General features: G+C 39.9%; 7 protein-coding genes across 7 annotated transcripts in view; 1 reads left to right on the top strand and 6 right to left on the bottom strand.

Moving 5' to 3' along the window:
- Positions 1 to 4,014: 4,014 nt before the first annotated feature.
- Positions 4,015 to 10,774, bottom strand: LOC149304027 (vomeronasal type-2 receptor 26-like). Its single transcript, XM_089480926.1, has 6 exons — positions 10,603 to 10,774; positions 9,603 to 9,778; positions 7,088 to 7,942; positions 6,327 to 6,554; positions 5,490 to 5,616; positions 4,015 to 4,916 (listed from the first exon to the last, which is right to left on the bottom strand). Exons 1-6 carry the CDS (start codon positions 10,772 to 10,774, stop codon positions 4,015 to 4,017), a joined length of 2,460 nt encoding a protein of 819 aa, XP_089337052.1.
- Positions 10,775 to 18,782: 8,008 nt separating this feature from the next.
- On the top strand, positions 18,783 to 26,198 carry LOC149304026 (vomeronasal type-2 receptor 26-like). The gene is made up of 6 exons (XM_089480916.1): positions 18,783 to 18,859; positions 20,641 to 20,932; positions 21,556 to 22,434; positions 22,673 to 22,900; positions 24,454 to 24,580; positions 25,297 to 26,198. The coding sequence occupies exons 1-6, from the start codon at positions 18,783 to 18,785 to the stop codon at positions 26,196 to 26,198; spliced, it is 2,505 nt and encodes an 834-aa protein (XP_089337042.1).
- A 2,779-nt stretch (positions 26,199 to 28,977) lies between these two features.
- Positions 28,978 to 37,965, bottom strand: LOC149304025 (vomeronasal type-2 receptor 26-like). Its single transcript, XM_089480915.1, has 6 exons — positions 37,748 to 37,965; positions 35,514 to 35,805; positions 34,186 to 35,046; positions 32,266 to 32,487; positions 30,402 to 30,552; positions 28,978 to 29,873 (listed from the first exon to the last, which is right to left on the bottom strand). Exons 1-6 carry the CDS (start codon positions 37,963 to 37,965, stop codon positions 28,978 to 28,980), a joined length of 2,640 nt encoding a protein of 879 aa, XP_089337041.1.
- Positions 37,966 to 40,215: 2,250 nt separating this feature from the next.
- LOC149304024 (vomeronasal type-2 receptor 26-like) lies at positions 40,216 to 41,115 on the bottom strand. The gene has a single exon (XM_089480462.1). It carries the CDS (start codon positions 41,113 to 41,115, stop codon positions 40,216 to 40,218), a length of 900 nt encoding a protein of 299 aa, XP_089336588.1.
- A 1,054-nt stretch (positions 41,116 to 42,169) lies between these two features.
- Positions 42,170 to 51,751, bottom strand: LOC149304023 (extracellular calcium-sensing receptor-like). Its single transcript, XM_089480914.1, has 5 exons — positions 51,534 to 51,751; positions 49,577 to 49,868; positions 45,904 to 46,758; positions 43,065 to 43,292; positions 42,170 to 42,235 (listed from the first exon to the last, which is right to left on the bottom strand). The coding sequence occupies exons 1-5, from the start codon at positions 51,749 to 51,751 to the stop codon at positions 42,170 to 42,172; spliced, it is 1,659 nt and encodes a 552-aa protein (XP_089337040.1).
- A 4,445-nt stretch (positions 51,752 to 56,196) lies between these two features.
- Positions 56,197 to 63,643, bottom strand: LOC149304022 (vomeronasal type-2 receptor 26-like). The gene is made up of 5 exons (XM_089480913.1): positions 63,335 to 63,643; positions 60,474 to 61,331; positions 58,726 to 58,953; positions 57,625 to 57,751; positions 56,197 to 57,134 (listed from the first exon to the last, which is right to left on the bottom strand). The coding sequence occupies exons 1-5, from the start codon at positions 63,641 to 63,643 to the stop codon at positions 56,197 to 56,199; spliced, it is 2,460 nt and encodes an 819-aa protein (XP_089337039.1).
- Positions 63,644 to 70,270: 6,627 nt separating this feature from the next.
- Positions 70,271 to 70,644, bottom strand: part of LOC149304021 (vomeronasal type-2 receptor 26-like) — an 8,796-nt gene continuing 8,422 nt past the window's right edge. Inside the window, exon 6 of the mRNA XM_089480912.1 lies at positions 70,271 to 70,644. This exon is cut by the window's right edge and continues 528 nt beyond it. Coding sequence (XP_089337038.1) covers positions 70,271 to 70,644 — 374 coding nt within the window.

Raw genomic sequence — 70,644 nt, 5'->3', positions numbered from 1 at the left:
CACGAGGTTTTTTGTTGCTTGAGGCAAAGAAAAAACATTGGGTTTTCTCGGCAAGATTTGTTCAGAGGGAGTTTGCCTTTGCCTCCCTCTGAGGATGAGAGTATATGACTTGCCCAAGATTACCCACTGGGTTTCCATTTGAACCCTGGTCTCCAGAGTTGTAGTTAAATGCTCAAACAACTATATCACATGAACTCACTTAAATCCATTGTTTAGTGTTATAGGCCCTTGAGCAGCAGAAAACAAGTTTGTCACCTCTATTCTTCTCCAGCCTAAACTTTCCCAAATCCTAGCTGGTCCAGGGGATATAACTTAGTAGTGCATACAAAAGAAAGCAGCTGGCGTAGAATATTGGTGTAGGTTTTCTACCACCAAATTGTTGGTATCACAAACATCATGTCTGACATCCTCAGCATTCCTGCTTAATGCATCTACAGTTCTACACTTTCCTCCATGTGTAATCAGAGATGGGTTCACAATGCAAAAGTTATGGAAAATATGATGTTTCAAAAAGGAATTGAATTTTATTAGAATACAATAGTGTATCTTTCTTGTCACTTCAGCACAGGGCCATACACTGTAAGAATATTGCAACTTATCCATCCTTGCTAGGTTTCTCTCCTCCCCTTTTCCACTTCTCAAGAAATAAATTCAAATAGGCGATAGTTTAAATAAAAGTGGCCCATGTTTTATCCCATGTTTTGTTTGTGATCCCATTGTTTTATAGGTTGGTTGTCAAATAGTTTATGCTGTTATCCTTATGGAGGTTCATCACATCACAAAGACACTTCTAGTCTGGGCACATCTCATCTACAGACTTACACAGCCTAGACATTTTCTTTTTTTCCATCTGTTAATCCGCATACTACCTGTATACATTTTCATGGAAAGGAAGACCATCTTGCAAATATTTGTAGTACATAAGGCATCATACAACTCATGTTTCATCCTCTGAGGATCACTGTGTGTGCTATTGTGCACAGAGGCTGTTGTCTCAGGCTGCATCTACACTGTAGAATTAATGCAGTTTGACACTGCTTTAACTTCCATGACTCAATGCTATGGAATACTTGGATTTGTAATTTTGTGATATACTCAGCTTTCCTTGTCAGAGCATTCCAGTGCCACAACAAGCTACACATCCAAAAAATTTATAGCACTTAGCCAAAACAGTTAAAATAGTGTCAAATTGCATTGATTTTGCAGTGTTTCTTATTTATTTCTGGATGTCCTCACTGATGATGTGTTGAATGGAAGTATGACCTTTGCAATGGGACAGAGGTTTTGAGTTTATGGATGTGATGCCTGTGAGCGAAGTCAATCCATTTCACAGCATAGTTAACCACATCTCACAGAGACAAATTTAGGATATGACTGGTTATGGAAATTCAAAAAATCATTACAAGGCATTGTTGATTTTATTGATTTGATCATATGAATGTACAGCGCTGTGTACATTTACAGCGCTATAAAATAATCTATAATAATAATAACCATCAAGTCGACTTTGATTTATTGTGACTCTATGAATGAGAGACCTTCAAGTCACCTTGTCATCAACAGCCCTGTTTAGATCTTGCAAACTCAGGGCAGCCATGGCTTTCTCGATGGAGTCTATCCATCTGTAATATGGTTTTCCTCTTTTCCTAATGCTTTTGTCTTAGCAAACATTATCCTCTATTCTAGAGTCATGTCTTATCATGATATGGTCAAAGTATGACAGTTTCAGTTTAATCATCTTGACTTCTAGAGAGAGTTCAGGCTTGATTTGTTCGAGGACTCATTTATTTGTCTTTTTGGCAGTCCACTGTATCTAGAACTCTTCTCCAGCACCACATTTCAAATAAGTTGATTTTCTTCCTATTCATTTTCTTCATTGTCCAGTTTTCATATGGGAAATATGATGGCACAGACAATACTAACTTTAGTATTTAATGATATATCTTTATTCTTCAGCATCTTGTCTAGTTCCTTCATAGCTGCCATTGCAAGTCCTAGACTTGTTCGAATTCTTGACTGCAGTCACCATTCTGATTAATGGCTGAGCCAATATTTGGAAAATCTTAAACTATTTCAATGTCTTCATTGTTGATTTTAAAGTTATACAAATTATTGGTGGTCATTACTTTTGTTTTTTTCGGGTTCAGCCGTAAACCTGACTTTGCACTTTCTTCCTTGACTTTCTTCACAGAAGACAGCATTGTTTTCTGCAAACAACAGCATCTATGGAGAAATATTATTTTGTATACAGAAAATCTGTTCCCTGAGAGGAAAATGCTGTAACTGAAAACTTATTCTGTATGAAATCTGAACTTAGTTGGTTTGCATAGAAAACATTTTTTTTTCTGCACAGGAAATAGCATTTTCTGCACAGAAAATTGCTGTTTTCTGATCAAAACAACTGTATGTGGATTTTGCACAGAATGTCCCAAATTGTAGTTTAGTGTAAACGGGATAGTGATTTGTTGTTGACTATCCTCAAGTTGACCTGGACCCATGGCGACCCTACTGATGAGACATCTCCAAGACACCATGACCTCTACTGCTCTGCCTAGCTTCTGCAAATTCATACTCGTGATTTCTTTAAGAGTCCATCCATCTAACATGTGGTCTTCCTCTCTTTCTACTTCCCTCTACCTTTCCTAGCATTAGAGTATTTCCCCCAATGACTTATGCCTTTTCATGATGTCTCCAAAGTATGACATCCTAAGTTTTGTCATCTTGGCTTCCAGGAAGATTTCTGTACCTCCTGAAAGATCTCTGTTGAGCAATTCCCTCAGAAATCTCTCTTTACCTTCAGTGTACAGAGCTAATGGAAAGCATGTTGTTGCCTTAGGGTGGGTCTACACTAGCTAGAATATTCTAGGCTGCTCCTGGAATATTCTGACCAAAAGCTGCCCCAAATTTCCCTGTGACCTATGCATTCTGTAGCACTGGGCAGCTGTTTTCAAAACATCCCATTGTGTTGCTCAGTGCTGCTCCTGGTGCAAGAGGTTCATTCTGAGGTTGGAAACAAGGCAACCAGTGTTGATCCACATGTCTGGCTGCTTTATTGTGATCTCAGAGGGGTGATCTGCACCAGTGACAGCGCTGGGTGGCAAAGCAGGAAGTCATGTAAATAGTTGCTCCAGATTTTCCTGAAAGATCTGGAGAAAAATGTGTCTTTAAAAACCAGTGTAAGGGAGGCATGGACCAGATTTAATGTGGAGCTGGCCTTCCCATGTGAGTCGGGGCTTTGGGTCTGTATCATCTGGACAGGGTTATATGAGGGTGCAGAGAAACTAGTTGAATGGCCCATGTAGACATGCCTTTTGACAGAAAATGCAAATGGCTCTCCCATGGTGTCTATTAAAGATAATGAAGTAAGGAAGGTCAGAGATTTGAACCTTTCCATCATAGTCAAATGTGCTGGAATAGGCCTCCTTCCCTATGTTCCTCTGAAAGAGAAACGTAGAAATATTCCAGTGTATAAACTCAGACATCAGTCATGAATTACAGTTAGATTTTTTTTTTCTTTAAGCTGTTCTTTTTATTACAAACTAGGAACCATGGTTGAGGTGCCAATTATAGTGTCCCAATGGTGGTTTGAACAAAGGAGTACAAAAGAACAATGGAAATTGCCAGTCTTTCCCCCACCCATTTTTTCACCTTGGATTCCCCCTGCCTCCAGTCAGTCTCTCTTCCCATCCCTGACTAGTATATCCTTTGCTATAGATGAGCCTGTCATTTTGTTCCCTTTCCCTCTTCCCTCTTCTTTTTGTTCAGTATGGACCTCACTGTACTAATGTAGCGCTTTAGCCAAAGGTGGATTAAGAACCCAGAATGTTACAATTTCCCAAGGACGCTTTTTCTTTACATTATACAGAGCTGTCCAAAGATTTTGGTACAGCCATTAATAGTGTCCAAAAACTGATAGTAATAAGCATCCTAATTCTGTCTTATGGAAATCAGGAATATCCCCGGTACATATCCAGATGTCAATTGCAAACTATGAGGGAAGAGAAAAAGCTTTCTTTAACCCTTTCTTTTGATTAGCTGTTGCCTTTTGTTCAGATCAGGCCTTAGAAGAATAATATAACATTTGGGGAAAAAGATAAAACCTAGCAACCCAGCACTAGAAACCAAGATGGAGAAGATCTCCACAGCCACCATATATTTGCCTTTGGTGCAAAGGTAGGTTGGGACAAAAGTTAACCAGACACTGAAGAACAACAACATACTGAAGGTGATCAACTTGGCTTCATTGAAACTGTCGGGTAATTTCCTGGCTAGGAAAGCCAGAGTGAAGCTGATAATAGCTAGGAAGCCCATAAAGCCCAGGACACAATAAAACATCACATCAGACCCTTCGTTGCATTCCAATACATTATTTTCAGTTAGTGAATATGTGTCAGAATCTGGGAATGGTGGTGAGGTTGTTAACCACAAAGTACAATTAGTGGCTTGAATAAGGGTGCACACAGTGACAATGGAGATTGCAAGCCTTTTCCCCAACCATTTTTTCATTTTGGATCCTGGTTTATTGGCCATAAAAGCTATGACAACTGTGACAGTTTTGGCCAACAAGCAAGAAATAACTACTGAGAAGACAATCCCAAAAGCTGTTTGTCGGAGGAGACAGGTCACCTTGTGAGGCTGGCCAATGAATAGCAAAGTGCAGAGGAAAGAGAGCAGGAGGAAGATGAGAAGGGTGTAGGAGAGGTCCCGATTGTTCACTTTCACAATGGGTGTGTTGTGGTACTTCATAAAGGTTGCTAACACCAAAGCGACAGTGAAAGAGAGGGAAACAGCAGCAGTCGTCACACCTATCCCCAGAGGTTCATCATAAGACAAGAAAGATATAACTTTTGGAATGCACACGTCTTGGTTCTTGTTTGGATAATAACCCTTTTGACACTGAAAGCAGCTGTTCATGTCTGGAAAAAAATGTAAATTTACTTGAAATGTATATATTTGGTTATTACATGGCAAGCATTCCAAGAAATATAAATGTTATTGCTATTGCTATTGTGGGATTTTCTTCACAGAATTTGTTCAAAGAGGTTTGCCATTGCCTTCCTCTGAGGTTGAGAGTGCGTGGTTTGCCCCTGGTCTCCAGAGATGTAGTCAAAGCACTCAAACCACTACACCATGTTGGCTCTATGATCCTATGCTCACAATAAAACCCCCGAAAAAGTAAGCTAACAGAAGGGATATAGAAAAATCCTGAGTTTTAAATGTCTCGCCCTCCCCCTTTCTCTCTCTGTGTAAATTAATATTCTTATATGCATGTTAAGGTCCTTTGGTTATACTGTTTATAACGTTTTAGTACCAGAGATGTAATTTGGAAACAAGATTGTTTTCATACTAGAACTAGCAAGCTCATTTCTGTTGGTATGCACTTCTGTTTACTATAATTGCAATGACTACTGGCTTGATGCAAGTAAAATTTGATTTCATTTGGTAACTGTCTTGATGTTGAAGTACTGGATAAAATGTATATCTCCTACCTGTCTGGTTGGAAATCTCCCCTCCTGGACATGGAGAGCAATCATAACAACAGTGTGGTTTCCCTTCCTTCTTTACCCTTCTATATCCTGAGGGGCAATTGGCATTACACAGTGAGAGCGGTCGAGTCTATTCAAAAATGAAAAAAGAATATCTCAGCATTCTGGAAAAAAACTAACAACAAAGGCTTGGCTGCTTGTACTGGTAAAGTGATCAGGCCATAGATATTGGTTAGCATCTCCATGGTCTCCAAGTGAAATGTTAAGACCAAGGGAAAACGTCAGTAGATAGTGGCTGGATTCAACAACTCTAGTGCATAGGCCAAAGCTTGTCATGGAGATATTAAAGAGGAGGAAAGAAAAAAAAAAAAGATCTGGCAACCTTAGTTCATCATCAGCATGGTTCAATATACAATGGGCCCTTTGTATCCACTGCGGTTTGGTTACAGTACTCCCCATGGATACCAAAACCCATGGGTGCTCAAGTCCCATTGAATACAATAGCATTTCTTGTATATAAAATGACAAATCAAGATTTGCTTTTTGGATTTTTGTTTTGGGTGGGGGGAATATTTTCAAGCAGTGGATGGTTGAATCTGTGGATGCAGAATTCATGGTTCAGAGAGTTGAATGTATCAGAATAACATGCTTTTACCCACATTCAAGGTTTTTTGTCTCATTTTTTTCCCAAGCTGAAATTGACACAATTTTGCCAATTTTCTTATAAGTAAACTGAACTGAAATTCTAACCCATTCCTAAAGAGAGGTATTTAATATTGAGATAATAAGCTACTTTAAACACACGCATGGACACATTGTGAATATGAATGTAGACCTTGCCTGATTAAACACACTCGGCCATTCAATGGCATCCTCATAAATGGTCAACAATTTGTTTGTGGAAGTCTGCGAATCTATACTCCCAACTATAACTCTGAGAAAGGACAGATTTGGAAATGTGACCCAGTTGACAATATCGTATCCACCAACAACTTCTCCATTTTGGTTGAAGGAAACCTCCTCTCCAGCACTATTGTTGAATGATAGCCTTCTCAGGTAGTGAGGGATCTAAATGGGAGAAAGCACATCTGCATAAGGATATATACTCTGTGTGATAATCTTTTGAGGTTTGGTTATTGGTCGTTTAAAAAAATGTGCTGGCAGGATATTTTCGAACTATGGATGGTTGAATCAATGGATGCAGAATCCTATGGATATGGTGGGCTGAATGTATAATGCTATAATTCCACTTGAACTGACATGTCTGAATCCTAGGGAATCCTTCTGGTGAAGCATTAGATATGTGGCTGAAAGTTCTAAATGTCCCTCTCTAAACTGCAAATACCAGGATTCCATAGAATGGGACCATGGCACTTAAAGTAGAACCACAGTGCTATATTTGTGCAGTGTAAAACAGTTCCTAGCTTACTTCATTATGTGCAACTGATGACAGATGAAAAATCTGAAAGGTCTACGGGATTCCTTTGTATAAACAATTGTCATGGATGATGGGAATTGTAGTTCAAAATGCCTGGAGGGGCCCCAGATTTGAGAAAGATGGTTAAGCTTCTTGCTTTAATGTCTTCTGCTCAGGACATTACCTGCCATTGTTGCTGAGTTAACCCTCTCTCTCCAATCATCATTCTTTTCTTCTTTGATTGGGATAAATGAATGGCATGGAAAGCATGCACCAGGGCATAGACTGCATTATAAATGCTGTAGCTGTGGCTGGTCATGCTCATTTCAAAAACGGAGCTAGGAAGGGTCTCAAATTTCTCATCTCCTGTGCAGATGTTTCCATCCATCTCATCTGTGGCAGAGCTGGGGAACATGCAATTAAATACACTTTCCCAGAAAATCCTAACAAATCCATCCCCTTTTTCTGAAGTATGGTTTCTTGTTTGCAGAAACTGTCTGAATCCTAACACCTCCTTTGAATGAATTGCAAATGATAGAGCACCATGGAGGAAATTTATCTTCCAGGTTCTTTGAAGGGGAACTGATGTGAAGTCTGTCTCCCCTGTCATAATCCAAACTTTTCCTTTTTTCTCAACTGGTTTGTCTTCAAATTGGAAAAAACAGATTACAGTTCTCAGATACATCATGTCCTGAACTTCGCCGTGAAAGATTATTGCACTGGCTGTACTTTTGAAGACAAGTTCAAATGTAGCAGTCCAAGCTGCTATTATTTCATTGAAATCATTGAAGAAAGCTTTTAGTGGTAATTTCTCAATGAAGTCAAAGCAGATACCATTCCGGGAAAACAATGGAACCATCTCTGTTATAAATGCCAGGCCACTCTCAATATTTTCATAGATCACCCCAATCCATGTCCATCTAAAATGTAGCAATAATTCGAGAAGTCCCAAGTACTGTTTATTCCCACTGGGGAACATCCAGTGGAGGAAGACAGCATCATTTTTGTCATTCTTTTCTGGAGCAGAACTGTATGTGAGCTGAGGGAAAAATTCAATGAAGAATAAAATGAAATGGGTACAGATACTTCCAAAATATAATAAGGTGTTTGTATGTATCTATGCCACTATACATTCTCCCAAATGTGGTACTTGTGCTCAAATATCCATTCATCTCAGATGTTCTTTTTGGTTTAACTTTGAATAGGACTATTCCAACTCTTGTCTGTGAATGTGAAAGTATTTCATAATTGTGCCTTGAAAAAATGTTCATTCTTAAGATACATAACTTCATCGTCACTCATGTCCTAGTAAGAATGTCAGAATGCCAATCCACACATATGGAGATTAGAAACCAATTTTTTACAATATTGTAATTTAAAAAATTGTGTTATCATCCTGACAGATTTTGCTGTAATGCTTCTATTCTCAAGCACATGGATAAGAAACCAACATTTGCAACCTTTGCTGAAAGCATCAGTTCTTCACCTGTCAAGTTCACCATAAACATATAGAGGCCATGTTCACATGAGTATAAAGTAAAAGTAATGAATGAATTCTATAATTGTTATCAAAACGAACACCACATTTGAGGTATTACTGTCTTTCTTTTAGCTTCCTCTCACAATGAAATCTACAGAAATTGAAGAACATTAACATCTCAAACTGGCTGTGGACTACCAGTTTTTAATTTCAAATCAAAAAGTACAAGTGTTTCAGACATAGAATGCTGGGTGGATCATGCTAGGCTGAACTCTACTTCTGGGTAAATGTGCCCATGTGAACAATTTAAACATGCAAGCAATCAAAATGCAGTCAGAAGTGGTACAGTCCACACTGGGGGGACTGCACACCAAACAGACCCTGAAAGTGAAGTCAAATATCAGAAAACAAGAAGCTGTCTTACACACGTAAGATTACTTGGTCATGTAGCCAAGTAATGTCTAAGCTGTTAGTGAGTGGCTCTCCAGAAGCTTTGGTCTTTTTACAATATCTGCTACAGTTAACTTGTTAACTGAATATGTTACGGACTGACTATTGGGCCCTCCTTGTGGAGAGTGTGGACTGTATCACTGAGCTGAAGTCCCTTGCACAAAAAACTGGTGTAATTGGAGAGAATGTAGAGAACATCATTGAAAAATTATCCACAAGACAAATAAATATCTATTTTTTAAAAGTCATCTATGTGTGATCCAGCTTTTCAGTCTCATATAAGAGCTGAAATCCTGCATTGTGCAGGTGAAACATAATTTCTACCAGGTGTAGTTACATATCCTTCCCTTGCCCAACCATTCACACTACCTGTCCCCAGGCTGGATGCTCCTTCCTGCAACTAGTTAGTGTCCTGTGGAGATGGGGAGATGACAAGAGGCAAACAGGCAACAGCCATTAGGAGGAAGAAGATACCAGTTTCCCGGACCTTGGAGGACCCAAACAGGTTCAGGAGAATGCATCTTCCTATCTATAGTTGGCTGCAGAAATGGAGCCAGCTGCTGCCTGCTGCCTGCTGCTCCTTGTAATCCTTCTTTGCAATAAATGGTTGTGAGAGAGGAACACCCAGCCTCAGGACAGGTATCTGGCTTGGAATAGGAGTAATGGTACACATAAAGACATAACTTTCTCTTAAACCTGGGTATGCTACTGATAGGATGTCACCATAGATCTTCATTCCAACTTTCTTTTTCCTGCAGGGTCCTCTTACCTGTGAAATTTTGTAGATGCCCAGGATGGCTGCCATGTGGGGACATATGTTAGAGTTAGGGCCCCCAATGACAGCAGGTAAGATGGTTTGGCTGTCACATTTGTAGTTAGGGACAAATCTACCTTTAGTAGAGAGAAGCTTCATTGTGGCTTGATAGGTCAAACTTGGATGAAAATTGTTATTATAGATATGGAAACCCACGGTGACATTTGGTAAGATCTGGGGATCCTCATTTATCTCCTTTATAGCAAAGACCAAGGCCAGGATGTGCTGGTAAAACTGAGATATCTCTCTGCAATGAGAATTATATGCCATATGATAACATGTCTGCTTTATCATAAAACAACAGGTACATTTCAGTTCATTATCCTCTTGATAAAGCATTGCATTAAGAAAGACAGTATGGCCCTATCTCAGGGAAGAGATTAGCAACGGTGGCAAGCATGCATGGATCTTTTGGCTTTTTCAGACACCATTCCATAATAGGCACTACTTTGGAAGGTAATAGTTAACATATGTGTGTAAAACCATGTTAGTCTTCTGAAGCAAAAGCAAGGAGTCTTATGACATTTTAAAGACTTAACAAGTTTTATTGGATAATCATATTTTGAGGATTCCATCTTCATCAGAAACATGAAGTGTAGTTCCATTTGATAGATACACATCATGGGGTGGTTAATATGAAAAAATGGAAATGTAAGTTACCAGCACATAATGATCTTAATGACTGTTTAAAAGTCATAGAGAGGAGATACAAACATCCAGCATAGATAAACAGACTGGCACTTGGCAGCTAACACATGCAAACATACATTCACAGTATTCAGTGTTCAATACTAACACCAAATGATTGTCACTCAGTGACTCAAAAGAGTGTCAGGAAGATATGGTTCTTTCTTATGATTTGGAAAGCTGATTTCTAAAATCATACAGCTCATTTAAAGGGAAACATAGAAAAAAGGAAATGAATGAATTATATGACCAAAATATTCAACTGCTTACGAGAGGTGCTCAACAGATAGCTGACTGGGCTGTTTCCTGAAATCTATCCCTTCGTAAGTGATGAAGAGCTGAGAAATTACTCCAGGAAAGATCACGTCTCCTACATTGTAATACTCATGGAGAATAGGCAGAGGCTTGCTGACTGCACATTTTAGCACAGGAAGAGCCATGCATGCACCCCCTGGGAGCAGCACTAAAACGAAGGCCAGAAAGGCCACCACCTTTGAAGAAAATAGGCCTTCAGAGAGACAATCCTGCTTCTGCAACACAGTCATTCAGTTCTGTAGCACAATGTGTTGAGAATGGATATTTTCTTGGTTGATTGAAACCAGGGGAAAAATGGAATTGATGGAGCTTTGTCTATAGTCAGGATCTCTAGGTATAGAGGATATTAATAATAAATCCAGTGTTTATTTCCTAGTTTTGCTAGTAGCAACTAGAATTCCTTAGGGACCTTGAGAAGAAGTAAAAATAATCCTGGCTAATTTGAAAATTACAGGGGTTGTACTCACCTATCAGAAATATGGGTAATTTATGACATTGTAGGCAAAAACATGTTTTACATACAAAATTGTACAGCTGAATTTAAATTTAATAATACTAGACTAGACCCATTAAAATCAATAGAATATTAGTTAAGCATGATTTGCTTTGTCTGAGTAAAAGTTCTATTGATTTCAATGGATTTATTCTATGCATGATTTAATCTGTATCCAAGACCTGGATGGTTCTTGTAGGCCATCAGTGCCAGGTCACTCTTGATTCAGGAGAGCCTACTGTGGTGCATTTCCTTCAGCAAATGTGTTACGCTGTTCAAAGAGGCCACCCCTGAACAATAGCCAATTTGCTATATTGTGCCTCAACTTCCAGAGAAGAATCTTCACTATGTTCTCAGAAAAAGTATTGCACAAACTATGTGGGTGAGTAGAGCTGGGTCATGTCAACTCCACAGATCACCCTTCTATGTTCAGTAATACATACTGACTTGACTGTCTCTCTTGGCCATGATGAAATCATAAATGCTGGCTTTCTTACTGTAACTTAACCTACGTTTCACAGCAGCACTGAAAGTTCACTATTTATTTATTTACGGTATTTATATCCCGCCCTTCAGCCCTAAAGGCTTTCAGAGTGGCTTACAATTATTATTTTTAATTAGACGGCTCCCTACCCTCAGGCTTACAATCTAAAAAGACACGACACAAAAGGAGAAGGGAATGGTGGTGGGAAAGGGGATCAGGTCCAGCATTTCTTCTCTCCCTCTGAGGCCTGGACCAAGGCAGATGGACTAGAGGGAGGGCTCTGCTTCTTAATAGAGGCCAGGCCTGATGGCGTTCACTCCCTCCCAGGCCAAAAGATGACAGTTGGCAAGGAGGGAGGACTCTTCTACTTCAGGCCCAATGGCGTTTTATATCGACTAGATTTGGTGGCTAAATCACCAGTACATGAGGGTTTGAGGAACAGAAGGAACAGTTGCTACACTATACTATCAGATCTTATCTGATCTCAGAAGTTCATCAGGGTCAGGTCTGGTTAACACTTGGAAGGGAGATTGCCAGGGAATAGCAGGTGTGTATGCCATATTCAGAGGAAGGCAATGGCAAACCACTTCAAGACCAAGAAAACTCTATGATAGAGTTCAGGGTCAACTTGGGGGTACATAACAGCTATATACAGCATATGAACGGAAAGGCTTGCAGGGGGATATCTATTACCCTGTACACCCAACCCTTATATTGCTTGCCCAAGATAACTGAAATAGAGCTACCACATGCATGTGACCCAAATCAAAATTATCCAAGCATATTCTTATGCATCCCAGACTTCACATAGAACTCACCTATTACCCTTCCTTCTCCCCAACTGGGAAAGACTAGAACCAAGTCCGCATGGGCCAGAATATTCTGTGAGCAGCCTGCAGTATTCTGGCCTTGAAGCTGCCCTGATGTCCCCCCATTACCTGGAGCCCTCCACTGCAACACTCTACAGCTATTTACAATGTGACTCACTGTGCCACCTGCTGTGGCCACCACTGCAGTGAGTTACTCTCCCTGAGATCAGAATAAGGTTCCCAGCACTGCAGCAGTGGCTGTGCTTAGCTATGGGAGGGGGTCTGGAATGGAACCCCCATGGATATAAAGAGCTAGCTGTATGTTAAATAGCATAGAGGACTAGACAAAAACCCGAGGGACTCCGTAGACCAATGACCAAAGAGTCAAACAGGAATCCCTCAGCACCGCCTTTTGAGAGAACCCCTCCAGGAAAGAATGGACCCATTGTAGAACAGTTCCTCCAAACCCCTTCCCAGAGACCTGACCCAGAAGGATACTATGGCTGATGGTATTGAAAGCCACCTAGATAATCCTCTCCATCCAGTAACCTCTGGAATTGAGAAGCCACTACATGCTCCAGTATCTAGCCCAAAAATAGAAGTTTGGAGGCTGGCCTATATTTATCCAGTATAGTAGGATCCAGGAAAGGTCCCCGCCTTCAGAGGTGGTCTTACCATAGCCTCCTTCAGGTGTTTTGAGACCCTTCCTTGCTCTAAAGAGGCATTAATCACTTTGCTTATCCATTCAGTCCTCCTCTGGCCTGTTTAATAAGCCAGAAGGACTCTAGTACATGTGTGGTGGCTCTTACTGCTCCAAGGAACTGGTCCACATTGTCTGACTGCACAAATTGGAAAATGCATATCAACACTAGACAAGAAGGGACTAGGGTTACACCAATTGGACCTAAATCAACTCTAGTGTCCAAGTCAGAGCGAGTTCAAGCAATTTTTTCCTGCAAAGTGGTGGAAAAATTCTTCGCAGTGAAGGCTATGTTCCTGTGCTGTGTTGCAGTATTACAGATGGAGAAGAAACAGGTGGAAAGAATGGTTTATTTCATATAGAACTGCATATCTGGCATTTCCCCCACTCTCCATTTTTAATTGACTGACTAAAAGAAAATATGCTTCTGTTTGGGCATGGACAGTGGAAGCGTGTCCCTGTTAGTGCTTTTGGACATCTCAGCGGCTTTCGATACCATTGACCATGGTATCCTTCTGGAACGCCTGAGGGAGTTAGGTATCGGAGGCACTGCGCTCCAGTGGTTCCGTTCCTACCTCTCGGGTAGATTCCAGATGGTGCAGCTGGGGGACATTTACTCCAATAAGAGGGAACTTACATCTGGTATCCCTAAAGGAGCTATTCTGTCCCCCATGCTATTCAACATTTACATGAAACCGCTGGGAGAGATCATCCGGAGACACGGGGCACTGTGTTATCAGTACGCTGATGACACCCAAATATGTTTCTCTGTATCTCCGACTGATGCAGTGACTAGGGATGGCATCTCTCCTCTAAATGCCTGCTTGGAGTCGGTAATGGGCTGGACGAGGAAAAACAAACTCAGTTTGAATCCAGAGAAAACGGAAGTACTAGTGATAGGCACTCCCGGTCCGGGTGGTGAAATTTACCCACCTGTCCTGAATGGGGTCACGCTCCCCCTGAAGGACTCAGTTCACAGTTTGGGGGTGCTTTTGGACTCGTCGCTCCAGTTGACTTCTCAAGTGGATGCGATGGTCAGAAGCATCTGCTACCAGCTTCGGCTGATACGCCGGCTGCGACCCTACCTTGGCAGGGGGGGACCTTGAAACAGTGGTACATGCTCTGGTAACCTCTCGGTTGGATTTCTGTAATGCGCTCTAAATGGGGCAACCCTTGTACCAAACCCGGAAGCTTCAGCTAGTGCAGAATATGGCAGCAAGGTTGGTCACTGGATGTTCCAGGGCTGACCATATAACACCGGTTTTGTAAGATCTCCATTGGCTGCCTGTTCGCTTCCGGGCACAATACAAGGTGTTGGTTATAACCTATAAAGCCCTAAATGGCTTGGGCCCAGGTTACCTGGAGGACCATCTCTCCCCATATAATCCGCCCCGCACACTCAGGTCAGCCGGGAAGAATTTGCTGAGGATCCCGATGGCGAGATATGTGTCAACCTCGCAAAGGGCCTTTTCCATCTCAGCCCCTAGGATCTGGAACACCCTTCCTGAGGAACTCCACTTCGCCACCTCCCTGGATCTCTTTAAAAAGAGACTCAAGACCTTCTTGTTTTGGCAAGCCTTCCCCGATGTTCCTTGATATCATGTGACTCCCCCCTATATGTACTGTACTATCGACTGCACTCAGCTAGCTTGGATTTGATGTAATGGTTTTAATTTGTATAACTGTAATGTTTTTATTGAAGTTTTATTTATGTATTGCAATTTTTACCCGTACACCACTTTGATCACTGCGGAAAAGCTGTTTATAAATAAAACTTCTTCTTCTTCTTCTTCTTCTTCTTCTTCTTCTTATTATTATTATTATTATTATTATTAAAATCTTTTATCTATGGATGACTGGAAAAGACTAAATGCCCTTCAATGTCTCTTAAGCCTTTATCATTCTATTGGTAGCATATTGAGTGTCAGGTGGTGCAGTGGTTAAATACCAGTACTGCAGCCACTCACTCACAAACCATAAGGCTGCGAGTTCATTATTTGCCGAGGGCTCAGGCTTGACTCAGGCCTACATCCTTCCAAGGTCACTAAAATGAGTACCCTGTCATTCTCTTTGAGTTCCCAAATTACTACCACTGCAATAACTTAACACTTTAGTTGAACATTTAGAAATAGGGTTCAGGCATCCAAAGAAAAGGAGCAGGGACAGTTACGAAGGGAATGTGAAGACAGCAAATAGAAGAGTTCAAAATGTGGAAAAAAATTCAATATCTAACTCTCTTCAGTGTTAGAAAATAGGGGACTGAAAGGAAATTTCATTGGAGAGGTAGAATTCTCATCTGGTAGGGCATTGCCCCTCTCCTGTAGATAGACCCATCTGAGGATAGGTAAAGGTGGAACCTAGGCCTACCTCCATGACAATAGCAATGCCATACTACCTCCCTATTGCCTTAAAATTGCATTGCCATTAATAACTGGATTTTCCCAGTCTTGGGTGAAGATGGAATGATCTTACAATGTTTAGAATTCAGAGATATAGCCATGTTAGTCTAGAATATCACTATGGAAAGGATCTTGTAGCACCTTTGAGATGGTCTGAGCAAAGGATGTAGTAACATAAGCTTTCATATATTTGGTCTACTTCCTAAGATACGTCTAGTCTACAAAAGCTTATGTAACAATTAAGTTTATTGCACAGGCCCCTGAACGGGCCGGGCCCATCACGTTACAAAAAGGGGGTGTGATGGGAACCGGATGAAGACAAACAGAGCAAGGACCCACAAGTGGGAGGCAAAAAAAATTGCACAGGCAGCAAGTCAAGGGGACACACGGTCTTCAATGTCTCTACATTAATGCACAGAGCATGGGAAACAAGCAAGATGAACTTGAACTGCTAGTACAACAAAGCAAATATAATATGATAGGCATCACTGAAATCTGGTGGGTTGAGTCTCATGATTGGAATGTAGGAATACAGGGGTATAACCTTTTCAAGAGAAATAGGCCAAACAGGAAAGGAGGAGGAATAGCCTTATACGTCAGGGACATTTACATCAGTGAAGAGATCCAGGACATTGATCCTGGAAGCCAGGTGGAGAGCATCTGGATAAAAATTAAAGGGGAGGGAAACAACAAGGATGTTATGGTGGGAGTCTACTACAGACCCCCAATTCAGACTGAGGAATTGGATGATGTCTTTCTAGAACAGATGACCACACATTCAGAAAAGAGAGATGTAGTAGTGATTGGTGACTTCAACTATCCTGATGTTTGCTGGAAGTCAAACTCAGCCAAATCCTCCAGGTCTAGCAAATTCCTCACTTGCCTTGGAGACAATTTCATTGTCCAAAAGGTAGAAGAGGCAACAAGGGGGCCAGCTATTTTGGATCTGATCCTAACCAACAAAAATGACCTAGTTAATGGGGTGCAAGCGGTGGGATCCTTAGGTGGGAGTGACCATGTTCTCCTGGAGTTGTTCTACAAAGGAAAGGAGAAGCCAGGCATAGTCAGACATGCATTCTAGATTTTAGGAAAGCTGATTTTAGTAAACTTAGAGAAATACTGGGGGTGATCCTATGGTCAGGAATACTAAAAGAGAAGAGAGTTCTAGATGGATGGGAGTTTCTCAAAGGAGAGATACTGAAGGCACAATTTCAAACAGTTCCAATGAGGAAGAAAAATGGGAGATGTCTCAAGAAACCAGGATGGATGACTAAGGAACTTTCAACTGAGCTAACTTTTAAACAGAGCATGTATAACAAATGGAAAAATGGAGAAATCACCAAAGAGGAATTCAAACAAATAGCAAGCACATGTAGGGGTAAAGTCAGAAAAGCTAAAGCGCAAAATGATCTCAGGCTTGCTAGAGAGGCTAAAAACAATAAAAAGGGCTTTTTTGGATATGTCCGCAGCAAAAGGAAGAAGAAGGAAATTGTAGGGCCACTGCATGGAGAAGATGGCGAAATGCTAACAGAAGACAGAGAAAAGGCAGAATTACTCAACACTTTCTTTGCCTCAGTCTTCTCAGAAAAGGAAAAGGGTGCTCAACCTGAGGATAATGGAGCAGAGGACAGAATAGGGGAATTTCAGTAAAGAATAAGTAAAGAGAAAGTACAGGAATATCTGGTTAATACAAATGAATATAAATCTCCAGGACCAGATGAACTACATCCAAAGGTATTAAAAGAGCTGGCTAATGTAATATCGGAGCCATTGACAATAACCTTTGAGAACTCCTGGAGAACAGGAGAAGTCCCAGCAGACTGGAGGAGGGCAAACGTTGTCCCCATCTTCAAAAAGGGGGAAAAGAGGATCCCAACAATTATCGTGCAGTTAGTCTGACATCTATACCAGGAAAGATTCTAGAGCAGATCATTAAAAAGAGAGTCTGTGAACATCTAGAAAGCAATGCCATAATCACAAAAAATCAACACAGGTTTCAGAGAAAGAAGTCATGCCAGACAAACCTGATCTCTTTTTTTGATAAAATTACCAGCTTGTTAGACGAAGGGAATGCTGTGGATATAGTATATCTTGATTTCAGTAAGGCCTTTGACAAGGTTTCCCATGACATTCTTGCAAACATGCTTGTAAAATGTGGGCTAGACAAGGCAACTGTTACATGGATTTGTAATTGGTTGACTGGCCGAAGCCGAAGGGTGCTCAGCAATGGCTCCTTTTCATCCTGGAGAGAAGTGACCAGTGGGGTCCCACAGGGCTCTGTCCTGGGCCCAGTGCTATTCAACATCTTTATCAATGACCTGGATGATAGAATTGGGAGCATACTTATCAAATATGCAGATGACACCAAATTAGGAGGAATAGCTAATACTCCAGAGGACAGGATCAACATTCAAAATGACCTGAATAAACTAGGAAGTTGGGCCAAAGCTAACAAAACGAAATTCAACACGGAGAAATGTAAGGTACTGCACTTAGGGCGGAAAAATGAAATGCACAGATATAGGATGGGGGACACCTGGCTGAATGAAACTACATGTGAAAAGAATCTTAGAGTCCAAGTTGAACATGAGTCATACTTATAATGTTAAGGTTAAGGTTGGTCCAAAACAGTTAAATCAAACTTTTTTCTTCTTCTTCTTGACATCCTTGACAATACACTGATTCTAATGTCAACTGTATCCACTCAGTAATGATTCTATCAGGGATCAGCAGGAGGTAGCAGTGATGATGCCACCTAGGGCAAGCTTATTTTTCATGTATGTATAATTTCCTCCCTTATAATTACAAAAATCACTGTGATTAATTCTCCTGGCCAATGTTCCAGCTGCATTCTAGTATGCATCATGAACCAAAAAAGGTGGAAGACCATGCCTGAAATCATTTTATAAGCCCTCCTGATCTATTGATGATTTCATTAAGGACCACACACAAGCAAGACAAGAACACTGCCACTGACATCATTTTTTTGATGTGCAGCTTATTTTGTCTTAATGGATATTCAAGGCATACTTTACCATCTTCTAGATACAGAAAATGGGGTGGCTACATGTCCCCGTAGAAATTGTAAGCAGGTCTTACTAAAAAGTAAGATGTTGTTTGTTGTTACCTTTTTGCTGTTGTTGCCTCATATAGCTTTGAAAGCACAGAATATTAATTGCGTTGGAAATGATCCAGTACATATTCCAAGTGAATGGTACCAGCCAAGTGAAATCCTCATTGGTGGAATAATGTCTCACGTCTACTTATTTCTGCGTGTGATTTCTTTCAAAGAACACCCGTTACAGGAGGACATTAATCTTCATCTGTAAGAAAATATTTTTCCTACCTCACTGAAGCTAATCTTTCTTTTATTTTCGCATTCCCTCCCCTCATTTTTAAAAGGATAGATGTATGAATAAATAAACTTTTTAAAAAATTAATAATTTTTCATGTGATAAATGAAATAGCTGTTTAAAAATGTGACTATGCCCACACTGGCAAAAAACAAAAACAAAAAAAGACATGAAACATATGTGAATTAATTTTCTTTAATTCATGTGACAGAACATAGCTTTTCCAGTTTTGGAAAGTAAATTATTTCAGTCAGCTTGTGGGTTTTATGGTTAGTGTCTTCTTTTAAAAAAGAAACAAACAAAAACAGACACCACAGTGACCTGTAGCTGTGTATGTGCCAGCGGCATAGTTCAATATTTGTAGAAAATATAAACAATAAGTGGGAATAAATGCTCTAAAAACCAACCTGTTAACTGTTACATTTTGTTCGATAGGCATTATTTCATCGACTGCCAATTAAAAGCTGTCATCCCAGAGAAACCCAGTTAAAGTTAATAAAACTACTGCTAACTTGTCAATGTGAATTCAGTGATAGCTGTTAAATGAATATTTGGTTGCAAGTTGGGAGTAAATTGTCAAGCTCAACAAGTTGGGAGTAAATTGTCCTAAATCTACTAAGCTGAGTAAACAAGTATATGATCATTATGTGTGTGTGTCTATCTATGTCTGTGTGTGCCTTCAAGTCGCCTGTCGACTTATGGCAACCCCAAGAATTTTGTAAGGTTTTCTTAGGCAAGGACTCTTCAGAGGTGGATTCCTTTGCAATATTCTTCTGCAATATTCTCTGAAATATCCTTCCTCTGAAATATTGTCTACAGCAGCTGGCATTTGTTGGTGGTCTTCCATCTAAGAACTAACCAGGGTTGACCCTGCTATCTTGCAAGATCAGAGAGAATATGCTGCCTTTAGACTGTCATAGTGTGTATTACTCCTATTTCCTGAAGTTAAATATTTGTCACTGTAAGGGAAACAGAAAATAATAGCTCATTCCTTCCATTATTGTCACTATTTATTATCAGACAGTGGATATTGTGTCCAAAGGAGGGTGACTAAAATGGTGAAGGGTCTGGAAACCATGTCCTATGAGGAATGACTTAGGGAGCTGGGGATGTTTAGTCTGGAGAAGAGAAGGTTAAGAGGTGATATGAAAGCCCTGTTTAAGTATTTGGAGGGATGTTATATTGAGGTGGTAACAAGCTTGTTTTCTGCTGCTCCAGAGAATAGGATCTGGAACAATGGATGCAAGCTGCAGGAAAAGAGATTCCACCTCAACATTAGGAGGAACTTCCTGACAGTAAGGGCTGTGGAACACAGTCCCTCAGAGAGCAGTGGAGTCTCCTTCCTTAGAGGTCTTTAAACAGAGGCTGGATTGCCTTCTCTCCGGGATGCTTTGATTGAGAGTTCCTGCATGGCAGGGAGGTTGGACTGGATGGCCCTTGGGGTCTCTTCCAACTCTATGAATCTATGATTCTAACTCAGTGGGGAGGGAGATTCCTGCCAAAGGGGTGAGCTTCCAAAAAAGAGAACACCAACATGTGAACATATGCACACAAACATGCCACAAACAATGGCAAATAGAAAGTACTGACCTTTTGGACAATTCATGAAATCAAAGATCTTGGAAAAGGATAAATTAGGCACCAGTACAGACTTGTTAGAGCCAGTTGGTGCAATACTTTTATTAAATGGTTTCATGCATTCTTAAATGGTCCATTAAAAAAATTGTCTTCTCTCCCCCTTTTCTTTTTGTAGAGTGGTACCAAAGTACTACCAGCATCTCCTGGCCTTGTCATTTGCTATCCATGAGATCAATAAGAATCCCAAGCTCTTGCCCAATGTCACTCTTGGGTTTCATATTTATGACAGTTATTACAATGAAAAGATGACCTACCGTACCATCCTGGACCTTCTGTTCAGATCACACCAGTTTCTCCCTAATTACAAATGTGGCACCCAAAGACATCCAATGGGAGTCATTGGTGGACTTACCTATGCTGCTTCCTCACAGATGGCAAATATCTTAAATCTGTACAAGATACCACAGGTTAGATGTATGTGTTGTATTCATGGAGAATACTCCTAATCTGATATGTAATCCATTTACCCCTGCTTCCTTTCCTTTGTCTTTCTGGAATCAATGTCATGTTCCAAATATGAAGGGGGGGGGGAGAAGGGTATATGTGTGCAGTTCCATGCATTATAACAAAGTGTGTATTTAATATTTAATAAGAACAGCTTGTTTTGAAGCAGTATCTTAGGGAATGACATTTGAATGGGGTCTGTATGTGTAAAATGATGAGAGTGGGGATTGTTCTAAAAGGAAATGGGTGAAAGAAAGTGGGTGATGTGTTAGAGGAAAAAGAGAAGCTATCAAGCCATGATAAGAAGTGGAGAGAGAATCGCTTCACTCATAAAGATGTGAAAAGATGTTTGTTTTTGTCACACGTCTCAAATTCTTTGCTAACTTCCAGTTGAATTTTAACTTCTTGCATCCCCAGAAACCCAGCTGGTTATTGAGCTAAGTCTGGAATATAGTTATAATTTGGAATATAGTTATAAATCTCATCAGGATGTGATTGGCATTAGATTAAAGGTATTCCTTGGATAGGTCTTCACATATTCCCTCCCTCCCAACTCTGAAAAATCTGCATTTATTTGTTCATTTAGTTTTCATACGGCTCATTTCAAGTAGCACCGAATGACCAAACTGGCTTGCGTCCCTTTTACCGCATGGTGCCCAATGAAGTCCTTCAGTACCAAGGGATTGTCCAATTGCTTCTGCATTTCAGATGGAAATGGGTTGGGCTCATGACTAACAATGATGACGACGGAGAACATTTCTTGCAGACTATGGAACCAATGCTATTTGAGAATGGGATGTGTTCAGCTTTCACAAACAAATCTCCAAGTGAGATGCGTGTATATAACTTTGTTGAAATAGATTATATTTTCAACAGTGTTCCAATATTCAGTGGCAACAAAGCCCAGGCAGTTGTTATATATGGAAAAGCCTCAAACATCAGGTGGCTGGCTGCCATTATGTTGGCAACAATGTCACATCCTTCCACAAATCCTGAATATATGGGCAAAGCATCTTCTGGAAAGGTGTGGATAATGACAGCACAGATTGATTGCTCATATTTGACATTCCAAAAGAAGTGGGGTGTAGACATGTTCCATGGTGCTATTTCCTTCACGCTTCCTTCCAAACAGCACCCGGGTTTTGAAAAATTTCTTCAGTCACTCCACCTTCATTGGGCCAAAGAAGATGGTTTTATCCATGATTTCTGGGAACAAGCTTTCAACTGTTTCTTCCCGACTTTGGATTTGGCCACAAATGCCAATGAAACATGTACTGGAGAAGAAAAAACAGAAAGCCTTCCTAGAACTTTGTTTGACATGAGCATGACAGGTCACAGCTATAGTATCTATAATGCTGTTTATGCTGTGGCCTGTGCCTTGCACATCATGTGCTCATCTAGATCCAACTACAAGAGAATGGGAAAAGAAAATATATGGGTACCTTCAAATGTGAAACCCTGGCAGGTAATGCCTCTTCCCTGATAAGAGCATATTAGTATGTCCTCAGCACAGTAATATAGTATGGCATACAGCAATATATTATCCCATATTTGATCATTAATGATGCAGTCATAGAATCATAGAGTTGGAAGGGCCATCGAGTCCAAGCACCTTTCATGCAGGAATACACAATCAAAGTTCTCTCTAATGGTCCTAATGGTCTCCTCGGATGTTAAGATGCTCTTGATTCCTTTCTCTCTAGCTACATTCTTTTCTTCAGAGCATCTCATTCAACAATGGTGTTGGAGATGAAATTAAACTGAATGAAGATGGAGAATTGGTAGCTGGATTTGATATTACAAACATGGTCACTTTCTTGAATAATTCCTACATCCAAGTCAAAGTGGGAAAGCTGGATCCTTGGGTTCCTGGAGGAAAGCCCTTCACCATTGATAAGGAGAGACTTCAGTGGCACAAGAACCTGACTCAAGTGGGAGAAGTTTTCACTATATACAATATGATAAAATATATGTGAATTTAAGGAAGGCATTAGCTTTAAGGGAAATTATTTACTGGGAATAAATGTGTATTCCACTAAATTCAGATGTATGGGAAATAAAGGTCAGGCACTGGACATTTTTGAAGCACATTGGGCACTTCTTTTTTTTTAATTTCAATTTTTTATATTTTAGAAGTACATTGTTGTTATGCTCCACCCCCACCTTTCCTATCTTTGTTTACAAGATATTTCAGTGATCAGTCATCCTTTACTGTACAAAATCTTCATACTGAATATCTTACTATTCCACAGCTTTAAATGAGAAGATGGTGGACTTTTTGTAGAAAGGTGATCCATAATATAGTTGATGAATGGGGACCAGAGCTCCATAAAAATGTCCTTTGATATTTTCCCTCTGTTCACCTTGGGTACTTCCAATGCTCATTCTTCATTCATGATACATATTGGGAGCTCCTGTTTTGCTCTGGCACTTCCTAGCCAATGCCCAGATATACATTGTGTTGTGGAGCACCTTAATGCATATTGATGCTATTGCACATCAGGCTGTGATGTTGTAGTCACTTCACTGACTACCATTGCTTGATGGATGCTCCTACATTGCAATGTCTTGGCAGCTTCTAGGCCAGTGATTTACAAACTACAGTCCTGCAGATGTTTTGGACTTCAGCACCCAGAATTCCTGACTATTGGCCAAGTGGCTTAGGCTTCTGGGAGCTGAAGCCCCAAACACTCGGAGGACAAAGTTTGGATACCACTGCTCTAGATGAATGTGGACATTTCAAAATGACTCAATTCAGTTTTATGTACATGAAAAGCTACTGATGAAGATATAGGCCTCAAGCAACATGTCAGCTGTGGTTTGTAAAGGATGCTGAAAAATATTTATACTTTTTTGAGCACTTAGAATAACAGCAGTGGTATCTAACAGTGGTGAGGTATCTGGCTGATGCACTAGCGGCTTGACCAAACAGGAATTTTAATATACTGCATATAAGATGACTTTTTGACACTAAAATTGGGTCAAAAGTTGGGGGTCGTCTTATAGGCTGGGTTGGGCCCTGGGGCCCAGTGTGCGCGTGCTTGGCCGCCAGCTTCTCAGGCCTCCAGAGGCCTGGGAAGCCAGCAACCCTGTGCTGGCTTTTAAGGGGCCTCCGGAGGCCCTTTGAAGCCAGCGAGCGCGCTCTTGGGGCTGCCGGCTTCTCAGGCCTCTGGAGGCCTGGGAAGCCGGCAACCGCGTGCACGGCTGGCTGCCAGCTTCTCAGGAAGAGGGGTAGCCTTATACGGTGAGTATATCCTAAACTCTCTATTTTTATATAAAAAGTTGGGGGTCATCTTATACGCCCGGTTGACTTATACGCCAGAAAATACTGTATTAAAGTTTCTCCTGTTATATTTAGATAAGAATAGGCCATCACTGTACTCATACATGTTACTACTTCATTCCATTTGACTTTTGTTAGCTGAAGGTTACATATATATAGCAGCAGAATCCAATATTAAACCCTTTCTTATTCCAAAAATAGGTGCCTCCATTTTCTTTATGCAATGATCCATGCTACCCTGGCTATATGAAGAACAAGAAAGAGGGGATGAAATTCTGTTGCTACAGTTGTTCTCCTTGTCCAGAAGATACGATCTCAGACCAGGAAGGTAAGAGAAATGATTAGAAGCAAAATTTTTCTAATCAAACTGAAGAAAAGTCTTTGAGAGTAATCCTGGGGAGTATGACATATAAAGTACTGTAAAGTTCTTCTTATACAATAACGTTCAAACAAACAAAGCAGGGGGATGTTGTAGTACCTTTGAGACTCTGTGAAAGAAGTTGTAGCATGTGATTTTGTAGACTTGGTCTATTTCTACAGATGCATGGAGTGAAGTGTTGCCCAGGAAGGATCTTTAAAACCAAACTGTATGAATAGCCATAGAAATGCAAAACATGTGGATTAGGAGCTATTTAAGCCCAATCCAGGCATGGGACGGGATCGGGGCTGATTGGGGGGAAATGGGTTTTATCACAGAGAAAAATGCATACTTTGTCACATGGTGACCCTGTCCCCCAGCTGAGCTTAGCTGGCAGATTTTGTGGGACCGAAAGTTTCCATACTACCAAAATTGGTGGGAAAAGTGCTCCCAGGGGATGGCTTGTGGTCACCCTGCAATGAAGTATGCATTTTTCTGTGCGATAGCATCTGTTTTTCCCTGTTCGGTCTGGATCTCGTCCCATGCCCGAATCAGGTGTGATAAACTCCTTTGTCTCAAAGGTGCTGTAAGATGCCTTTGCATACTGATATTCCAGACTAACATGGCTATGTCTCTGAATTATCTCCCCCCCTCATTTAAATTAAACATATTACTCTTTTGTTTAGACATGGATTACTGTTTCAGCTGTTCAGAAGATCACTTTCCAAATAATGGCAGAAACAAGTGTATTCCAAAGGTTCAACGTTTTCTATCCTTTCAAGATCCTTTGGGTATTACTCTTGCTTTTTTAGCTCTCTTTTTCTCTCTGATCACAATTGTGGTGCTTGGAATCTTCATAAAAGAATGGGACAGTCCTATAGTCAAAGCCAACAACAGAGGCCTCACCATCCTTCTCCTCATCTCCCTTCTCCTTTGCTTCCTCTGTGCTTTGTTTTTCATCACGGAACCCAAAAAGGAAATCTGTATCCTGCAACAAACTATTTTTGGCATAATCTTTTCAATTGCTGTTTCTTCTCTTTTGGCCAAGACCATGACAGTCATTATGGCATTCATGGCTTCCAACCCAAGTAGTACATTCCGAAAATGGGTGGGAAAAAGATCGGCACTTTCTATTGTCTCTTCATGCTCCCTTCTTCAAGTGGCTATTTGTGCTATTTGGCTGGGAATTTCTCCTCCATTCCCTGAAAAGGATATGCACTCTGTATCTGGTGAAATCATTGTCATATGTAATGAAGGGCTGGACATCATGTTCTGCTGTGCCTTGAGTTACCTAGGTTTCCTGGCTATTCTCAGCTTCATTGTGGCTTTCCTAGCCAGAAAGTTACCTGACAGTTTCAATGAAGCCAAGTTCATCACTTTCAGCATGCTGGTCTTTTGCAGTGTTTGGTTATCCTTCATTCCAGCCTACCTGAGCAGCAAGGGGAAAAAGCTGGTGGTTGTGGAGGTCTTTTCTATTTTGTCTTCTGGTCTAGGGTTACTGGCTTGTATCTTTGCCCCCAAATGTTATATTATTGTGTTGAGACCACATCTAAACAAAAAGGAGAAGCTAATAAGGAGACAACATTAAAGTTGTACACAACTTGCTCATATTTTTCTGACTGGATATTGAATTTATTTGAAAGCTGGGATGGGATGGGGGAGAAAATTTATAACAATACAACACAGAAGCAAAACAGCCGAGTCTTGTGCGATCTTAAACACTAACAGTGTGCCACTATACTCTTGCTGGGGGGAAAAACCCTAACGTGCTGTTCACCCTCTGGACATTTACATAAGTAAAAAGCTTAAATATTTAATGTCACATTCTAACTTTTTGTTGATTTCCATTTCATGCCTTGTTTCACAAGTTCTTTTGAATATCTCTCTCTATCTCTCTCTGTGTTATTTCTCATGGGTTATCTCGGGCAGGGGCATAATTAAGGGCATGCATGAAATGAGGACACAATCAAGTGACACCCTAAATGGGGGTGACACCACTTTCCCCCAAACATCTGCCTTTTGGCAGAACTGAGCTGTGGTGTTCACCTGCATCCCTTCAAAATGCTAAACGGATTGTGATAGCAGGGCAATGGTCAGTGGGAAGAGAAAGGAGAGGCCTCAGGTTATGAAAAAGTACATTTTAAAACTAAATAAAAATATTTTAAAATTCTCTTTAAAAACATCACATCTTACCAATTTTTCACTCTAACCACAGGAAACAATGCACATGCAAATACATTTAGGCTGTGCATATGATATTGTAATGTAAAGGTATAATTTTAATTTTGCTAGTTGTTTATGTCACAACTATTGCCATTACAATCAGTGATATACAGGAATTATGATTTCTGAGTAACATTAGTACAAAAAATGTTACTAAGGGGTTGTACATACAGCACTTAAGAGGTGGCATGTAACTGCCCCTTTAACGGCTGGATTGGGGCCATGGCATGCCATGGCCTCAATCTGGCCTGTCCAGGTTGCAAAAAGGAGCTAGAAAAAGCAACTCCTTTTTTGTGTCCTAGAAAGGGTGCCATAGCTGTGGCGCCATGGCTATATAGGGGTCCTTCGAAACAGCACTGGAGGAACACCATGTATCAAAGCAGCACCAGAGGAGCACCATGATGCTCCATGCTGTGTGGAGCAGCACGTAGCATCATGGTACTCTGGGGACGAAACTGCAGCATGCGTCATGGAGACACTAAGCCCCGGCTCTGCCCCCCAGCCAGCCCAAAGTGCCGGTTTGTACAGGGCCAAAGTATTCTGTATGGTGTGGTATGGGAGGAAGTCAATGTGTGTGTGACACCATGAGTTACTGCACTGGGTGATGCCAACCCTATTCTAGGTTCCAAGGAGGAGCACCTATTTTAGGATCTCCTTTCAATGAGCATTTTTTGTCAACTCCCAACCATTGATCTTGCTGTTTGAGAATGTTCACAGTCCTCTGAACATGACCCAGGACTGGATGACAATGATAGAAATTGATAACTAAGCTGAATATCTTTTTAGGGTTTGTTGTCTAAACTGGAGGCTTAAATTCAACAGATGAAAAATATGAATAAGAATCTGTATGTAGAAGATTGTTTTCCCCAGGATGCAATTAAAAGGTTACAGGTTTTCTGAGGAATAGATCACAGCCTCGGCTGACCTGATTTATCATTGCACCTGTGTACATAGCACCACACACACAAAAATCAGCTAAACAAGGGCTATACTGAACTGTTAGCTGTAAACCTCCACACCAACTGTGACATTACTTTGGCAGAGATGTTATCATTGTGTGATGGTTACAAGAAATCCTGCAATGATCCTCCTTTCTGGATTCTCCTCCTCCCACCTTGGCGGGGGAGATACGAAAAAGTCCTTTTCAGAGGAGACAGGAATAGTCTCAGGTCTATTCAAGAATTGTGTGGGGAAGAAGCGGGGGTTGGAGAGGATTCTCATTACCTCCAAACACAGACCAAAAGAAACTTGTGAGCCAGATAAAAAACCTTCATGGGGCACATCTCATTCCACATCCCAACCCAATACAGTAGTTTGCAGAGAAAAAGAAACCAGAGTTATGCAAGAGAGAAGAAGAGGGAGAAACAAAGGTTGGGCAGAGAGGGAGAGAGAGAAGATAAACAGAAAGCAAAAAGATCTTCCATTGCTCCTCTAAACTAGAGATGGTAAAGAATTCTGTTTGATTCAATCAGCAGCTTCAACAATACTTTAATTTTATTGAAAATTATTGTGAGAACAAATGTGCTTTGTGGGAATTTGCACATTTCAACATTTCAGATGAATAAAATACAGATGACATAATGTGCATATCCTTAAATACGAATAGGCGAAATGCATATAGAATCATAGAATCATAGAGTCGGAAAAGACCACAAGGGCCATCTAGTCCAAACCCTTGCCATGCAGGAAATCAGAACAAAAGCATCCCCGACAGATGGCCATCCAGCCTCTGTTTCAAGACTTTCCACCACTCTCTGAGAAAGTGTGCTCCACTGTTGAACAGCTCTTACAGTCAAGAAGTTCCTCAAAATGTTGACGTGGAATCTCTTTTCCTGTAGCTTGTACATAATTTTGTAAAATGTGTAAAGAGATTCAAAATTAAGTCAAATGAATAAACAAATCCATACATTAGGCAAAATGCATTGGAAATAAGCAGGAATAATGTACAAAATCTGATTCGGGGTCAGGGAGCAAAATCAAGAAATACGATTAAAGGAAACAAGTAGCAGAAGAAAATTGAAGTGGGATGTGGAGAAACAAGAAAAATTAATGACAAATTCTAAACTCTTATGGTTGCCTAAAATAGGACTAATTTGAGTTAAATTAAATAGATCAAAGGCCATTCATATTTAATTTATTCAGTGTTATGGCTTCATCAGCTGCTCTCTGTTGTTCAGCTCAGGCCTCAGCAAAATTATATAGCTTTTTGGAGAAAAGATACATATCAGCAGTCCAGCACTTGAGGCTAAAATGGAGAAAATCTCCACAGCTACCATGTCCTTTCCTTTAGTGCTCAGGTAGGTGGGAACAAAAGAGACCCAAACACTGCAAAATGCCAACATACTGAAGGTGATAAATTTGGCTTCATTAAAACTGTCAGGTAATTTCCTGGCCAGGAAAGCCATGACGAATGTGACAATGGCCAAGAAACTCAAAAAGCCAAGGACAATGTAGAACATGACATCTGAACCTTCTTTACACTCTAGGACAATTTCTTTGGCCATTGACTTCATATCAAAATCTGGAAATGGGGGAGAGTTTATCACCCACACCATACAAATGATGACTTGAATAAAAGAACAGGACAAAACAATGGAGGTGGCCAGTGGTTTTCCCACCCATTTCCTCATCTGGGATGCTGGATCAGTGGCCTTGAAAGCTAGAACCACAATGATAGTTTTGGCCAACACACATGACACAGCTACTGTAAAGATGATGCCGAAAGCTGTTTGTCGAAGAAAGCATGTCACATGCCTAGGTTTTCCAATGAACAGCAAAGCACAATTGAAAGAAAGCATGAGGGAGATGAGTAGAGCATAGGATAGGTTTCGGTTGTTAGCTTTGACTATAGCAGTGTCCTGGTACTTAACAAAGATCCCAAGCACCAAAGCTGTGATGAAAGCAAAGCAAAGGGAAAGACTAGCCAAAATGATACCTAAAGGTTCATTATAAGACAAGAAGGTGATATCTTTTGGAAAGCACAGATTCTGAGAACTATTTGGATATTGTCCTTCTGAGCACTGGAAACAGGCATCCATGTCTGAAAAACAAATGATATAAGAAATTGTGATGAATCTGTCTATCTTGGATATATTTATTTTGTGGAACAAGTATCTTGTTCCAGGTAATAAAGTGATAAACATAAAAACATGCAGATACTAAAAGCAGTACAATCTCTGCAATATGACAGTGCCATTGGCCCTCTGTATTCATGGATTCTTTATCCCAAGATTCAACCATCCATGAATTGAAAAAAATATATTAAAAAAATAAATTTCACAAGGCAAACCTCGATTATGGCATTTTATATAAGAGGCACCATTTTGCTGTGCCATTGTATATAATCCATGGATTCCCATATCCACAGGGCATCCTGGAACCAAATTTCAGAGGATACCAAGGGTTCGCTGTATATGAAAATGGTTTCTTTTTTTGTGCAATTACTATACTATGAAGATATACTCCTTTGAGAAATTTCTTAAATGTGATGGGCAATATATGTGTGTAAACCCAAGTGTGCACTTCCTACATCCATGCATCTGAAAAGGCTGTACACAACATTTCTTACCACTTTTGTTTGAAATCATCCCTTCTGCACATGGAATGCACTCATAGCAGCAGAATGGTTTTCCTTCCATCTTTTCCTTGTGAAATCCTTCACTGCATTTCTCATTACACAAAGAAACAGGTTTCACCCATGTCAAAAATAAAAATTGACACTCATAAAATATATGTAGAGAATCTGTGTAATTTAGTTTACTGTACAGATAAGAACAGGGAGACTGATGGCATGGCCTGATTTTTAAAAATGACACCAGACCTTTTGTGCAGGGGCCCACATGGAGCACGAGGAGCACCGAAAGCCAGCTTTAAATGGGCCTAATTCCCATGACTCCTATGGAGCTGTGACTGATTGCTCTGCTATTGTGTAAAAATGCCTTTATTTCAGCACCAGATTGATGTTTACATACATTTGTGGCCTTACTGACCAAATTATGGTTTTGACTTAATGTACTAGATTTTTTTTCTTTTTACTATAGTTTTATGGTTTTAAGTTAAATTATTTTTATTGATTGTTTCTCATCCTGACATGTTTGGCTAAATAGCCACTTAGACATGTAGAAATAAAGATGTTTCTACCTTAATGGAATATTTTAGCATTATCATAAACATGATATAGGGCTTCTTTGCACTGCTCAGGATACTAGTCTAGGGGTAGTCTGGAGTATTCTGGCTCACAGCTGCCCTGATCTCCCACCATTACTTGGCCCTCTTTTCCTGTGCACAGGTATATTGCTAAGCTGACTGGCTCATCTGCTGCTGCCATGGGTCACTTGTTTCTGAGATCAGAACTAGGTACCCAGAAAATGGCTGGGCACCTCATTTTGATGCCAGAAATAGTGAGCTGCAGCAGCAACAGATGTGCCAGGTGGCTCAGCAGGATGCCCATGCAGACAGCCACTGTGATGTGGGAATGGAGGGCTTCAGGTTTTCCTGAAAGATATAGAGAATTATATTTTTAAAAAACACATTGTATGGTTGTTCTGTCCTGCTTCTGGTGCAGAATCTGCTGAGTGTGTGGATGTTGTCTAGATTGCATACATTGGAATTGGAGATTGGGACATGCATCATCCAAACAGGACAGTGTTAGAATGGGGAAGGAATGGGCTTTTTGGCCTGTGCCCACAGGATATTAGGAAAAGAAGTCCAACTGCTTAAGGCTTTAGCCAGTGTCTCATCCATTTAAGCACCATAAAGTATAGGCTTTCATGGTGCCATATCCTTTATTGTCCTTCACCATCTGGTTCAACTTTAGTATTTGCATTTGTTTTCTCCTTCAGTTTGTCAATAGCTTTGTGTATTTCATTGTAAGTGAAGTCTCTATGAAGATAGAACCTGATAACCCAAAGTCCAAAATATAGCTGCAAATCTTAAACAGCTGAGGTTGACAGGGAAAAAAAATGCTCTGGATGATCCCCACCTTACATTCCTGTCAAAAAAGAGACTAAGCACCTTATCGCACACACAATTTTAAATGTTCTGGGGACGGAAGGAGGACGCTCGTGTGCACGTGCGTGCTGCAGAAAACAGAGTTTATCGCACACGAATACATCCTCCAAGAGGCTCTGTTCCGTCCCCCGGTGCGCACCCATTCGCGTCCAGTCCTGACGGGCATGACTTTTTGCTGGCGGACGGTAATCCGTCAGGCAAAAATCACGCCCGTCAGGACTGGACGTGAACGGGTGCGCACCAGGGGACGGAACAGGGCCTCTTCGAGGACATATTCGTGTGCGATAAACTCCGTTTTCTGCAGCATGCGCGCGCACAAGAGCGTCCTCCTTCCGTCCCCAGAACGTGTGCACGATAAGGTCCTTAGCCTAGATGCACACAACAGTAAATGAAAAAGTCTGAAAAGGTACATGGGTCCTTACCTGGTTAAAACTTTCTGGCCATACAATGTTATCCTCATGAATAGTGAATACTTTGTGTTGGTGAGGGTCTATCTTTCCAACTTTGACTCTTAAAAAAGACTTGTTTGGGAATGTGACCCAGTTGGTAATGTCAAAACCTGCTACTAATATGCCATTTTGGTTGAAAGACACCTCTTCCCCAGCAGAATTGTTAAATGAAATACTCCTCAGAAAATGGTGCAGCTGAAATTGAAAGGGAGGTGAGGAGGAATAGTGAATAAAATTTAAAGAAAGAAAGAAAGAAAGAAAGACGCACACATTGAACATAGTGATTATGTGTGGAATAGGGACCAAATTAAGTCTAATTCACATTGAAGAAATAATTCAGTCTGACACCTCTTTAATTGCCCTGGCTCAATACTAGGGAATTCTGGGAATCATAATTTTGTGAGACATTTAGTCTTCTCTGTCAGAGAGCTCTGGTGCTGCAATAAACTACAGTTCCCAGGGTTCCCTAGTACTGAGCCAGGGCAGTTAAAGCAGTGTCAAACTGGATTATTTCTGCAGTGTGGATTGGACCTAAGGGATGGGGCCTAAAGCAAGGGACTGCATTCTATAAGACAAACTCAGAGCAGGAAAAAATGCCAAATATAATTCAACTAGTTGTGGCTGTATTCAGTGAGCTGTAAGAATTTGGGAAGATGCATTCTGCTTTTGCTAAGATTTTGGATGAGAGAGGCATGACAAGGCAGCCTTTTGAGAATTCTCTAAATTCCATGAGAAAACTTGCCTCCAGCAATGAGTAGGTTTTTCCCCATTATGTTTCCTGCCTTTTTTTAAAAAATGGCTTTTTTCTAAAACTACTCTTTTCTTTTTGTGAAATGAGAGAGTGAGAACAAAAAGCCAGTCTGGTTCATCAGAAGGGCACAAATTATCAATTTTTGCTACTTTTAATAGTAGACCACAATTGTCTGGTTTTCCATAAATTCTACAGGAATGCAGAAATATCAGTCTTTAAGAGTGAAAAACCTTTCTGATATTGTCATCATCCTCACCATCATTAATAACAATGGTAACATGTACATCATTGTCTTGGGACAAAGTGTGTGTGTGTGTTGCCTAATTTACTGCTCAGGCTCAAACCAATTCAAGAATTGCATCCCTAATGAGTTATTGATTAAAAATTAAAATAGAACAGGATATGATAGAAAAGAATGAAACAAATTATTTGGAGCACAGCAACTTAAAATGGGATAACAAGTAATCACTTTGAGTGACTGTCTTGAGGTAAGAATATTTTTCTGTACTGAATGGAGAAAAAACATATCCAGAATTATATACTTAGTAAGCCCTTTATCAAAATATAAATTCATGAAATAATCATCTAGGAGGGGGATCTGATTCTCTTTAAAGCTCCTGTTTCAGAAAATCTACACTCTTGTCTGGTGTGCATGTATTAAAAAGGATAAAAGGTATTTCTGAACCAGAATATTATTTTCTGTGCAGAAAATGCTAATACCTCTACATAAATGCTGTTTTCTGTGCAAAAATACCTCACAGAAAATTTGCACACAATGCACCTCAAACTACATCCACTCTTTGAAGACTGCATATTTTTGATGACTTTCTTGTAGTGGGAAGAAAAATTATAAAACCATTCATTGCTTCCTTCAAGAAGAAAATCAGTGAAGAATTCCATCCCTATAACATATTGGAAAGACAGGTAGTCAACAAGCATGAGCTAATTGGACAAGGATCGCTCTGTTTTAGACAGTATAAAGCAGAAGGTATGGCAGACCAAGGTTGAAACCAAAAAGACAAAATGAAACATAATAAAAAAAACCCAACAATAATATAGCCTCATTGCATTCAGACTGGCTGCGGAGGGGTGAAATAGTTGTGCCGACAGATATGGTGAGCTCTCCTTCCCTTCAGTTTTACCTGCCATGACTGCTGGTTGAAAGGTTCCCATTGCTGTCCTTTCACCTTTGCTTTCTTTTTGGACTGTGAGGATTCCATAGACTGCAGCGCATGGACCACAGCAAAGACAGCATTGTAGATGTTGTAGCTATGGGCAGTCATGCTCATGTCAAAAACAGACGAAGGAAGAGACTCCAGTTTCTCCTCTCCTGTGCAGACTTTCTCATCATTATTATATAAAGTGGGCCCTAGAAAAGTACATAAAAATGCACTTTCCCAAAAGCTCCATATAAAGCCATCTTCTTTTTCTGAGTTAGGGCTTATGGTCTCAAGAAACGTCTGAAAGCCTTGAACCTCATTTGAATGAATTGCAAAGGATAGAGCACCATGAAGGAAATCGATGTCCCAAAACCTTTGAATAGGAAGTTCTGTGAAATCCATCTGGGCTGTCAAAATCCATATTTTCCCCTTTGCCTTCACTGATGCATCTTCACATTGTGAAATTTGTAGCACTATTCTCAAAACTATCATCGTCTGAATTTCTCCATGGACAACCAACACACTAGCAGTGCTATTCATGATAATTTCATATGTTTTGATCCCTTCATCCACAAGTATTTCTATTTCACTTGAAAAACCTTGCTTGGGGAAACTTTGTATGAAGTCAAAGCAGATGCCCTTCTCTGAAAAGTTGGGAAGCACATTCCGTACAAACCTCTCTCCTTTTTCGTCATCGAAATAAAGCACCCCAATCCATGTCCAGCTGAAATGGTGAAGTAAGTGAACAATCCCCATATATTGGCGGGTCTCTTCTGGGAACATTTGGAGGGTGAATGCTTCTTGGAATTTATCATTCAGCACAGGGGCAGAGCCATATGTAAGCTAAAGAAATCAATTTTTAAAAGTAAAATTTTAAAATGTTATTTAAAGGAATTAAAAATAAAATTAAAAAGGAAAAAAGGGGAAAATAAATAAATTATAAAAAGGAGGCGATTTCCAAAATAAGTTCCTAGATATCTCTCATGTGTGCTTAACACATATATACGTGTCTATATCTCTTCCTGTGTTATGTGTGCTTTTAATTACATGATGACCAACTTTTGTTGCATGTTCCATAGTAGTCCACTTTCATTGTCACAGTCTTATTTTTTTAATTAGTAAAGTTGGTTCATTAGCACAAGAACAAAGCATGAACCTCCATGGTCCAACTGCCCTTCAGCCTCAAGAATGTCAGTCTCAACAAAGCATGTATTGTCTCACTATTTCAAGCTACTACTACTGTGCATACTTCAGCTAAAATGCAAGGGAATTCTCCAAGACTTGTAAACTGTTCTATTGGCATAGCTTACCTGTGGAATCTTATAGAGAGCCAGGATAGGTGCCATGTGGACATAGACATTAGTGTTAGGTCCCCCAATGACTGCTTTTGGACTGTTATGGTTGTCACACTTGTAGTTTGGGATGAATCTTTCCCGACTAGAGAGAAGTTCCATAGAGGCAAGGTAAATGGAGCTTGCACTGAACTGGCTGTTAAAGATCTGAAAGCCCAGCGTGATGTTGGATAAGATCTGAGGATTCCCATTTATTTCCTTCACAGCAAACACCATAGCCAGAATGTGCTGGTAGTGCTGAGTGTGTACACTGCAATTGGAGGTACATAGTGGATTTTCTTTTGGCTTGTTGTGATATTACAACTCCATATATTTTTCATTAAGCTATTGCACCATAATATATGGTATGACTCCTATCTATGCAACAGTAATCTGAAGACTGGGAAGCGTATCATTTTTTTGACTTACTACTCTGAATATGAGTCTGTATTGGAAGTTCTGCTTAGTGCACATACACAAGCATGTGTAATATTTAAACCCAGATTCATATAGTGTGTAGGTACACACCTGAGTGCACCTACATTTTAAGTATGCCTGAATTTTTTTAAAAGATCATTTTTCCACATCTGGGAATTGGAATGCATTGCATAATAGAATAAAGCATTCTAGCATCATACATGAAAAATCACTTTTTGGAATGGAATGTTAAGACCTGGGAAATATGCTGGTATTCATACATTTAGGAATGACTCTACCATTTGGCAGAAGAACAATCTCAGAGGTGAGAGATAATTGAAGAGAGGACCTGCCATCCAAATGGTATTAACATTCAGGAGGGCAGACCACATATTCTGGAGTTTCGTCATGTTTCTGACCTAAAACCCTGCGATCCACCAGAAGGAAGTGTTTGCAAAAGCCATATACAGAGAATGAATTAATTAGAATAACAGAATCATAGTTGGAAGTGACCATAAATCCCATCCAGTATTCATTCTTTTTTTAAAAAATGTGAATGACTTAGGAGATTTTATAATATAGGATCATAGAATTGGAAGACACCACAACAGACATCCGATCAAGCCCTCTGCCATGCAGTAATAAACTATCAAAGCACTTACAAGAGATGGTCATCTAGCCTTTGTATAAAAAGCTCTAAAGAAGGAGACTCTAAAGAAGGAGCCATTGATTCACTTGGAGGCAGCATGTTCCATTGTCAAACAGCTCTTACTGTCAGGAAGTTCTTCTTAATGTTTAGATGGAATCTTTTTTCCTGTAGTTTGAATCCATTGCTCTGTGTCTTAATGTCTGGAGCATTAGAAAACAGCTCACTCTTTCTTCCACAAGACACCCTTTTAAATATTTAAACATGGCTATTGTATCATCTCTTAACCTTCTCTTCTCCAGGCTAAACATACCCAGCTCCCTAAGCCACTCCTCATGGGCCATGATTTCCCAACCTTTCACCACTTTGGTTTCCCTCCCCTAGACAAGCTCCAGCTTGTTAAAATCTTTCTTAACTTGTCGTCCCCAGAACTGGAAACCGTATTCAAGTTGATGTCTGATTAAAACAGAATAAAGTAACACTTTTGATTCCCTTGAATTGATGGGTCAGAAATTTGCTTTGAGTACTAAAGAAAGCTCATAATTCTAGACATATTTATCCCCTGTCTTAAGCTTAAAACTACAGCAGGGGCCACCCAAATATAGGTGTTGAAGCATGGAAATGCAAAGGCATACATTGGAAATATACATAATCTTTGAACAAAGCAAATGCAAAGGAGCCTCCTGAAATCCTTGTTACCAGTAGTTTTCAAAGAAGACAGAAAACCTATAGAAAAAAGGTAGTTTTTTTAAAAAAAGGATAATTATGGCTTTTGGGGAAAAAAACTTCCAGAACATCCAGTATGCAATGAAGTCACAAAATCCATTCTGTTCTACATATTACACAATATTTGGACAAGGATTATCAGTGCATAGAAACTCAGATGCTTCCATTCCATAAAGGGAAGAGAAATAGTCTGCACATGCAAGACTAAATTAATGCAGGCAAAAGCCTATCTACAGAATTAGCCTGCTTGTGAAATGGTGTCAGGACAGATACATTTCATCATATATATTTTCTAAATAAAAATAAAAATAAAAGTGCATAAACCCAAACTCCTTACATAACATTGACAAACAAACCAAGAGTCTAAAGTTGTTCAAAGGTGAAAATCTGACATCTTACGATTTAAGAAAACCCAGCTTCTTACACAGTGCCATGAAAGAGTTTAGGGGAGGGAAGTTCTTTAAAATCCATCGGTTCTGAAAACATGAAGCTCTGAGAAGTAATGGCAGCAATGTTGAGTTTTCCCGACTGATAATATTTGTGAAAGATTGGAAGAAGGCCGCTGACGTTACATTTATTTGTAGAAAGTGTGCACACGGCATGCGGCAAGAGCACTAATAGCAGCACCACTATCACCAGCATTCTTTAAAAAAATAGTCTTTCTGGAAGTAATTTCACCTATTGGTTGTACTCCCGGAATATCAAGGATCTATTAAAGAAGTGCTTTAGAAGCACAACCTAATCTGAATGGTTTTTCTGTCAGTAAATATGATGGTCTGCTATCGGCAGAAAGCAGAAATGATCAATAAACAGACCTCTGAATCTGTCTGACTTCAGAGATCCTCTCTGTCTCTGTCTTATTTTGAATATAGTAAAGGACATTTATAGTAGCCATTGCCCTTAATTCATCATTTTGTACTGCATAAACTTCCTAGGGACATGATAAATACATAGAAATGATCATGGCTGTTTTGTTAATTGCAGGGGAGACAGTCACTCAGAAAGTCAGGTTATGTGTGAGACTGGCTCCCTCGGGGTTCATCTGAACTAAATCATTTAAACTTAGTTTCCACAGAAATTAGTAGGACAAGCTGATATTAAAATTAAAATATTACACCATTTTTTTCCGTGGGAAATAAATTCAGTCTTGTCAAAACACTGGTTCCCTCAGATTCTTTGGGCCAGCGTTGTGCAATGCTTTTAATGACCAGACTGATGGCACTTTTGTCTCTTACCACCATCAGATTGGACTGGATTAGAGACTCTTTAAAAGTTTCCTTCAGTCTTCTTTGTTGCTTGTTTTCTACTAGCGCTATGTAGAAATCTCCAAGGGAGTGGATACAATGCATTCATAGCAAAGATGTAAATTACAGGGAAGGCAATTACTTTCTTAATGTGACTTATTCACTGAGAAACTGGAAGAAGAACATGTTTATTTCCTCTCAGCTTTTTGGGTAACAACCTATTTCAGTCTGTTTTCAGGCCTGGCACAGTCCCCAAATGCCCTGATGGAGAACCAGGTCTGGCTGAAAGATAGGGCGTGTGTGGCCAGTTTAAATTCAAAGTGCTAAAGATGTTTAAAATGGTAGAAGTCTTGGAATAACTGATTATGGAAAGAGTGCCTCCCCCTATATTGTTCTAAAATGCGGCCGCCAGATACATCGGGCAGGCCATGTTGCTGCCGGGAGCTTTGCACCTGCAAGGCTGTGAACAGGCTTGGTCGTGCCCCAATGTCCCTTGCTGGGGTGCTCAGGCCTGGGATTGGTGGCCAGGGTGGAAATGGGAGGGACATCTGCCTCCCGAGGCCTCTCCGGGAGGCATGGGGTCCCTCTCTATGGTCTCCCCGGGACCTCCAGGGTGGCTGATTCGTCGACTGGTCTTGGGGCGGGGCGACTTCCCTCCTGGCTCCTCCCACATACTGGCTTATTTAAGGCCACGTGGCTTCCTGCTTGGAGCCATTTTGCTGCTCGCTGCTATTGCTGCTCGGTGCTATCTGCTGCTCGGTGCCATTTGCTGCTTGCTGCTGTTGCTGCTCGGTGCCATCTGCTGCTCGATGCCATCTGCTGCTTGGCTCACCCACCCACCCTCCTTTGGGTGCGTGGGTTTTCATGTCACAACTTCAGGGGCGGCAGCATAGGTCGTGGATCTGGTGGGCGTGATGTCCAGGGCTGCGTAACACTAGTTTGGGAGTTCCTTTGGGACACGGGAGTGCTGAGGGCATGCATTGTGGCCATTGTGGGGGCCACAGCGTGACAGCATCTCCTGGTGACTAGGGGCTTGATTAAATACATGCAATCGGATGGTTGCATGGACGGATATATGGCGTTCCCTAAGCCCCTAGGCCATCCTGAAGCCTGGCTGTTACCAGGTATTACGGTTCATCATACAACAGCGGGTTGTATGATGATCCAGATCCAGACCTTATGCTTTGGGCCAACCCTACTTTGCTAGCTGGTTGCTTAATAAAGTTGTGGCCTTTTTCTTGTAGTGGTAGCCTCCCAGGCAAATGGTTTAAATTGACTTTATTGTAAACCGCTCTGAATCTTCGACTATAGGTCTGGATATAAATATTTTAGAAATATAAATAAATACAGGAAATGGCAGAATTCAAGGACATAGCCATGTTATTCCAGAAAATTAGTATACAAAGGAATCTTGTGACACATTTGGGACTAACTGAAATAAAAAAGTTAGTAGCATGAGCTTTTCTAGACTTAAGTCTACTTCTTCAAATGCAGGAAATGGCAGTTATCTCAGAGACTTACTGAAGTCAACAAGGAGTACCCCAAAATATGAATATGTATAAGAGTGCACTTTGTGTCTCACTGAAGCCTAGGAAGAAATTTAATTCCATTAACGATACACTCATGATTAGAATAGGGTTTAAGCCTTTCAAGTTCTTGTCCTCATGAGTGACTGTTTTTTGTTTAGCTCAGGCTTTAGCAAAATGATATAGATTTTAGGAGAAAATAGGCATATTAGCAATGTAGCACTTGAAGCTACGATGAAGGAGACCTGCACAGCCATGAAATATTTTCCCTTTGTACTCATGTATATTGGAATAAAGGAGGTCCATACACTGCAAAACGCCAACATGCTGAAGGTGATACACTTGGCTTCATTAAAAATGTCAGGTAACTTCCTGGCAAAGAAAGCCACAATGAAACCTAGAACGGCCAAGGCACCTATCATGCTGTAGCCACAGTAGTGCAGAAAAATTGGGCCTTCACTACAGTACAGGACAATTTCTTTGGCCATTGAGTGTATATCAAAATCTGGAAATGAGGGAAAGGTTACCAGCGATATGACACAAATAATGGCTTGAATATACGAACAGGAAAAAACAATGGAATTGACCAGTGGTTTTCTCATCCATTTCCTCATTTTGGACCCTGGCTTAGTGGCATTGAAAGCTAGGACCACTGTGATGGCTTTGGCCAAGACACATGATAGAGCTACTGTAAAGATAAAACCAAGGACACACTGCCTAAAGAAGCATGCGAGGTTGTGAGGCTGGCCCATGAACAGCAAAGCACCACTGAATAAGAGCATGAGGGAAGTAAGGAGAACATAAGACAGGCAGCGGTTGTTGGCTTTCACTATGGCAGTGTCTTGATACTTAATGAAGATGCCAAGCACCAAAGCTGTGAGGAGAGCAAAGGAGAGGGAAAAAATGGTCAAACTGACTCCCAAAGGTTCGTCGTAAGACAAGAAGACAATATACTTTGGAATGCATCCATGCTGGCCATTGTTTGGATATTGTCCTTCTGGGCACTCAAAACAAGCATCCATATCTGAAAGAAAGAAATGACTGATAAAGCGTATATATAGTTCATTTCAATGATTCTGCAGTGAATTGCATAGAGCCCTGAATCAAAGCAATTTGGTCAAAATCTGAAAGAGGCATTTGCAACTTGTTTCTTGATTTCCATGAATTTAGGGAAAATACAGGGCGATTCAAACAGAATGGTGTAAAACCAAATAAGAACAGGTTTACTTTTGCACCATTCCTTTAAAATCACCTGGTACATTCAGGGATCAGTTTATCCAAGATTAAACCAGGCTTTTAGAATCTAGTAACTAAGAATAGCAAAGTCTAATGAACAAGATATTTCTATTTGATTAATACCAGGTACAAAGTTGGATTATTAACTGTATGCCCTTTCTTGTTGGATGTACAGTTGGCCCTCCTTATCCACAGATTTTTTATCCATGGATTCAAGCATCCACGGCTTGAAAATACACAAACTAAGCATAAATTCTAAATATCAAACCTTGATTTTCCATTTTGTATAAGGGAGACCATCTTGCTCTGCCATTATATTTAATGGGACTTGAGCATCCTTGGATTTTGTTATCCATGGGGGATCCAGGAACCAAACCCCAGCGGATAACAAGGTCCCACTGTACTTATTAGTGTATGCAGTATATTTGTTTTATTCCAGTCAGATGGAGGTACCAATGCTGTACACAACCCATTATATATATCATTGACTATACATACTGTACTACCTTATGCACACATAACTGGCTATATCAGACTGTTTCCTTGTTCTGACAATGACAATGACCAAAGATCACAATTGCTACATTTGAAAGCATGACACATCTCACCTGTCTCATTTGAAATCATGTCTTCAGGACAGGGAATGCAATCGTAACAGCAAAATGGCTCTCCTTCCTTCTTTCTCTTGCTGAAACCAGCGGGGCAGTTATCATTACAAACAGAAAGAGGACATACCTGTACATAAAAGAAAAGACAATATATATATATATATATATATATATATATATATATATGAATAATTTTATTTTAACAAAATTTTAACTCTTAGTAAATATGTTTTCAAAATTGTGTAATATGACTTGAGCCACACTTAAGGACTTGGTTGATAATGACATGGTGAATTTCCTATCAGAACAAACAAAGACTTTGGAGCACCAAGATATGGGAAAGGCAGATTACACAAACCCACACTCTACAACACATTTCCCCAGCCCCCGACACAGGTGCGGTTCTTCCACTCCTATACTTTGTAGGAAATTGAAGATTCATTGCCTTAGACTTGTCAGTCTGTGTCTAGCGACATTTCCTACAGTTTGTCATATCGGTCATCTGGGCTTCCAAGTTTGCAGACCAGTATTATCCAGTAGTCAGAACAACATCTATATTGCCTTACACATCTCTTTAGCGTTGGTTTATCAACAAATTATTGCAGGGGAATGAGTTGAAGATTTATAACTAATATTTATTTTCTGTCTTTGGAAGCATCATTTTTATTGACACTATCTCAACTTGAAATCCACGGATATGCAGAGTGTAAGAAACATTTATGTGAATGAATGAATGAATGAATGAATGAATGAATGAACATCCACCCTGATGAGTGAGTCCTTTAGCCTTATGATAAGTACCTCATAAGACAAACATAACTTTCATTTTTTTACACAGTTACAGTCACTCAGCTATAACCACTTGCTCTTTATGATCCTGTTCAGTTGCCCACTTCATTTTCTGTCATGCCTCTTGGGCTTGTTAATTGCTTAGTATGTGTTGTCTATAATTGGTGCTTCTATGATAACTGACTTGGATTATTGCTATTTAAATGCCAAAATATAGCAAGATTTTGCTAGATGAAAACTTACAAAGCAGATGTATTAAATCAGAGTCTGCACAGCAATCCACCTCCTCACCTTTAGGAAAATGGCTGGAAAACTTGTATATGTACAGAGATCTTTACCTGGTTATAACTGCTAGGCCACATAATGTCATCCTTAGAAATAGTTAAGGCATTGTCTGCGGAAGCAATTGGATCTACTGTTCCAACTCTAACTCTCAAGAATGAATTGTTTGGGAAGGCAATCCAGTTGATAATATCAAATCCAGCTATTAGGGCACCATTTTGGTCAAAGGAAATCCATTCCCCAGCACTGTTGTTAAATGACACATATCTCAGAAAGTGGTGGAGCTAAAAGTGAAGGGGAAAATCAATGAGATTCATTTTAAAAACATTAAACATATCTAGCACATTGATAAGGTTCCACACTAGAAAGCTGTGGCCAATGGTCTCCTATTGGTAGGTCTGTTTTCCATCCAAGATGTTTTTGGTGGATGTCTACATGCTGTCTATGTATAGCTTGCTTGGAAAATTCTTGATTTTGAAGCTCTTTTGGCTCTGCCATTGTGTTCTCTACAACTGTGGCACTTTCTTTGACTTTGGTGTTTACTGAGCAAAGACAATTGGATAGAAATTGTCTTTGGACCACCTTAGCCACTGTACCCATCCTTTTGATTTGTGGCAGTTTTCCTGTGTAGAGAGCTCTGTGCAACAGAGGCCACTCTGAAATATACATTTTGTGTCCAAGACAAAATAGAGCATCTATGATCCTGACATTTTGTAACCTTCTTAGCCACTGGCTTTTATATAAATATACATAATGCATGTAACAATTGTCCACAAAACCTGGGTAAATAAGTGCTCCTATTTTTCTGACTTAAACTGCATGAGTGACTCTTCCCTGGCAACTCTTCATCTAAAACTGATTGCAACTAATCTAATCTAGATATACTTGTCCCTGCAAATATTGTACAATGCTTTCATGAAGAAGTGATCAAAAATTTTTTTTTTAAAAAAAGCTATGTTATCCTTGTCCTTTATTGTATAACACAATTGCCTTCAAAACAAACCTTTGCTAAAAATGTCACATCAATTTGGCACACAGGGATAAAAACCCAGCCCATTTTTGGTTTCTAATGACAGGTCACATACATTCGACTTTCTGAGCCGAGGTTTGGAACCATATTAAAGTTTTTATCAGGGGAGTTGAATCCAAATTGGTGTCAGCTAAATTTAGATATAATCCAAATTCCTGAAGAGGGATGTAGACAAAATCTTGGCTGGAATTACATTGTTGAAATATGATGCTTTAAGTTGGACCTATGCCCCTCCAACTCACCTTTTGGTCATCGTGGAGGTTGGAATTCTTTACCAACCATGCAACAATTCTCCCGCAAAGAGACACTTTAAGTGATGTAGTCCCCCCTACCCAACTTGATCAATTCCATATTGTTGGAGAGCAAAGGTGTGTGTGTGTGTGTGGGGGGGGGGGGATCAGCAGAAATATGCCCAGTTATTGTCCTGTAGCTGTATGTGTCGCAATGATGAAATTTGCAGGGACTTCCCAAAGACTCCTGGATTCCTGAAGAAGTCTGCAGTAGTGCTTCCATGAAAGGGTAAACATATATAGATGCATAGCTGGTGATCCAGCCACTCTCCAACAACACGGAAATGGCTCGGTGGGGGTGGGGGTGGGGGTGGGTGGAGATGTGTCAGAAATAAAGGTGTGGGTTTGAATGGAGCATCAGGTGACATAGCTGCAAAGATGTAGCAATGTGCAAGACATAAATCTTACAATGCAGGATTCCAGTTCTTCTCTCAATGTAGAGCTCTTGTATGTGTATGACAACCATCATGGTGTAGTAGTTTAAGCATTGGACTACGATTCTGGAGATCATTGTTCAGTCCCCTGCTCAGCCACGGAAACTGACTGGGTGACTTTGGATGAGTCAAACACTCTCAGCCCCAGAAAATCCCATGATAGGTTCATCTTAAGATGGAAACAAATTGTTGGCACATAGCAACAATGCCCTCTTTTAGTAAGACAGTTCCACAGAGACAATTGCAAATATCATTTTAATCATTTCATGGAATGTAATTTGTGAAAATGTCAATACAATTTAATAGAATTTAACTGGGATTTATCCCTTGACAAATGTGCATAGGATGCATTCAATACATGTTTACCTGGGGTGGGAGTGTGATGGGAAATCCTGAGACTGCTAGTCTGCACAGAGGCAAAGATCAAACCCCAAGGTTTTTCCAGCTCTCTTCCTACAGAATGAGTAGCTACAATCCTGGTCATTGCTATTAGCTGATAAGGCTATGATCTGGCTTCCCCAGCGCCTCTACCCAAACATTTGCATACTCTTTACTCATGCATAACAATAAAATATTGCAATATAGGCAAAAGACAACAGGCATGACCAATATATAATCAAAGGTAGTTGTCTCATAATTTGACTAGGAATGCTAAAACAACTTGTTTGCAACTCTGAAACTAGAATGGAACTAGGATGAAGCCACCAAAACCCAAGTCTAGTTTCAAGATGACCAAAATAACCAAAGGTCACAATGGGCCCAAACAGATACGTCAAAATAAAGCTGCTTGGGGTCACTTTGGAAGTATGCTATTTAAATGATGGATGTGTCCTAAGAGGCCAGAAGCTGTACTCCAGTCCTTAGGAGCATATCTTTGGTGCAGCTTCCGGCCTCTTAGGACGCATGCATCATTTAAATAGCATACCCCAAAGTGAGCGAAGACAGCCCAGACCTGATTCGGGGTTGTTGGTTTTGGTTTGTTTTTTTGCTCTGTGTCATGTAAACAGTATGCAGCGAGCCCAGGGAGAATGTGAGTAAAGTACTCATGTAGACAAGCCCAAAGAAAGGATATTCTAAGCATCTGGGAGCTTGAGAACTTGCAATCGTGAGTATAGTGAGCTCTCTTCCTCTTGAGGCTTACCTGCAAAGGCAGTTGATTGAAAATCTCATGGTTTTCTCCTTTCACAATTGCTCTCTTTTTGGACTGTGACGAATAAATAGATTGTAGTGCATAGACCACAGCAAAGACAGCACTGTAGATACTGTAGCTGTGGGAAGTCATGCTCATTTCAAGAACAGAAGAAGGAAGAGACTCCAGCTTCTCCTCCCCAGTGCAGGTTTTCTTTCCGTATACAGTGGAGTGAGACAAAGAACATGAAAATGCATTTTCCCAAAGGCTCCTGAGAAAGCCATCTTCTTTTTCTGTGGTAGGGTTTCTGGTCTGTAGAAATCCCTGGAAGCCTTGCACTTCATTTGAGTGAACTGCAAAGGATATAATGCCATGGAGGAGACTGAAGTCCCAAAATCTTTGAAAATTAAACTCTGTGAAATCCATTTGGGTTGTAAAAATCCATATTTTCCCTTTTGTCTTCACTGGTACGTCTTCCCCTATTAAAAACTCTACCATCATCCTCAAAATTGGCAGAATGTGACTGTCACTATGTATAACAAGCACACTAGCAGAACTATCCATGGCAATTTGATATCTTTGAATGGCTTCCTTCATTTGATTTTCTATTTCACTGAGAAAATCTGGTTTGTGAAAACATTGTATGTAGTCAAAGCAGATGCCACTCTTTGATAAAATGGGAAGCATATTCTGTACAAACCTTTCTCCATTTTCATTGTCACAGTAAAGCACCCCTATCCATGTCCAGTTGAAATACTGAAGTAAATAAAGAATTCCCATATATTGGTGGGTTTCATCTGGGAACATCTGGTGGATGAAAGCCCCTTGGACTTTGTTATTCAGCACAGAGGCAGAGCCATATATAAGCTGGAGAGGAAAAATAAAGAGATGGAAGAGATTTCCCAAATCAGTCCCTACAGTCGTGTCTACATGTGCATGGAAGCCTGCTTCTATTTATGTTTGCTTGTTTGTTTTATATGCTGTCTTTCTTCTGGAAAGGGTCCTAAGACAGATCACAGATAAAACTGGTTAAAAACTTTACAATAATGTTGTAAGCTGCCCTGGTTACCTGAGTGCAGAGGGGTGGGATATAAATAATAATAATAATAATAATAATAATAATAATAATAATAATAATATATTTTTAAAAATCATGTTATTTAAACAGGACAAAATTACATTAAACATATAGAGACTCACTCTCGTATACTCACAAGTAAGCCTATGATGGTGCTGGGACCAAGATAAAGCCTTGCCCTGATGATCTTAGTGTTTTCGCAGGTTTGTGTGGGGAAATAAGTAATAGTGAAATTTGAAGTCGAAGGCTTTCATGGCTGGCATCCAAAGTTTTTTGTAGGTTTTTTGGGCTATGTGGCCATGTTCTAGAAGAGTTTCTTCCTGACTTTTCGCCAGCATCTGTGGCTGACATCTTCAGAGAATGCTTTGCCTGGAAAAAGTTGGATGTATATATACTGTGTGAGCCTGGGAATGCAGGAGTGATTTGCATGTGTATTCTTCTGTGTTAAAGGCAGGCCTCAGGCTGTGAGGCTAATGCAAAAGAGGATTAGTGTCTGCTAATTGGTGATCATTATCTGCTGGGAAAGCCCTTGACTCTGACTGGTTTCCCATTTGCTGAGGACCCAACTTTTTCCAGGCAAGCATTTTCTTGTTTGTTTTCTAGAACATGGCCACATAGCCCAAAAAACCCACAAAAAACAATAGTCAAATTGTGTTCCATGTCCCACAGTATCAACTCAGAAGTAAGCCAGATTTCATTTTGAGCCTCCTATCTGTCAGGACACAGGTGTGCTATGGCCTAACAGATGAAGCTCTCAAGCCAAAACATCAGCTGTAACAACCTGACTGTCATAAACTGATTATTTAGGTCAGGAACAAACATTGTACCTGAATGCTTTATTTGCCCTTCTGCCTTTTATACTTCCACCTGCAGTTTAAAAAAATTAGATAAGAGAGATTAAAAAATTACAAGAAGGCTTTTGCATAGCTGTAAAGTTCCATTAATAAAGCTTCCCAATAAAGGGCATTTCACAATAAATGAATGTCCCCCAAGTAAACCCTCTCTCATGTCCCTTCCAAGTGGGCTTCAGAAACAGATGCAACATGCTAGCTGTCTCCTTCAGCAAAACTTTAGATATTATTGGGCTCACATAGAAACAAGTGATCCATCAGTTTTCCTTGTCCAAATGCACATAGTTTTTCAGAGGTTACAGAAGTGCTTTCAGTTGTGGTCAGAGGTAGAATAGACCATGGAATAATTTTTTTCAGCATTTGAATAGTATGCTTTTGGTTATCATCATTGTTGGCAATGAATATTTGGAACCTGTTGCCATTTCTGGGCACTGTTCAAAAGTAGAACCACAGACAGCACACTGTAAAAATACAACTGTGGTGAAACTGAAGTCAACATGGTAATCTCTGGCATCTAAAATGGTAACAGTTATGCAGGCTGCCCTGACTTGATTTGGAACCAAATGCATTGGTTTAGATGAGTACCTTGATTCATTGTCGATTGTCTCAATCCAACCCATGATGGATCGGAAACCTGAATATTTGGAAATCCTAATCATTGGAACTCTATTGAGAAAGAAATCAACTGTACCTGTCAAAGACTTTACATAAGTGCATGAAATCTGGAGATGTGGAGAGAAAGAGTACAGTAAGTCTTAAGAGTACAGATAGTCTTAAGTAAGGAACATTGGGGGTGGGTGGGACATAAAGTGGATCTTTCCAATTTGGCCAGTGCCAGGAGTGTCAACTTTTGTTTATTTCTTCCTTAAATGTGAGACATCAACATTGCTGAACGTTTTGCACAAGGGAAGTTTTGGTGCATTTTTTCTACATACATGTACTACGTAACATTGTAACTACTGGATTCCAGCCAGGCCACTGCCCCCCCACCACCCACCCACAAACCACACTTACTGGGATCACTAGAAGTCTATTCCCCTCAATTGAGAAGAATATGCCTGAGACTCTCAACCTTCTAGTATGACAGGCAGAAGGACTCCAGTTGCAATATCCCCTCACGCTGGATATTGCTCATGCAAGGGATGTGGGTGGGAATGTTAGGCAGCTGCTTCTCGGTTAACAGGGAAACAGACTCCCATCAATCCCAGTGGCCGCAGACCAGTAAGTGGAGTTTCAGAGACTTTTATGGTCCCTATGTGGGCCCTAAACTAGGGGCAACATAGAGATTATGAATATATAGCAATCACAAGTGTATAACCCTCAGTTACAGATTTGTAAGTACTCATGTGGATTCTGGTCATAGTTCAGAATTTTCTTTCCTCTGAATTATGCAAAGAGCATTGATTTTTATGTAACTCTTCCCTCACAAATGTTTGTTTGTGCACTATGTAAAAGCTAGACAGCTAATAAAGCTGACAAAAAGAAAATGACTTTATTTGAAATGTGGTGCTGGAGAAGAGGTTTACAGATACTGTGGATTGCTAAAAAGACAAATAAATGGCTCCTAGAGCAAATTAAGTGTGAACTATCTCTAGAAGCCAAGATGACTAAACTGAGACTGGTGTATTTTGGACACATCTTGAGAAGACAGGACCACCCACTAGAAAAGACAAGGTAGAAGACAGTTGGAAAAAGGAATGCAGATGGACAGGCTCAATCAAGGAATTGAAAAGTACTTCCAAAAGGCAAAGCTTACCTGTGGAATCTTGTAGAGAGCTAAGATGGGTGCAACTGTGACACAGACATAAGAATCAGGTGCCACAATGACTGCTACTGGATGATAATGGATGCCACATTTGTAATTTGGGATTAATCTTTCCTGATTTGAGAGAAGTTCCACAGAGGCAAGAAGGGCTGAACTTGCACGGAGCTGGCTGTCATAGATTTGAAAGCCCATGCTGACATTGGGTAAGATCTGGGGGTTTCCATTTATTTCCTTCACAGCAAATCTCATAGCCACTATATGCTGGTAGAGCTGTGTGAGCACACTGCAATGGGAGTACACACTGGGTCATAGTGCATCTGCTTCTGGATGCTGGTATATTTCAGTTTCATATAAATTTAGTTATTATACCATGCTAAAATACAATCTGTGGCCCCTATTGATGCACGGTTCACCTAGACTGGGAGATACATCAAATATTTTTTTACTTCTCTGAATATCAGCCCTAGAGTACATGGGTTAGTAGACACAAAGAAATATTTAAACACAAATTCAGGCCCATGTTGAATCTTTCTTCATATAGATTTGTTATTACTGTTGGATTTATTTGTAATAAAAGCAGAGAATGTCTTTTCTTAATGCACATAAAATGTGACTTGGTCAATTGAACAATCAGCAGTCAGACATAGAAACTGTCTTTGTGCCCCATTCTCTCAGAGAAGGTTCAAAGTTAACGTTGTACATCAGCAGCATATGGGATATCTTTTGGACTTTTCTTAAATGTCTTTTGTATTTTTATGGCATCTTGCCATGGCCTTACTCTAGTACAATAAACTATGATGATGATATAGAAAGGAGAAATTTGATACACAGAAATTTATATTGAGGACTGAATGAGGAACAAAAGTCTTCCATGTAACAATTTACTCTTGGTCAATGTAATTTTTTTAAAAGCCAGCAATTTAATGTTTTTAACACTATGTACACTGCATACAATGAAACTGACTAAGGATGGAGGATTTTTTAAAAAGTAAGACCAGTTTATTTTCTAATACTGCTGCAGTGATCACCATCAACAGAAACAGGAGCTGAAGCATAGGAATGCAAAGGTTCAAATTGGAAATACAAATATATTCTGAGTGATGGAAATTTAGGTGAACCAACTCTCTTCATCAATGAAAAGTATTATCTGAAAAGAGAGATTGCACAACTCCTTGTAACAGCTACCAATAATTTTCAATGAAAACATTAAAAAATCAGTAGAAAATAAAGCTTTTTTTAAACCCCCCCCACATATTTTGATAAAAAATGGATTGAGTCAGATTTGCAGTCCAGAATATCCAGTATAAAAGACCATCCAGATTGCAAAAAACAGTTTAGTATGTAGTTGTAATCAATGAATTCAGATCTGCAAATACACAGTTCTTAAACAGGGTTGTTATTATGCCTTATATAAGTGAAACATATTGCAACCAACAAAGAAATAGATTGATATACAAACAAAAACAAGGGCAGACAGAAGAAAAAGATAACTGAATCAGATATTATAATAATTATAAAATAAATAATTTTTAAAATCCCAAAAGTCTAATCTTGGACATAACATCTATCTGGACATGTTTAACTATTTTTCCATGTATATCCTTACAGAGTCCCTCTCAGCCTGAGCTAGTATTGCAAATACTGATCAACAACAATAATATTAATATCAACAATAAAAATTATTAGCAATGCATAGGAAACCATATGCCACTATTCCAAAAGAGAAGAAAAAATGTTTTTAATATCATGCCGAATGAATCTGCAAGAGGGGAATTCTATCATTACAACTACCTATTTAAGAATGTTGTTAGGACAGATATAATGTATAATTTAATCTTAATAAATAACCCCAACATCTTACATAACATTAAAAAGATTGCAAAATGGAATTTAATCATAAGAATGGAAGGTGCTGCATTTTATGATCTAAGAAAATATAGCTTCTTACATGAACTTTTCAGATAGTTCAGGAGAGGGAAGTTCTTTAAAAGTCATTGGTTGTGAAAATATGAGACGCTGAGTAGTAATGAGTGCAATATTGATGTCTCTTGGCTGATAAAATGTGTCAAGTCCTGGAAGGAGGCCCCTGACATGACATTTAATATTAGGAGATGTGCATGCTGTGTGAGGCAAGAGCACTAATATCAGCACCGCTAATTCCATCATCTTTTCTTAAAAATCCTTGCTACCCTAGCAAATATCAGAGTTTTGTCTGAGACGATCTGAGTGGCATGGCCTGAGTTTTGTGGCTAGTCATCCTGGAGATATAATGGTTTGATTGTAAATATCTAAAGTGGAATTTATCAGCAATGGGAACCTGCCTGTCTCTAGCCTATCTTTGAATATTTTAAAGGATATTTATAGAACCCATTACCGATCATTTTGTAGTGTCTATTCTACCAAGGGACTTTAAGAAGAAGTGGAAATAATCATGGTTGTTTTGATAATTGTAGGGGAGAGAGTCACACAGAACTATAGGTTATCTCTGATGCTGGAGCCCTTTGGCTGGGCCTGGACTAAACTGTTTAAACCTAGTTTCCACAGAAATTTGTAGGACAAGCCAGAACTAAAATCTGCCAGTTATTTCAGTTGTTTCTCATTTATTTAATTAATTAAATACAAATAACCTAATCTATGTGTTTGGGTGAATCCCAAGAAATGAAGAAGGAATGTATGCCCCCCTATCGGAATGATCTTGGGAAGAGGGAGATATGGCTGTATGGATTGGTGGGTTTTGGACCTAGGAATTGGGTAAACCACATTGTCTTGGGTAAAGCACAATGTCCACTGCCCCTGGAGCAGCAGGTACACAGCTTGAGAGTACTCCTGGATTAATTCTTGTCTTGGGAGGCCTAAGGGGATTCTGTGGCTCATAGCATCTGGCACCAGATTTGGTTGGTGCACCAGCTATCACCTTTCCTAGACAGTGGTAACCAAGCCACAGCAATTTCCTGCCTGTCTAACCTCCTGATTAGACAAATGTGCTTTATTTGGGAATGCCTTGAAGATGACTTGGAAGTTCCAGCCAGAACAAAATGCAGAGGTGTGCTGACTGGAATACTATATAGGCAGCGTATAGAAGATTTTCATACCTTGCTCAATCGTCGCTCAAACGTCACTCAAAGGTGGAGGAACCACATGTGTGTGGAAGCCAGGCACGCTTCCTCCATCATCATGGAAATGTTGCTCATTGTAGCATCCCTGAATCTTTTCAAGGGGAGCGGATTTTGCATTCATAAGAAATCTGCTCCCCTGGAACGATTCAAGGATGCTAAGGGAGCAACGATTCTATGATGATGGACTTGGCTTCCACAGACGCATGCTTCCTCCACTTTTGTGTGATGTTTCAGGAATGTTTGAGCAACATTTGAGCAAGGTATGAAAATCTTCATAGTGAAGATTTCCACACCAGCACATACCGTTGGGTAAGTGCTGGTAAAATGCCAGAAAAATGTCAGGGAAGCACATGGGTCTGAAAGCCTGACATGCTTCCTAAACATCAGGGAATCATCCCCCTTGCCTCCAGTGCCCCTGAATCCTTCAGGAAGTAGCCATTTCCCAATAATGGAAACTTTGCATTAATGGGAAATGGCTGCTCCCCAAATGATTTAGGGACACTGAAGGTGAGGGGACGATTCCCTGATGTTTAGGAAGCATGTCAGGCTTTCAGATACATGTGCATCCCTGATGTTTTTCTGGTGTTTTTACCAGCGCTTATCCCATGGTAAGCACTGGTGTGTAAATCTTCATCATCGACTTTAAAGAATTGCATTGGCTGCCATTATATTTGGCTCAAGAGCCTTACAATTTCTGGGATTTTTCCTGGAAATTGGGAATTTCAAAGGTTTCCAATGTCATTTCCGGGATTGCTAAAGTTCTGGGAAGATTCTGGGAAATTCAGCCCTCAGGGAAATTTAACCTTCCAGCCCAAAAAACTCAGTCAAAAATACCTTCCCTGCCCCCCCCCCAAACCTCCTGACATACCTCCCATCCTGGAAGTCCCACCCCCTTTAGCCTTCCCATAGTGCCTTGTGCCCCCTGACCAAGAAGTCCTGTCCCCATTCCGGGAAATTTGGGAGCATTCCGGGATGCCAATCAGGGAATTTCCTTCGAGGATGATTGGCAACACTGCTTACAAGGTTCATCAATGTGGAATTCTGGAATTTGAAGTTTAGGGAGGGGCATTTAGAATTCTAAGATGGAGAGTTTTTAGGTTTCACTAAACTACAAACCCCAGAATTCCACAGGAGAGAGCCATAGGAGTTAAAGTGGAATAATAGTGCTAAAACAGTGTAGTGTGATTTTGACCATCAAGTAAAAATGTGGCTGATCATTAAACCCTATAGGCTTCGTTGAGTTCTGTCAGATCCTAATGCGTATAATCTTATAATAAATAAATAAATAAAAATTTTATTTGTATACCGCCCTTCCCATGATCAGGGCGGTGAACAACAGGATAAACAATACAATATCATCTACATATCAAAAACAAACAACAATACAAGTACAATACAACCATTAAAACCAATATTAAAACCCCTTAAGCCAGCTACCCTTGCTGTCAGTGAGGGGGACTAGCTGAACTTGTATTGGGGAATGCTGTTTGGAACAGGAAGGTTTTCAACTCCTTCCTGAACTGGGCCAGGGAGGTGGCCGAGCGGAGCTCAATGGGCAGCGTATTCCAGAGGGTCGGGGCGACGATGGAATATGATCTCCTTGTTGTGGAGACTAATCTGGCCCCTGGAACCCTCAATAGTTGCTGCCCAGATGTTCTGAGGGTGCGGGGCGGAATGTATGGGGAGAGGCGGTCTTCAAGGTATCCTGGGCCCAAGCCATGTAGGGCTTTATAATCTTAAATTGTTTTAATCATAAATGTCTTTTTATTCATTAATTATGTCCAATCGGTTTTAGTTTTTTAAAAAAATATTTTAATTGATTTAAAGTGTTTTAGTTTTACTTGTAAACCAAATCTTTTCAATGTAGGAAGGGACAGAAACATTTTCATAAGGAAATAAAATATATAAATAATCTAGTTCCAATCCACTGAATCATCTCTCCCCAGATTCTTCAGACCAGTTCTCTGCAATACTTTAAATGATCAAACTGATTAAACTTTGTTTCATGCCATCGGCTGCTTTGAATAGGTTGGACACTCTTAAAAGTTTCCTTCAGCCTTCTTTGTTGCTTGTTTTTTTCTTCTTCACTAGGTCTAAATGGAAATCCCCAAGGAAGTGGAGCAAATTCAGTCATGGCCAAAATGAAAATTACAGGGGAATTAATCACCTTCTTAATGTAACTGTTTCCCTGAGGACTGAAAGGGAAAAACATGTTTATCTCCTCTTCACAGAAGTCCTTAGTAGGACAACAAATGTCATGCATTTTTTAAAAAAAATATTATTCCACATATACTCTCGTATATACGTAAAAAACATAACAAAATAACAAAACATGTGATGCAGTTTTAATGATTCAGCACCCACCTACCCACCAACAATGCAGAAAAGAGAAATCTTAAAACTGCTCATCTTTTCAAAGTTAAAAAAGCCCCACAGAATGAAAATTGACATGTTTTCCCATTGTCACCTCCATAATGCCAAAGCCTGCCGCAGACCTCAAGTGAAATAAAATCATGACTTGCTGCCTTTCCAGATTACTTATTAAATCAATTTATTTCAGGTCAAGAAATAGCAGCCCAGTTAAATCAGTATAAATGCGCAACACAGATTATAATTCAACTCCAAACAAATGCCTAGATAGAATGTACAGGAAGCTAATCTAAGGCATCTAAGATATGCTGATGACTTGTGAAAGGGGAAAATGTCCAGCATTCTGTTCTTATGGTATAGTGAGCATCATATAAGCCAACTGCTTCAAGCTTCCATGTATTAGCATTTCATATATTCACTCATTGAGTAATGCTTCCCTTTGCTGAAGACTGTGCACTTAAGAAACTAAAATGCCCTCATTAGGCTTGTCTTGCGGATGTGTACTCAAGTCCAGTCTGCTGAAGTACAAGCAAATATGACACATATCCCCTGATAAATACAAAAAAGACTGAGAAGAGTGTTGATTCTGATGCAAATATTAGTCCCAAATGAGACCACTCATGGGCAGGCATGCACCAGATGAGATAGATGTACATGTTCTGGGTAGTCCATACCTTCAAGCAATGATCACTTATGGCTATTTGAACAGCCTGAAAATGAAGGGCCCATACAGACAAGCCAAAATAAAGCTGCTTCGGGTCACTTTGTTGATATGCTGCTTAAATGATGCATGCATCCTAAGAGTCCAGAAGCCATGCCAAAGCCATGCTCCAGTCCTAAGGACTGGGACATGGCTTTGGAGCAGCTTCCAGACTCTTAGGACACATGCATAATTTAAACAGCATACCTCAAATATGACCTGAAGCAGCTTTATTTTGGCCTGTCTGTACAGGGCCACAGTCTGATACATCATTTAGGAAAATGTTGCTCTGTATGATGCACATGTGCTAGCCATTAAGGCAGGATTGGGCAACTGTGGAAGGCTAGGGGTCTGCAATGGAAGACCACACATCTCCAGTGAACCTGCTGCTGCAAAACCCCAATGTGTTTGCTCCCAAATGTGCTCTAGCGGGCATTTTGACCATTTTTTGGGGACTTTCTGGGACATTTTGTCCTTATTAACTGCTCCTTGTTGTTTAGCTCCGGCTTCAGTAAAACAATATAGACTTTGGGTGAAAATATAAAGATTAACAACCCAGCAGCAGAGGCCAGGATAGAGAAGACTTCCACAGCTGATGCATATTTTCCTTTTGTACTCAAATATGTTGGAATAAAGGTGATCCATACACTGCAAAATGCTAACATGCTGAAGGTGATAAACTTGGCTTCATTAAAAATGTCAGGTAACTTCCGGGCAAGGAAAGCCATGATGAAACTAACAATGGTCAAGAAACTTATAAAGCTGAAGACACTGTAGAACCTAAGAGGTGAACCTTGACTACAATCCAGGACAATTTCTTTGACCATTGAGTGCTTGTCAATCTCTGGGAATGGGGGAGACCTTATCAGACACACCACATAAATGATGGCTTGGATAAATGAACAGGACAAAACAATGGAATTGGCCAGTGGTTTGCCCACCCATTCCCTCATTTTGGACCCTGGCTGAGTGGCTTTGAAAGCTAGAACCACTGTGATGGTTTTGGCCAAGACACATGATAGGGCTACTGTAAAGGTGAAGCCAAAAGCACTTTGTCTCAGGAAGCATGTCACATCATCAGGCTGACCCATGAACAGAAAAGCACAGCTGAATGAGAGTAGGAGGGAGATGAGTAGAACATAGGACAGATTGCGGTTGTTAGCTTTCACTATGGCAGTGTCTTTGTATTTAATGAAGATCCCAAGCACCAAAGCTGTGAGGAGAGCAAAGGAGAGGGAAAGAATGGCCAAAGTGACTCCCAAAGGTTCGTCGAAAGACAAGAAGATGATATACTTTGGAATGCATCCATCCTGACCATTGTTTGGATATTGTCCTTCTGGGCACTCAAAACAGGCATCCATGTCTAAAAAAAGAAATGATAGATGGATTTTATATAGTTCATTTCAACGAATTTGCAGTAAGTTGCATAGCCTTGAATCGAAACAATTTGGTCAAAATCTGAAAGAGGCATTTGTAACCTGTTTCTTGGTTACCATGAATTTTGGGAAAATATATTCAGGGATCAATTTATACAAGAGTAAACCAATCCCAGTAACCAAGTAAAGCAAAGCCTAATGAACAAGATTTTTCCTTTAATTAATATCAGCTACTGAGTTGGATTATGTATACCTTTTTTCATTGGATGCATTTTTTAGTGTATATATTTTTACTCTAGTCAGATGGAGGTACTAGTGCTGCATAAGACCTGTTGTATACACAGTTGACTACATTTACTGTACTATTTTATGTACACATGAAAGATAATATCAGACTGTTTCTTTCTTTTTTCTTTTTTGATAGTGACAACAACCAAAAATCACAATTAGAACATTTGAAAACATAACACTTCTTACCTGTCTCATTTGAAATCATGCCTTCATGACAGGGAATGCACTCATAACAGCAAAATGGTTTTCCTTCCTTCTTTCTCTTGCTGAAACCTGCAGGGCAATTATCGTTACAAACAGAAAAAGGACGTACCTGTATATAAAAGGGGGAAAAAACAATATTTTAACATTCAGTAAGTACGTTTTCAACATTTTGTAATATGATTTGATCCACATCTAAGGACTGATATGACATGGTGGATTTGCAATCATCACAGCACAGTTTTAATGTAGGTGGCGATGTGGACCAACAGGACTGTGGAGAGGCAGATTAAGCGCACTCACATTCCATGGTACACTACAACTTCCCTGACTACGTCCAAGGAATATTTGGTTTGATCTCAATGCCACTCACCCATGGAAAGTCCAATAATTGGTTTGCCTTAGGGTTGTCATAAATTAGAAATGACTTGAAGGTACACACCCATAGAACAACAACAACAACAACAACAACAACAACAACAACAACAACGGGATGTTAATGACATTTTGGGTATGACTCAGCTTTGTTGGATTACGTATTGCATTTTGGATTTTTTTTATTAAAGCTTTATGGTTTTCGTGTCAAATCATTTTTATTGATACTGTCTCACCTTGAAATCCATGGATATACACAGTGTAAGAAATATTTACACAAGTGAATGAATGAGCAAACGAACTTCTTCCTTGATAAAGGAATCTGTTAACCTAACGATACATTTACCATATAATAAAATATACCCTTCTGTCCTATAACACAGCCTTTTAGTATTATTTGTGTATATGCTGCTGCTCTAGATCCTCTTGTTCTGTTGTCCAGTTTGTATTTATTTTCTATTATTGCTCTTAGACATGCCATTCACTTGGCATATTTTGATTGTAATGTGTTCTTTCTTGAACATTGACTTAGCATCAATATAAAAATAGATCACTGAGATTTTGCAAGACAAAAAGTGTATTATGAACATGCTCTGAACAATAACCACCTTCATGACACGGCACAGCAGTTATATTTTTAGAATATGGAGAATAATCCACATCTTTACCTTTAGGGAAATGGCTGGACAGAACATGTACATGGATACTTACTTGGTTAAAGCTGTTAGGCCACATGATGTCATTCTCAGAGATGGTGAACACATTGCCTTGGGGAGCATGTGGATTCACTGTTCCAACCTTTATTCTAATAAATGACTTATTTGAGAATGTAATCCAGTTGATAATATCAAATCCAGCTTCTAAAGCACCATTTTGGTCAAAGGAAATCTTTTCTCCAGCACTGTTGTTAAATGACACATATTTCACAAAATGGTGGAGCTAAAAGTGAAGGCGGAAAACAAGGATTTTTTAAAAAAAGAAACAGTTAACATATCCAGCAGACTGATAATGTTTCATGCTAATGAGATGTAGAACTTTATCGTACCCATTTTTTTGCCCGCTACGGGTATGGAAAATTGATGCTTCTGTGTGTGCGCGACCTGCCAAAAACGGATTTTACCACACACCAAAGTATCCTCCTAAAGGCCCCGTTCCATCCCCTGGCGTCCCGGTTCAGTGCTGACGGGTGCCATTTTGCTCGGTCAGAAGCCTTCCGCCCAGAACATTTCATGCGCCTCAGCACTGAACGGGGATGTCTTGGCACCGGGGGACGGAATATGGCCTTTTTGAGGACGCTTTGTCATGTGGTAAAATCCATTTTTGTCAGGTTGCGCACGCACATGAGCATCCACTTTCCGTACCCGTAATGGGCAAAAAAATGGGTGTGATAAAGTTCACAGTCAGTGGGCTCCTTCTGCTGGTTCTGTTTTCTGAGTGCTGAAATCTAAAAAGATAACTAAAAATTAGTGGGATCTGTTGGTTACAGAAGTCTGTAGCATTAGACACTTATTCAGGAAATTCTAGATAAATATGTTCTTCTGGCTCTGCCACTGTGTTCTGAACTTTTGTTATCCATCCCACTTCTTGCACTTTCTGTGACTTTGCTTGCATTGTCCTGAAATATGGCAGTTTCTTGTGTAGGGAGACCTTTGCATCATACACCAGTTTGAAATAGAATCAACAGAAAAGGGGGGATATCTAAAAGAAGAGCAAGAGGAAGACCCAGTCCCAGTTTCACATTCCTGTTCTACACAAAACTCTGTCCCTATTATCCTAAAATTTTGTAGGTTGCCTGTCCAGTGCAGAATTAATTAAAGTGGTGCAGTTTGACACCACTTTAACTGCCATGGCTTAATACTATGGAATTCTGGGATTTGCAGATTTGTGAGATATTTAGCCTTCCCTGTCAGAGAGCTCTGTTGCCACAACAAACTACAAATCCCAGGATTCCATAGCATTAAGCCATGGCAATTAAAGTGGTGTCAAACTGCATTATTCTGCACTGCACATGCAGCCTTAGCTACTGCTTTCTCATTTTTAAAAATGGATTTAACAGTTGCTCACAAAACCTAGGGAAATAAGTGCTCCTATTTCTCTGACACTCAGTCTGTAGCAATTACTCTTCTCTGGAAGAATTTTTTTTATAACTCTTCCACAAAAACGTATGAAAACTAATCTAATCCAAAAAGGAGTTTCCACTGAAAATATCCAACAATGCTTGCATAAAATAATAATTAAGACAAATTCTTGACAGATCACTTTAAAAGATCATCAAAGTTCACACTATGCTTAATCTGAGGAGGAGCACCAGAACATTCTGAAGAAATGGAGACTGCACCAGATCTAAGCAGAAGTTGTCAGAACAAAACACTTGCAACACATAGAATATATTCTAAGCACTTGGAAGCTGTGCTCTTGCAAATACATGTGTAATGAGCTCTCTACCCCTTGAGTTTTACCTGCCATGGCAGCTGACTGAGAATCTCACAGTTTTGTCCTTTCACCAATACTCTCTTTTTGGACTGTGAGGATTCCATAGACTGCAGCGCATGGACCACAGCAAAGACAGCATTGTAGATGTTGTAGCTATGGGCAGTCATGCTCATTTCGAAAACAGAAGAAGGAAGAGACTCCATCTTCTCCTCCCCTGTGCAGAGTTTTTCAAAATTCCAGTATGAAGTGACATTAGCTAAGTAACATAAAAATGCATTTTCCCAGAACATCCTGAAAAATAAATCTTTTTCTGAAATCAGGTTTCTGGTCTGAAGAAATTTCTGGAAACCTAATACCTCTTTTGAATGAGTTGCAACCGATATAGCACCATGGAGGTAATCGATGCTCCAAAACCTTTGTAAAGGATGTTCTGTGAAATCCACCTGGGCTGTCAAAATCAATAATTTCCTTTCTGCCTTTGTTGGTGTATCTTCAAATTTTGATACCTGTAGGAATATCCCAATAATTAGTAGTGTCTGAATGTTGCCATGTACAACGAACACACTAGTAGTGCTGTTCATGACGATTTCATACATTTTAATTCCTTCTGCCAAAAGATTTACTATTCTGCTGGAATAATCTTCTTTGAGGAATCCTTTTATGAAGTCAAAGCAGATGCCCTTCTCTGAAAAGATGGGAAGCACATTTTGTACAAAGGTCTGTCCATTCTCATCATCAAAGTAAAGCACTCCAACCCATGTCCAATTGAAATAGTGAAGTAAGTGAAGAATCCCCATATATTGGTGGGTATCATCTGGGAACATCTGGTGGATGAAAGCTCCTTGGACGTTGTTATCCAGCACAGGGGCAGAACCATACGTAAGCTAAACAAATATATTTTAAAAAAGATTTCTGAAATAAGTTCCTACTATTGTGTCTACGTATATGTCTGTAACTATGTCCTGAAAGGGCCAGAATAGTGTAGTGGTCTGAGAGTTGGACTAGAACTGTGTGGCATGAGATTTTGAATCTTCATTGAACCATGGAAACCTGCCAGGTGACTTTGGGCAACTCACATTTTCTCAGCTTAATTCTAAGATATAGCCATATTAGTCTGAAAGGGATTTTGTAGCACCTTTGAGACTAGCCGAGCAAATGAAGTTGTAGCATAAACTTTGGCAGACTTGGTCTACTTCCTCAGATACATGGAGTGAACAGATGCCCAGGAAGTACCTTTATAATCAGACTATACGGTTAACCATAGAAATGCTAAATTGGTGAGTATGGCAATGAGGTAACAAGTTCAGTTTTAACTATGATTGTTGGGGGACAAAGGCAGGAGGAAAGATGAAAACTGAATTTGTCACCTCATCACCATCTACATATTTTACATTTCTATGGCTATTCATACAGTATGATGATAAAGGTCCTTCCTGGGCACTAGTTCACTCCATGCATATGAGAAAGTCAACCAAGTCTATGAAAACTCATGCTTCAATGCCTTTTGCTCAGACTGTCTCAAAGGTGCTACAAGATCCCTTTTCATACTTTCTCAACCTAAGAAGCAGGTAATGACAAGCCTCCTCTGAATCAACTTTACCAAGAAACTTTTATTGTTATAAAGCTTGGTTCACAAGATCAAGAACAAATCTCACTCCATGCCTATTCCTCCTTTAATTTTCAATCAGATATGTCTGCATTTTGTTAACCCACCCTTCCCACTTTAGGAAAATAGGAAACTGTGATTGAATCTTTATCTGTCCAATCCTGGCCTTAACCTTTACTCGCTTGCTTCTTTTATTGTAAATGTTTATATCCCATTTCCCCATTGTATATATGCTCAAACTGGACAAGAATAAAACAGATTAAAAATCTTGAAGCAAACTCAAAATAGCAAAAAGATTAAACTACTAATGTTGAAGCTGGGGGGACTAGCCACAATATGGTGATTAATAGGAGGAGGATGAAAGAAATATCAGCAAGAACAAAGACATTACATAGAGCTATATATATATATATATATATATATATATATGTATAGTGATTTTGCATTGGACTATGACTCTGAATACCAGGGTTTGAAACCCACTGGGTGACCTTGGGCAAGTGACATTCTCTCAGCCTGAGAGGATGACAATAGCAAACCCTCTCCAAAGAAACATGATAGGGTCACCTTAGGGTGCCCTGATGGTACACTGCCTAAATGCCAGTACTACAGTCGGTAGTGCAGCCACAAGGTTGTGAGTTCGATTCCATGGCTCCAGGGTTGACTCAGCTTGCATCCTTTTGTAGGTCACTACAATGAGAACCCAGCATGTTGGGGACAATTAGCTTACATGTTGTGAACTGCTTAGAGACTACTGAGTTCTGCATGGAGTTTTATAGAAATGTAAAAGCTATTGCTATTAGGGTTGACATAGGTCAGAAATGATTTGAAGGCACACAATGGCAACAACAACGTTCCATTAGTAAGGACACGGGCATGTTTGCATTTAAAGGTATTTCACAGTTAATGAGTAGCCACCAGGAAAGCACTCTCTCATGTGCCTGCCAAGCATTTCTCAAAAATGGGTGGAAGATTAGATACCATTAAGCTTATATGGGAGCAAGAGATCCATCAATTATACTGGGCCTAAACTCTGACTATGCAGTTTCAGATGTGGTCTCACTAGTCTGTCCCTCAGACTGGTATAATGCTTCAGACTGAGATAATATGTTCCAGATCTGAAATGGGCCGAGGTGACCACTTTGAACAAATGGATCCAAATCGTCCTGGCTCACTTTGAAATTCTCCCCATAGTATTAATTAGTCTGTCAGCAAGATGCAACTATTTTCTCATCATTTCAATCCCAAGAATGTAAAACTACACTGAAAGTCATGACTTACCTGTGGAATCTTGTAGAGGGCCAGGGTCGGTGTCAGATGGGCACACACATATGAATCAGGTCCTCCAATGACTGCTACTGGAATATTGTGGATGTCACACTTGTAGTTTGGGATGAATCTTTCCACACTAGAGACAAGTTGCATAGAGGCAAGAAAGGTTGACCTTGCAGTGAAGTGGTTGTCGTAAATTTGAAAGCCCACAGTGATGTTTGGTAAGATCGTGAGGTTTTCATTTATTTCCTTCACAGCAAACACCAAGGCCAGAATGTGCTGGTAGAGCTGAGTGAGTACACTGCAATAGGAGTACATGCTGGATCATAGTGGATCTACTTTGGGCTTTAATTTCATGTATATTTAAGTTAAGATTTATCACTAAATTGAATGTGCAAGGGAGGTACATCTGATTTTTTTAAAAATTATCTGAATATGAGCCCAGCAGTACATGCGTAGTACAAATACAGAAAGATTTACAACAGATTCTCAGATCTCTTGTCTGTGGATGTGTCATCACTCTTATATTTGCCCAATAAAGGCAAAGAATGTCTTTTGTTAGTACACATGAAAATGTGTATGAATGGAGAGTTGGTAGTAGATCAATCAATCCACAGGCAGAAGCTTTTTCTAAGCATCACTCTCTCACAGATGCTTCTAAGTTGACAGGATATATCTGCATCATGTATAAAGGAGAAATTTAGTGTACAGATACTTCAATGTACCCTCATCACCAGCAGAACTAAAAAGGAAACTTTTGACAATGCATGTTTCAACATCTAGAACACAGAATTGATTCTATTACAGAGTAAAGAAGTACAGTCAGCCCTCCATATCCATAGATTCTGCATTCATGGATCCAACCATGCATTGTTTGAAAGTATCCCCCCCCCCCCCAAAAAAATTTTTTTTTTCAAAACACAAACCTTGAATTTTCCATATTATATAAAGGGCAGCCTTTTACTATGCCATTTCATATAATGGAACTTGAGCATCCATGGATTTTGATATCCACGGGGGATTCTGGAACCAAACCCAGTAAATACCAAGGCCCTACCACATAGTATCAAATATGGAAAACTATCTAGGGGATAAAGAATTAATATTTGGGATGCATCTTGGTCTTCGTGCATCTAGGCTGGTTCTTCCCTATGGCAGAGTGAAAGGACCTAGGGATACACCTTTAGGTGAGCCATTGATGAAGAAATGAACTGATGTCTAAATGATGTAGCATAGTGGAGAACAGACCATGAAGTATACATTATGAACTAAAACCCTAAGATCCACCAAATGAACATATTTTAAAAAGCCATATTTGTACGCAGAATGAATGAATGAATGAATTTTTAGGCCAGAAATTTATTGTGAGTACTGAATGAAGGTCAAAGTGCTTTCATGCAGCAGTTCGTTACAGGTCAGTATAGGTTTTGCCAATGTAATGTTTTTGGCAACACACAAACTAAAGGCAGGGAAGTGAGAGGCTATTTAGTAAGACTAGTTTAGGTACTAACACTATGGAGGACACCTCCAACCATGAAAACAAGTGGCAACTTGGAAATGCAGAGATGTACATTGCAAATATAAAGATTGCCTCAGGTTGCATCCACACTGCAGATGCTATGGAATTCTGGGAATTGTAGTTCTGCGAGACATTTAGCCTTCATTGCCAGAGAGCTCCGGTTCCACAATAAATTACAATTTCCAGAATTCCATAGCATCAAGCCATGGCAGTTAAAATGTCAGCCTGGATCACTTCTGCAGTGTGGATGCAGCCCCAAAGAAAAAGACATGTAGACGATCCATCTCTCCTCATCAATAAATTGATTTTAACTAATATGTCTTATTCTAATTAACGTCTGTATAAACTGATGTAACAGCTACGAATAGTTTTCAAAGAAACTGATAGAAAACAAGGGGAAAGTAATTAAAAAGCAACAATAGTTTGGTAATAATTGGCTAAGTGTTAGATATCCAGCCCACAATATCTAGCATGCAATCAGTCTGAAAAGAAAGTCTCACCAAATTTAGTATGTAGTGCCAACCAATGATCTCAAATCTACAAATATACTTCTGACAAATGCCTGGTGTATGAGAAATGTATTGTAGCAGATAAAGAAACAGATCCCAATACAAAAGATAAAAACATCCAAACCAGACATTACAATTCATTGGAACATATTTTTTTAAAGGCGAAGAGTTCAACTTGCAAGTAATATGGGAAACTATTATTGTAGGACAAATTTAGATTAATTTCATGAAAAAAACCCCTGGGAAATATGTTTTCTGTGTAATATTCTTATATGGAATATGGTGCCAAAAGCATTAATCAAGTTTTCCATATGACCAACAAAGGATTAATTTGCATGTGATCCCTCACTCCCTTATAGAAAACAGAGTTTTTCTCAGGCTGAATTAACATTACAAATAGCAAGAAGAAACAATAATATTAATAGTATGATCAAACCATGATTTGCAGTGCATGATGAGTTATATGTCGGCATTCCAAATATGAAAAAGGTGACACAAGATAGTACATGAAGCATGCTTAATTAATATAGCATAGGGAAGGCCTAACAGAATTTTCCAGACTAAGAATGTTGTCACAACAAATGAAATTTATGGATTTTCAAAAATAAAAATAAAATAAACCCTGTCCCTTACATTACACTGCATGAAAGACCAACAGGTGGAATTTATTCAGAAGTGGTGAGAGCTCATTATGATTTAAGAAAATCCTGCTCCTTACACAATGTCATCAGAGAGTTCAGAAGAAGGGTTTTGTTGAAAGGTCATTGGTGGCAAAAATATGTAACTCTGAGATGTGATAGCAGCAATGTTGATTTTTCCTGACTGATAAAACTTGTGAAAGGTTGGAAGGACGCCTCCGATGTCACATTTAACATTTGGAGAGGTGCACACCGTGTGAGGCAATAGCATTAATATCAGCACCACTAAGACCATCATCTTTAGCAGACTCTTCTTGCTATTCCAGGAATATCAGACTTCTATTCAAGAGGGACACAGCAGTACGCCTGATTTTTTTGGCTTTTCATTCAGCCACTTTAATGGTTTGAAATAAAGTGCATAAAGTGAAAATGTCTGTGACCAGATGGTTGAAATGCTTCCTGTCTTTATTCTATCTCTGAACATTTAAGGGGATATTTAAACCATCCATTACACTTGAATGATAGTTTTGTAGCGATTCCAGATACTACCTAGAGACTGTAAGAAATAGAAATAAGCTTGGCTGTTTTAATAATCATGCAGGAAATGACCACTCAAAACTTGCACTTTGTCTGTGATAATGGAGATTTCAAGCCAAGTCTAAACTATGTTGTTTGAACCTAGTTTCTGCTGAAATTAATGGGATATGCCAGGACTTGATACTCCAGTTTATGTGAGTAGGAAATAAATTCAAATGATCCAGTCTACATCCAACCCCTTGAATTACCACTCCCTCAAGATTCTTCAAGATAGGCCTCTGCTATGCTTTAAATGATCAAACTGGTCGATTCCTATTGCTACCATCTCTATCTTTGAATAAGACAGAGGATCTGAAATGTTTCTTCCAGTCACCTTTCTGTGCTGTTACTTTTCCCCAGGGAACTCTCCAGGGAACTGGAAAAAATACCACCATAGGTAATCCGATAATTACAGGGACGTTAATCCCTTTCCAGTCTTTTCAGTGAAAAATCAAAGACAAAAACATGTTTATCGCATTTCAAATAGGAATCAGTCTTTCTTCTTTCTTCACTGAGACAAGAAAAGACTTCATGTATTCATAATAGATCATACCTTCAAAAAATTAAAAGAGGTCTTCAAAATGGGATTGGGAGGCAACAGAAAAGTGAGGCTCTCAAAAGTATCATCCTCATCATCCTCATAACAGCCAGTTTCTATGGGCCCATGCAGACAGGCCAAAATAAAGCTGCTTTGGGTCACTTTGGAGGTATGCTGTTTAAATGCTGCATGAGGCCAGAAGCTGTGCTAAAGTCATGCTCCAGTCCTTAGGATGTGTGTGTCATTTAAACAGCATACCTCCAAAGTGACCTGAAGTAGCTTTATTTTGGCCTGTCTGTTTGGGCCTAAGTCAACAGAGAGTCAATGATCTTCACATATTCAGGGCTGCTTATGACACACAACAGAATAAAATGACCCATAGTCACACTATATGAAATAAATAAAGAAAGGAATTAATGTCTAAATCAGAGGTGGGAGACTATGCGGGTGGTGGGGTTCATTCACCACCTGCCCCTGCCAAGAGGTTTGCACCAGCATGTTTCATCTTGTTGGGAGGAAAGTGCAATAAGGCCTTGCTTGTCTTGCTTTCTAACTTGGCTGAAGGGGAGCCATTGTGTACTGAGAGTTCTGGTCTGTTCTATTTTGTTCTCCTGCTAGAGTAGAATTACTGTAGCTGCAATAATAATGCCCTGGGATCAACCACAGAGGTGAAGAAATGAGATCAATTGCCAAACTGGCTGCTGTTCCCAAAGAACATCCTCTTGTTTACTGAAAAAGGAATGCTTATGCTATAAGTACCAACTTGAATCTGATGATCCTTTTGATTAAAGAAAAACTGGCTACACCCCAACCTCCATAGTACCTGGGCACAGAATGATAGGACTGATATCCCAGAGCTTGGAGCTTATTGCGTACATATTTAACCCAACTTCACCCTAACGGGATGCAGCTGGAACATGGGATGCAGGTGGGAATTATCTCACGTAATTCACCACAGATTCAGCTGGCCAAGCACAGCCTGGCTGCATCCCTGGTCCCAAGTGCACTTCGGAGGCTGCTTTAAGCTGGGAGCTTTTTGACTTGGAAATGCAGCCACTGAAGTGCACCTGGGAGCTGGGATGCAGCCGGGCTGCACTCGGCTGATTGAATTAGTGGCGAAATACATGCAATAATTCCCGCCCGCATCCTGCATCTCTGCTGCATCCCATTAGGGTACAGTTGGGTTAAATGTGTGTGCAATAAGCTCCCTTGTCTACCCTAGTCACAATACGCTAGGGTGATTCTCGAGTATTCTGGCCTCAGAGCTCCTTCAGATTCTCCCTGTTATCTCCACATTTCAAACCAATGAAGGTTTTCATACCTGGCTGCATCGCTGCTAAAATGTCTCTGAAACATCCCTAAAAGGGGAAATAAGCGCCTGTGTCTGATTGCCAGGCATGCTTCCCGAATCGCCATGGAAATGTCACTCCCTCTTAGCGTCCCTGAAATGTTCTTAGGGAGCGGAATTCCTCTGAACACAAAGTTGTGTTCATAGGAAATCTGTTCCCCTTGTGATGATTCAGGTATGCTAGAGGGAGCCACATTTCCATGGGGATGACCTTTTAGGGATGTTTGGGAGACGTTTTTGGGAGCCCTGGTGGAGCAGTGCAGCCACTGACTCAAAACCATACAGTTGCGAGTTCAATACCAGCAAAAGGGCTCAAGCTTGACTCAGGCTTGCATCCTTCTGAAGTTGCTAAAATGAGTACCCAGATTGTTGGAGGCAATTAGCTTACAGTTGTAAACCGCTTAGACACTGTTAGTTCAGTATGAAGCAGTACATAAATGAAGCTGTTTGTTTTGTTTGTTTTAGTAGCGATGCAGCCAGGTATGGAAATCTTCATAGCCAGGGGGCTGTTTACACACATGCTCCACTGCTGCTGGCACAAATTGTTCCCTCTTAGGTCACGGTGAATTTTCCAGCATCTCATGGCTGGATGCCTTATGTTCTCAGAGAGAAGGACTCAGGCCAGCAGCTGCGGAGCAGGATAGCACAGTGGGGCACATGTATGTCACTCCAAAATACGCTGGATTTTCCTGCCAAATCTGGAGCAAAAGGTGAGTTTTTAAAATCCAATGTAGGCAAGGATTGGCCAGATTCAGTGCAAAAATGGCCTTCCCTTGTGAAGACAGTCTGCAATCAAATGGGCTTTGGGAGGAAGTGATAGCCAAGCAGGCAGAGAAGAATCTGTTTTGTGTGAGAGTAATGTCCCCATAGGAGTTGATCTGGAGCACATGGTTTGTTCACTGGGTTACAAAAGGTATTTATTTCATGTAATTCAATCCCAATACTGATCAAAAAGAGGTTTTAAATGAGGAAAGACTTACATGCAAGAGATTCTATGCTATCTAAAATCTCACTTGCTTTAAATATTAAAGAGAGAATGGTGAAATTGTCCAGGAGAAATAAGGATTGCACTTTCTTTAAAAGATAACATTTTTTTAACCTGAAGAATTATAAATATAAACTGTTCAAATGTACAGATAGTTTGGTTTTTTAAAAAACCAATCAACCAAAAACACTATTGTGGTTTTCCCCCCAAATGGAATACAAATGCTAATGAAATTCAAAGTATTTGCTGACAACAATTTATTTAATATCAATAGTTAACAAGGAAAAGAAGGCAATAGGAACATATTGGATAGTAGTCTAATCTGCACTACAGAAATAATGCAGTTTGATACTGCTTGAACTGCCATGACTCAATGCTGTGGAATTTTGGGATTTATAGTTTGTTGTGGCATCAGAGGTCTCTCTAATATAGGAGGCTCGATGTCTTACAAAATGACAAATCCCAGAATCCCATAGCATTGAGCCATGGTAGTTCAAGCAAACTACATTATTTCTGCAGTGCAGATCAATTATACAATGTAAGTCTTAAACTTAAACCAAGAGGAGAGAGGAAGAGAATAAAAATACAAAAAGGCAAAGGGAAACAGTAAATGTTCTTGATGTCTTGGAGGATGTTTTAAAAACATCCACCAAACTGCCTGGCATCTGATTGAGCATCAACCCTCCCAAGGCATTCGGAACAATTTACATTCAGATGAATTTCACCTTCACTCGGAAGGAAGAAGGATGCTTAGGACTATGCCTAGTTCCTTGTGATAGAACTAGGTCAAAACTTGTTTTAGTTGCATGACAGGCAAAGCTACCAAGACTCTTTAATTATTTCTCCTTATGAGTTGCCCTTTTTTGTTCAGCTCAGGCCTCAACACAATGATATAGCATTTGGGGAAAAAGATAAAAATGAGTAGCCCAGCAGAGGAGGCCAAGATGGAGAAAATCTCCACGGCCACCATGTATTTTCCTTTTGTACTCAGGTAGCTTGGGACAAAAGACAGCCAAACAGTACAAAACAAAAGCATGCTGAAAGTGATAAATTTGGCTTCATTGAAACTGTCTGGTAGCTTCCTCGCTAGGAAGGCCACTGTGAAGCTAATGGTGGCTAAAATACCCATAAAACCCAAGACACAATAAAACATGACAGTTGAACCTTCGTTACATTCTAGAACAATGTTCCTTGTCATTGAATGCA

This window comes from Sceloporus occidentalis, unplaced genomic scaffold (assembly GCF_023333645.1).
Source record: "Sceloporus occidentalis isolate IW3139 unplaced genomic scaffold, rSceOcc1.0.p SCAF_14, whole genome shotgun sequence".
Taxonomy (NCBI): domain Eukaryota; kingdom Metazoa; phylum Chordata; class Lepidosauria; order Squamata; family Phrynosomatidae; genus Sceloporus; species Sceloporus occidentalis.
This window is presented reverse-complemented; position numbering and strand designations above follow the sequence as displayed.

What these genes read in the sequence shown, in the direction of transcription:
- LOC149304027 (XM_089480926.1), bottom strand. Translation starts at nt 10,774, where the DNA reads ATGGCTCTTCCTGTGCTAAAATGTGCAGTCAGCAAGCCTCTGCCTATT. An exon ending in TAACTCAGCAACAATGGCAG is followed by an intron (nt 6,555 to 7,087) that starts GTAATGTCCTGA and finishes TCTCCCATTTAG; the next exon opens with ATCCCTCACTACCTGAGAAG. An exon ending in GGCCGAGTGTGTTTAATCAG is followed by an intron (nt 5,617 to 6,326) that starts GCAAGGTCTACA and finishes ATTTTTGAATAG; the next exon opens with ACTCGACCGCTCTCACTGTG.
- LOC149304026 (XM_089480916.1), top strand. Translation starts at nt 18,783, where the DNA reads ATGTCTCACGTCTACTTATTTCTGCGTGTGATTTCTTTCAAAGAACAC. An exon ending in CAAATGTGAAACCCTGGCAG is followed by an intron (nt 22,435 to 22,672) that starts GTAATGCCTCTT and finishes CTTTCTCTCTAG; the next exon opens with CTACATTCTTTTCTTCAGAG. An exon ending in GGCACAAGAACCTGACTCAA is followed by an intron (nt 22,901 to 24,453) that starts GTGGGAGAAGTT and finishes TTCCAAAAATAG; the next exon opens with GTGCCTCCATTTTCTTTATG.
- LOC149304025 (XM_089480915.1), bottom strand. Translation starts at nt 37,965, where the DNA reads ATGCTGGTGATAGTGGTGCTGCTATTAGTGCTCTTGCCGCATGCCGTG. An exon ending in TCAACCAGCAGTCATGGCAG is followed by an intron (nt 32,488 to 34,185) that starts GTAAAACTGAAG and finishes TTTCAATTTCAG; the next exon opens with CTGCACCATTTTCTGAGGAG. An exon ending in GATGATTTCAAACAAAAGTG is followed by an intron (nt 29,874 to 30,401) that starts GTAAGAAATGTT and finishes TTTGTTTTTCAG; the next exon opens with ACATGGATGCCTGTTTCCAG.
- LOC149304024 (XM_089480462.1), bottom strand. Translation starts at nt 41,115, where the DNA reads ATGGATGCTTGTTTTGAGTGCCCAGAAGGACAATATCCAAACAATGGC.
- LOC149304023 (XM_089480914.1), bottom strand. Translation starts at nt 51,751, where the DNA reads ATGATGGAATTAGCGGTGCTGATATTAGTGCTCTTGCCTCACACAGCA. An exon ending in TCAATCAACTGCCTTTGCAG is followed by an intron (nt 43,293 to 45,903) that starts GTAAGCCTCAAG and finishes CTTCACTTTTAG; the next exon opens with CTCCACCACTTTCTGAGATA. An exon ending in GGCCTAGCAGTTATAACCAG is followed by an intron (nt 42,236 to 43,064) that starts GTAAAGATCTCT and finishes TTGTTCTGATAG; the next exon opens with GAAATTCACCATGTCATTAT.
- LOC149304022 (XM_089480913.1), bottom strand. Translation starts at nt 63,643, where the DNA reads ATGTACTCCTATTGCAGTGTACTCACTCAGCTCTACCAGCACATTCTG. An exon ending in TCAGTCAGCTGCCATGGCAG is followed by an intron (nt 58,954 to 60,473) that starts GTAAAACTCAAG and finishes CTTCACTTTTAG; the next exon opens with CTCCACCATTTTGTGAAATA. An exon ending in GGCCTAACAGCTTTAACCAA is followed by an intron (nt 57,752 to 58,725) that starts GTAAGTATCCAT and finishes TTTTATATACAG; the next exon opens with GTACGTCCTTTTTCTGTTTG.